At 39.7% G+C, this 53,654-nt stretch overlaps 4 protein-coding genes and 5 non-coding genes across 12 annotated transcripts; 1 reads left to right on the top strand and 8 right to left on the bottom strand.

Moving 5' to 3' along the window:
- The first annotated feature begins 1,684 nt into the window (after nt 1–1,684).
- Nucleotides 1,685–2,677, top strand: LOC128436533 (trace amine-associated receptor 13c-like). Its single transcript, XM_053418278.1, has one exon. The coding sequence runs from the start codon at nt 1,685–1,687 to the stop codon at nt 2,675–2,677; it is 993 nt and encodes a 330-aa protein (XP_053274253.1).
- A 1,150-nt stretch (nt 2,678–3,827) lies between these two features.
- Nucleotides 3,828–8,188, bottom strand: nsmce1 (NSE1 homolog, SMC5-SMC6 complex component). Of its 2 annotated transcripts, none has more exons than XM_053418276.1 (8): nt 8,084–8,188; nt 6,835–6,961; nt 6,249–6,370; nt 6,006–6,083; nt 5,490–5,636; nt 4,646–4,762; nt 4,112–4,238; nt 3,828–3,945 (listed from the first exon to the last, which is right to left on the bottom strand). In XM_053418276.1, exons 1-8 carry the CDS (start codon nt 8,084–8,086, stop codon nt 3,911–3,913), a joined length of 756 nt encoding a protein of 251 aa, XP_053274251.1. In that variant the 5' UTR covers nt 8,087–8,188; the 3' UTR covers nt 3,828–3,910. The 2 variants fall into 2 exon arrangements, with proteins under 2 accessions (XP_053274251.1, XP_053274252.1); XM_053418277.1 differs by having other exon boundaries at nt 7,958–8,099.
- Nucleotides 8,189–10,826: 2,638 nt separating this feature from the next.
- vps37a (VPS37A subunit of ESCRT-I) lies at nt 10,827–18,158 on the bottom strand. The gene is made up of 12 exons (XM_053418274.1): nt 17,673–18,158; nt 16,714–16,788; nt 15,723–15,840; nt 14,390–14,493; nt 13,991–14,198; nt 13,693–13,763; nt 13,447–13,574; nt 13,303–13,361; nt 13,134–13,202; nt 12,506–12,649; nt 12,288–12,376; nt 10,827–12,099 (listed from the first exon to the last, which is right to left on the bottom strand). The coding sequence occupies exons 1-11, from the start codon at nt 17,780–17,782 to the stop codon at nt 12,296–12,298; spliced, it is 1,167 nt and encodes a 388-aa protein (XP_053274249.1). The 5' UTR covers nt 17,783–18,158; the 3' UTR covers nt 10,827–12,099; nt 12,288–12,295.
- A 1,576-nt stretch (nt 18,159–19,734) lies between these two features.
- On the bottom strand, nt 19,735–19,950 carry LOC128437589 (small nucleolar RNA U3). Its single transcript, XR_008338243.1, has one exon. It is a non-coding gene; the product is annotated as a small nucleolar RNA U3 (small nucleolar RNA).
- Nucleotides 19,951–20,620: 670 nt separating this feature from the next.
- On the bottom strand, nt 20,621–20,836 carry LOC128437587 (small nucleolar RNA U3). Its single transcript, XR_008338241.1, has one exon. It is a non-coding gene; the product is annotated as a small nucleolar RNA U3 (small nucleolar RNA).
- A 965-nt stretch (nt 20,837–21,801) lies between these two features.
- LOC128437590 (small nucleolar RNA U3) lies at nt 21,802–22,017 on the bottom strand. The gene has a single exon (XR_008338244.1). It is a non-coding gene; the product is annotated as a small nucleolar RNA U3 (small nucleolar RNA).
- A 701-nt stretch (nt 22,018–22,718) lies between these two features.
- On the bottom strand, nt 22,719–22,934 carry LOC128437588 (small nucleolar RNA U3). The gene has a single exon (XR_008338242.1). It is a non-coding gene; the product is annotated as a small nucleolar RNA U3 (small nucleolar RNA).
- Nucleotides 22,935–23,847: 913 nt separating this feature from the next.
- Nucleotides 23,848–24,063, bottom strand: LOC128437576 (small nucleolar RNA U3). The gene has a single exon (XR_008338230.1). It is a non-coding gene; the product is annotated as a small nucleolar RNA U3 (small nucleolar RNA).
- A 1,268-nt stretch (nt 24,064–25,331) lies between these two features.
- On the bottom strand, nt 25,332–53,352 carry LOC128437434 (calcium uptake protein 3, mitochondrial). Of its 3 annotated transcripts, none has more exons than XM_053419584.1 (14): nt 53,089–53,352; nt 48,920–49,067; nt 47,543–47,574; nt 46,759–46,837; nt 44,068–44,115; nt 42,945–43,027; nt 41,833–41,904; nt 40,265–40,306; nt 37,771–37,866; nt 30,916–31,010; nt 30,422–30,593; nt 29,096–29,204; nt 28,825–28,982; nt 25,332–27,528 (listed from the first exon to the last, which is right to left on the bottom strand). In XM_053419584.1, exons 1-14 carry the CDS (start codon nt 53,350–53,352, stop codon nt 27,460–27,462), a joined length of 1,467 nt encoding a protein of 488 aa, XP_053275559.1. In that variant the 3' UTR covers nt 25,332–27,459. The 3 variants fall into 3 exon arrangements, with proteins under 3 accessions (XP_053275559.1, XP_053275557.1, XP_053275560.1); XM_053419582.1 differs by having other exon boundaries at nt 25,332–26,977; XM_053419585.1 differs by lacking the exons at nt 37,771–37,866; nt 40,265–40,306 and having other exon boundaries at nt 25,332–26,977; nt 53,089–53,199.
- Between the last annotated feature and the right edge of the window lie 302 nt (nt 53,353–53,654).

Genomic DNA, 53,654 nt, shown 5'->3' with positions numbered 1-53,654 from the left:
TACAGTGTTACTTTATGCTGAGCTTTTTCTATCACAGACACCATTCACACACCACTCACGTAGCTGACAGGGCCAATTTGTGGATCACTATAGTATCACTAAGAAAACTTGTACACTGGAGAAGCCGGTAATAGAACCAGCAACCTTCTGGTCAGTATACAACCCTCTCTAAACGCTTGGGAATGATTACATTTAAACACAGAGTCTGCAACCAAAACTTCGGAGTTCTCTGTTGAGTGCAGTTGTGACTGGGGAGTGCCTCTGTATCGTCTCCTGACCCAGACACACACACACACACACCAACAATTACACACACATCAGTGCCTTGCTGAATGCTCATGTTTCCTCTGATCTTTGTACCTGGCCTGTCGGGGTCGTCTTGAAGCCTGAGACCTTTCCTAGAGCGCCCAAGCTGCCATTCAATAGGCATCTGTAACACAGACTATATATATATGCAGCTGCCTTATTTGAGACACATGGGTGAAAAAGTCAAGGTCTGCAGTCAAACATGATTCTGGGACTTCTCTATGGTTTGGACTGGACTGATGTGGAAGGAGTCAGTGACGGTTGTGGACAAAGAGGTGTGAAGCAGCTGTAAAACCACCAGAGCTATGGAATCACCTCCTGCCTGTTTTATTGGGTCATCTGGGCCTTTCTTGGTGAAACATTTTGTGTTGGTACAGGGGAACCAATCAAAAGTGGACAACTTTTCCAGACTGACCCTGAATGCTGACTGAATCAGTGCGTTTGTTAATTTGTTTGCGTGTGTCTCTGTCTGTTAATTAGCAGGATTACGCAAAACCTACTTGTAGGATTACCCTGGAAATTAAACCGATAAGATGTGTATCTGAATCACTGTGATATTGTTTCATTTCATTTCATTCATAGGGCCTTTTCCAATATTGTTGTAGTATTTGTCAAGAATTTAGCTGCAGGGGACAAGCACTCACCTATGGAGTCTGGGGGGGAAACTGCTACTGCTACCTTAATGAAATAATCAAATGTTTGGTTTATAAAATAGGTGAAAATGATGAAAAATAAGAGATGATCAAATTGGTAGTTTTGTGTGACCAGCAGAAATGAAATGTTTGAGGTATATTCATTTAAAATAGAAAAAAAGCAGCAAGTTGTATTTTAAAGTCTGGAACCAGAAAATATTTATTGATTCATCCTTAAATTTGTGCATTTATTCAAACAAATAATATCAGACGCAAATCCACAGATTTGCGTCTGATAACAACAATTCATCAATTTGTTTACAAAGAACAGTGGATCTGATTTTAAAATCCTACTGTTGAAAACTTTTTAAAATTAAAGAAGAAAACAAAGAAAGATTTTCCATCAGTTAAGAAAAACACTCCAGGTTGCATCAAGAGACAGGGTGGCCAGAGGGGAGCAGGAAAAGGAAGGAGGGAGGGTGGAACAAAACAAGAGGTGATGAAGAAGAGGGGGATGTTACGAAAGAAACCGATAAGCCGACAGTGGAGGGAGGAGAAATAAGGAGGAGGTTTGAGGGAAAGTTTACAGACTTGAGTGAGCAGAGGCCGAAAAGAAGAGTGAAGCGGAGAGTGATGAAGAGGAGGAGCACAGGGTGTTGTCACAGATAAATGAGCTGCACAATGGTGCGATGAGAGAAGCAGCTCGAGCCCAGCAGCTTCAGGTCACCACCTCTCCTCAGCGCTGGATGATGGATGGTCAGGAGGCAGCAGAGCTCTGCTACCCTCAGCTCCTCAACTCCTCCTGCAGGCGATCTCCTCGTCCTCGCACGGAGGCCCTCCTTCTCTACGCGCTGCTCTCCTCCATCACCGTGCTCACGATAGCCCTCAACCTGCTGATTGTCATCTCCATCTCTCACTTCCGCCAGCTCCACACCCCCACCAACCTGCTCCTGCTCTCCCTGGCCATCTCAGACCTCCTCGTGGGGCTGCTGCTGATGCCGGTGGAGATGGTGAGAGTCATAGAAAGCTGCTGGCTGCTGGGCGAGGTCATGTGCGCCCTGTCCTACATCATCGGCTTCACTCTCACCTCGGCCTCGGTGGGGAACATGGTGCTCATCTCCATCGACCGCTACGTGGCCATTTGTCACCCTCTGCACTACAACAACAAGATCACCCGCAGCAGGATCGAGGTGTGTGTCTGTCTGTGCTGGGCCTGCTCGCTCCTCTACAGCGGGCTGATCCTGAAGGACCACCTCAGGCAGCCGGACAGACACAACTCCTGCTACGGGGAGTGTGTGGTGGTGATGAACTTTGTCTCCGGTGCGATGGACCTGTTGATCACTTTCATCGGCCCGTGCTCGGCCATCGTCCTACTGTACATGAGAGTGTTTGTTGTGGCGGTGTCTCAGGCGCGTGCCCTGCGGTCTCATATTACAGCTGTTGCAGGCGGTTCAGTGACAGTCACGGCCAAGAGGTCAGAGAGGAAAGCAGCCAGGACTCTGGGTGTGGTCATACTGGTGTTTTTGATAACCTTCTGTCCGTACTTTTACCCGTCCTTTGCGGGAGAGGACACCTCAAACAGTGCGTTAGCTTGGCCCACCGTGTCCTGGCTCCTGTTTAATTCCTGTTTGAATCCACTCATTTATGCCCTTTTCTATCCCTGGTTTAGAAAATCAATCAAGATTATTGTCACCCTAAAGATATTGAAACAGCGATCCTCTCGGGAAAGTGTATTCTAAAGTCAGAGCATAAACACAGGTCGGGATTTATGTTGCTTCCACTGACATGTTGTATGAATATAAATTGTTTTCATTGATGGGACTTTCCTAAGAGCATTTTAGTGTCAGAATTAGAACTAGATTGTAGTTTAGGTCATTTAACAAATAACATTTGGTGATTCATTACAACAAAACTTGAGATTTTAATGAGAAAGAGTCATTGATTGTATTATTCAGTAATAGAATGTGTTTATTACAGAAAAAAAACTGCCGCTTGATCATTATCACGATAAATTTCACACTATTTATTTTAAGATTAAAGACAGATTTTTGCACCTGAGTGAAGGTGATGATTTTAAATTCTTCTTTACAATCAGAGAATAACAAACACTTGATTAACAGCAAAACAAACAGAGGCATAATTAGGTGTTGTACCCCCTGACTGCGCTTACATAATAATGAGCTTTATATTGTTATATATGTTGGATTTTTGTTATGTTGCTCTTGATGAAATTTGTGTTACGATAATTGTGCATATTGTTTATTGCCCAGCCCAAGTGTGATTATATATGTTTGTGAGTATATGTAATACAGCCACTATTGACTTTAAAGATAATGTATAATATATATAATGTGTGAACACGCTCACAATACGTATTATCTGCAGTGGTTTGAATGTGGAAATATAGAGTTTAGCAACATGAAAACAGCAAATAGTAATTTTTTCTTAGTAGTTGAGTTCTGTAAAAATAAAATCTCATCAAAGAAAAATGTTGTGGAGAAAATGTTGTCCTACCCTTTAAGGGAAATGTATTTCATAATCATGTCAGCAATTCTACACCGGATTGTCAAATGAATCACCATAATTCAGCAAAAATGCAAAACTAATATCAAAACAATTTTTAGATTTATTTTTTTAACTGCATTTCTAAATCTAGTTTAACAGCAGATTAACTGTTGCATCTCCTCTGGTTTCGTAAAAATATCTCTTTATAATACGACCAGATTTTTTGTCTGATCAAGAGTCTAGTAAGAAGGTGAGAGAAGTGCAGAGATAAAAATTAAAAAAATTACAGGAAACTAACAGTTGTGTGTTAATATATATAATAAAGAAATTTCCAAAAAACACATTGTCACTTATTTTTGTAAAAAAAAAAGAAAAGGAAAAACCTTTATGATATCACTCTGGTTTATTATAAAATTATAAAAATATAACACATTTAATAACAGAAGTACAATCGGATGTTTGAGCCCTTATTTCCTGGATTGAGACCTGGGTCGTCTGATTTCTGTGAAGAACAGAATAATTTGTGATTTTAAGTATTATGTTTTTCTTAAAAACTCAAATAAATAATAATGTGAAATCTGCTGGGTATGGATCAGGGTCAGGCAGGTGTGTAACAATCAAATATTGGAACAAGCAACAACATTCAAAAGTAAATTTAAATGAAATACCAGGGATTTCATGAGGCCAGAAGTCATCACATGCTGGACACCGCGGCTCGGATCTTCCTTTAAAGTATCTGGCCACACACGGGGTGTGTATCTTTATGCCACAGACAGGATTTTCACAGATTTGGCTCTGAAAAAGACACAAATCAGATTTGAATAATTCAGTGAGAAAACCCATGGCAAATAAGATAAGGTTTTACAAATTTAAGTATAAAAGCTAATACATTTTAATCACATATCCATATATAAAATTAATTAATTTAACTTTCTTTTTAATCAGCTTTATACGAATGAGTTTTTCTGTTTCTTAAAATCTGCACCAAGATAGATTCCTCCATTTATCATCACACCCAAAAAAAGGTTATTAATGTCCAAATTTTTTTAATTGTGAGTATAATCATGTAACTATAATATAAGAAAAATAAATTCTCAGCAGTAAGGTTTATCTACATAACAAGCACACTTCTCAACTTGATTCAGGGATTAACATAGGGTGATGAACTTGATACACAACAGACAAACTGTGGAAGCCTTTACCTGGAGAGCGATGTTGTGACAGATTTGACAAACTTTGACCTGCTCTTGGTGCATTGTGCGGATGTATGGCTCCATCTCTATGATACATCTGGTGGACAAGGTGTATTCACCACATTTCTAAATGAAGGAACGGTAAATGATCACACATTAAATAAACCAGTATGAAGTTCGAGCAAAAAATGGTTAGGTCCAACAGAGTCAGTGGTTATACTTTATCAGATTAACACAGAATTTATTGGTAGATAAAATTAATTTAGAACACAAATGTATTGTTGTTGTTTGTTTTGACCCATTTCTCATTTCGGAAAGGAACCTTTCATCCTCCAATAACTAGAGTATCCTTGAACTTAACTACTGTTTATGTTGCATTTGACTGAAATTCCACCTTAAATGCTAAACAGACTAAATGTATACAGTTCTTCACTACTATTATCAACTGCCACGAGCGCTTCACATCACAAGCCACATTCAGCCCTTAACACACACCATTCATACTGAGGCATTTTAAGGGGGAAATTCAGCATCTTGCTCAAAGACTGGAGGAGACGGGGATCGAACCACCAACCTTTACAACGGTAATATGGTTAACAAAGCTACCTGAATACCAATGCTTATGTTAATCTTAGAGACTGGCTAACTAAAAGATAGCCCGACAAAAATAAACTTGCTTTGCAATAACAAATGCGGCTGATTTGAAAGACTATGAAGGTGCTGAAAACCCTTGTGAAACCATAATGCCCTGTCCACACGAAAAGTGGGAAGAGTGTGTCGAAAACGTAACAGAGAGAATATGAATTAAATTAGATTTTCACAAATTGGGTGGAAATGGTGTTCAGTGTTGCACCTCATTGAGCCATTGGTCGTGCACCAGTCGGTTCAACAGGTGCTCCGTCTCGCTCTTCTTCAGCTTCTTGCTGGTCAGGGTGTCTGCACTGTTCAGGATGTCGGTGGAGGAGGCCTTGCCATCCTCAGAGCCTACGATCAGGTCGATCTGAGTGGGAACAACTCAAGTTATACACACACTCTCGTGGAGTAAACTGGGACATGTTTCATCGCCATGTGTTTGAGAACAACAAACGTAACCAAAAATAGCTACATATTTGCTCCCAACAGATTCATTTCTGGTACCTTTGTACATGTGACCAGTTTACTCAAACATCAGCTGCCACTAAGCTCTGCCTAGTTCCTTCTTTTCATTAATGCAGTGAGCACTGGTAACTTGTTTAATATGTCAGCCAATTTCAATACAAAGGATATAAATCATTATGGGACTGTTGCCCTGGATTGCATTACAGTGTGCAATGGTTCAATTCTTTCAGGTGTGACAGTCTGCTTTTGGGATCTCTTTCGGTGAACTCACCGTTTTCCTGAACAGCTCCAGCTCGTTGTCGGCATAATCTGATGACATCCTGGTGATGTCAGTGTCAGCCATGTTCACCTGGACCGGATTAGAGTAAAACTGAGGTTAATAACAGCTCAGTTTAACAATTGTCTTTTCACATGATGGCTTTGTAAAATTGGTTTATGGATTTTTGCAATTGTTGTTGTCCATTTGTTGTCCCTCTGAAATAAAAGCCCAGTACAGGAATTAAATGAGACGAACCAGAGCGTAGTATTGTTGACCATTATCTTCAGAGACCCCTTTTCTAATCTGCATGAACATGGGCTGCAGCTTTGAGTTGATGGTATCGATGAAACTTTCCAGTTGGTCAGCATTGTACTGAGCTGCAAAAAAAGAAAAAAGGTCAACGACCACAAAAAACCTGGCTGGCAAATCATGACTTCAACTTCAGTGTCAGAAGTAAATACAGTTATGCAAAAAAAAGTTACGTCAGTTGAAAGAAAATGCAAATTACAGTAGTATATAAAATACATTGGAAATTTCCTGGATCCAATCCCCAGGACATTTACTTCTTTTACTTTTCACACCATATTTTAAGATCATTTAGTAAGGATATAAACATTTATGGTAGATTCAAGATAGATTTAGATAATAAAATGAAGGCAAATTATTGGCCTGCAATGTGTTCATGAAAATGCAGTTGACATATTTTATATCAGAGGCAAAGGAAACAGTCTATCTATCTATTATAGTCATTCAGAAATCTGCTTGCTATGAAACCTGTCTCCTGACACACAGGAGCACGTTGGGCTATTCTAGAGTAAAGATACATTTCTAAATAACTCACTGTTTTGTGTTTCACAGCAATGCTTGTAAAGTGTCTGTGCTCTTTGCTCATCCATAATGCCATTGGTCATCATGCATTGTAGAAGCCTTCGATGGCTGTCTCCCATCTGCTGGGACATATCTCTGGACTGAAGTGGAGAGAAATTAATGGTGGTTACACAGCCTCAAATTCACAATATATAGGAAATTGTTCTAAAAGTCAAACAAGCTCAGTGAACTCAACAATCACATGGTTTCACAATGCACACAGAGAATCCTACAGAGGCTGTGCACAAACACATTTCAGGGCAAAATAGGAAAAGTAAGTTGAAGTTGAAACCTCAGCATTCACTGTTTCCTGCGTCTCCATAATCACAATTTTGTACTTTTCTTTGTGTACAGTGAAAGTAAAAAGAGTGTCTTTGAGGTTTAACAGTCGGTCAAAACAACATAAGAGCAGGAACTAAAAATGGCATTAGTGATTAAATCTGCCTCATTTGTTGATGTATTGATTAGTCCATATAATGTTGACTAATTTATTGCTTGTTGCTAATTGTCAAAAGAGAAGTTTTCTTCTTTAGATGTCCTGTTTTGTCCAACAACCAGCAGTCCTCACCATAAGATATTCAACTATTGTACAGTATAGTCATGTTATGATGAAACATAAACCTGATGCTTTCCAGCTTAGTTCTAAAATTACTAAAACAAGTATTTACCTGTTGTAGTTTCATTTTCCTTCAATCATTTTGGGATAAATTATTGTAGCTATCAGCAATAACCATGGCCGTGAGGAACTCTAATAAGAGCATTTCCATTTCTATAATATGTTGTTGAATTAACTATTGAGTTAAAATGTCAATCAAATAATCTACAGTCAACAGAAAAGATGGACAGATGTTAGATTGCTCACATTATTTACACATAACTGTCTGTCCCCAAGAAAGACCACGAGTTACACCAACGCTTCTCTGGAGCAGTTTTAAACCGAACTGAACAGCTCTCCCATTCGCTTGAAGACTTTGTACTACTCTGCATTAGTTTAACTCGGGTTAGCGAGGCCATCCCACTTACAACAGACAGAGCCAGGACGATAACTGTTTTCAGACCCATGAGTCTCACAGACAGTTAGCTAACAGTTAGCTAACCTGCGCCACAGCCTGGACCGCACCACTTAACAACTGTTCAGCTCTCCACGGTTTAATTCAGGCTGATTTGCAGTGTCACTGTTTGACGGAACAAAGTAAATGAAGATTATTCGTGAACAAGTTTACCATCTTCAGCTCTGCTCCCACAGTGAGCGTCTTCCGGTCAGTGTCCCGCCTCCTGCTTCTTCTCCTCCTCTCAGCAGAGTTCAGCTAGAGTGAGACGAGCGGGGAATTACCGCCACCTGCTGTTGTGGAGATGTAGGAACATTTGGAGGTGTCACCTGAAGTCCAATGTTTTCACTGTGGAAGTGATCATTTCAGGAATCTTCAAAGTATTATAAAAACACTTTGCTCAATAAGTTCAGAGATAGACTGATATGCCTGGGTTTATGAACTCTCTGACTACCTACATACTGAATATCAAACGTTTTTTCTTTATAGATTAAGAGATTTGGAAAGTAATATGTGTACAATCAAATCAGTTCATTTCTGGATATTTCAAAATTCTATAAAAATACTTTGCTCAATAAGTTCAGAAAATGACTGATATGCCTGTGTTCAGGACCATTCTGACTACATACTGAATATTAAACATATTTACTGTACACATGTTGGACTTTACTTTGAAAAATATCTCAATCTATACAGTAAAAATGTCTGCATTGACTTGAAAAAAAAACATTTTTTTTTTTTCAACTGCAATACGCTTCCGTAGAAGAAAGCTAATTTTTAACTCTAAACATATTTAGGGTGTTTTTGTTTTTTTTATTCATTTAATTTAATTTAAATTCAAATTTTTTTTGGGGGGTATTTAATTAATTAAAATTTACATTGTGTATTAGATTTTGCAATTATTAGGCTATTGAAATCCTGCCGATCTTAAAGGTTCAGTATATTGCCGGCATGAAGATGAGCAATCGTGGGGTTTGAACCCCGGGACCTTCTTGTCGAAGAATCACCGTTCTACCGACTAGACCACAGCGCCTGTTGATTCCCATCAGGAACTAAGCGACATAAGTAAATGGACAAATTATCGTGTGTGTGTGTCCGTGTCATTCTATGTTGCTTTTCAGTCATGTTCACAGTGGTGCTCAAGTACTGGCCCTTTTGCCCTGCATGATAAAAGTGCCTCTTTGCTGGAGCCCAATTTTTTCTTCATTCATCAATATTTAAGAATAAAAATGACTCTCTCTGTCATTAATTCCCCCGATGTGTTTTGATATCTGACAGGGCATTTATTTGAGTTCTTGTGAGAATGTCGCCCTGACATGCTCAGCGGCGCTCACAAGCCCCCCCACCCAGATTCGCGCTGGGAGCCACACCAACGCTGCGCACTGCAGAAGTGTTGTGGTGTCTCGACACAACAGTAAAACACCTCTCTCACGTCCAGTGAAGGAATTTCAGAAATGTTCGTATTTGTAAGGAGTGGGCACTCCCACAGCTCAGCTAGTTTCGTCCATGTTAAAAGTTCACACATGTACTATTCTGAGTTCTATTATTATATCATAATACTGGGAGAATGGCGCAGATGGTAATTTCCTTCAGGTGAGATACCAGACTAGTTTCCCTGTGTATGTCAGTTAAACACTTGTTGCACTAAAGACATGAGAAAGTTGTAGCATCATATCAGTGACAATTTGATTTGTGTTATTTATGCTGCAAGATAGTTTTATTATTTAAAGTGTTATAAAAGTGCCTATTGCAGAGTTGACTGAACCATTTACTGCTCCGTGTGTCTGTGCAGTGTTTCTCACACCACAAGTAAATTCTGACTGCCATATTAATTTCAATCTAGCCTCTTAATTTGTCTCTCAAAGTGGACCAGATTGATGCATCTTTACTTTAAAATGTACTATATCCTCTACCAAGAGGGTCAAGGTTCCATCCACCACCATGATCTCTACAAATCCTGTGAGAAACACTGTTGTGTGCATGTGTGCATGAGTGAGTGAGTGAGCATGTTATTGTTATAAATAAATTGTGCTTTTTGGCTTAGTAACTCAATTCATTCTTTTGAGCTTTATTCCCTCCCGGCCTATCTGAATTCTGTTATGTCGATACAGTGCTACATAGAAGTTCTGTCAAACTTCATTTAATTTTGCAATCTCAAACTCAATTGTGTCACTGATGTAACCTAGTGGCGCTGGGGTCTTGAAAAATATTAGAAAGGTCTTGAAAAGTATTGAATTTAATCTCAGGATTGCTGCATATACCCTGGTATGTAAGTATGTGGAGAATCTATTATCATGTGATGGGTATATAAATGTGTAAAGCAAATATAATCATTTGAAAGCTATAACATGTGGCTGGTATATAATCATGTGGCAGTTATAGCAGAGAAAGGATATACAATTAGTTTATGATCCTATGGAGGCAGCTATTGGTTACTTATCATGTATATAGGTACTCTCAGTTCTCTACTCACCTGGTTGCATCACGTGTTTAAGCAGTACAAATTATTACAAAAACTTGAACTTTAATGCACCTGAGGTTTGACTTGTTATGAAGGTGTGAACCTGCTCCTTTGTCAGATGAAAGCACGACTGTAATAACAACTGGAACAATTGGTTTGAAATGTGAAATCAAAATCATTAATATTATGTAAGGTTTTTAAAACCTTTAGCCAAAAACAACACACCTTTATAGGTTACCATAAGACACACTGCAGTTATAAGCAGAGATACCTAGTACTTACAAATCAGCCCATAATGTAGGATCTTTGTATGAATCCATAAATGTGCAATCAATACAAATGCTTATAGAACCATAATTTCCCACAAAATGACAACGTAAAGATATTACAATGTTAGGAGGTATTTGTGGTATAGGGTCAAAGTATTAATCATTTTCTGAGATTTGTTAACCCAGATTTATTCTAAATTCTTTATTACTTTAACAAATTAAATAGGAACATATAATACAAGGTGTCTGAGTCTTTGATTACAATATAGCCTATTATTAACACTATTTAAATACAGTATCCAATGTCATCAACTTTTACGGCAGCATTTCACCTAATATTCCGCAACTTTGTCCCAAATCTTCTGAGGCTCTTCAAACACTTCAAACTCAAATGACGTGATAATAAAAAAGGTTGGGTCATAATGATGCTAATCTTTGAAAAACCATCAGTGTGTTATACAAATACAAAAATTATTTGATTATTGTAAAACATGTGGAATTTAGATAGTGTTATCAAACCGTTTATATATTTTACAGTACTCTGACTCCCCCCTTAAGCTGATTGTAATCAACTTTATATATAGTAAAACTGATCAATGTGTTGTTTCAACACAGACTATATATATATATATTTAAAAACCACAAGCTTTGACAGTAACTGAAGAATACATATGATTGTTCTGTTATTTTGTTTATGTCGACCTAGAAACAAATTTCTAAAAACGATAAATTAACACGGTCAAATCAAATTATTCTTGCTTGTGCAAACACACTGATGTTAAAGATGTTTTCAAGAAATTGCTCAAGGGGAATCTGCAGTTTACATTTTCGGAGCCCAAGTTAAAAACCCTGCCCCGTCCTTGTTGTTTTTTTTCCATTGGTGAAACCCAAATTAGTTTTGTCAAGTTTGACAATGACACCAGTGATGCGTTTTATGAAAATGGCTGGAACAACCTACCCAGTGTAAACAGGAGATTAAAATGCAAATGAAGAAAAGAAAAAAAACAAAAACCTGACAAGATCTCAGGGACTGAAAAACCCGACATCAGTGTTATCACAGTTCATCTATAAATGACATGTACTTAGTCATTGCATGAAAAGATGTAAGACTGGGAATACTGTCCTAAGAATTGTATACTTCCTGTCAAAAGTGTTCATATCATCAATGACCCTGATCCGGTGCACCAAACGTGACACGGATCCTGGACAGAAACAATGTGTCCACCACTCTTCCAGTCTCGGCCTCCCTGTGGTGACTTCCCAGCTTTTCCATCCTTGCTCTCACACGGTCAAACATTACCGTGACGAACTCAACAGGTGGCTTCTTTTTTTTTAGCCCACCACTGTCATCAGCAACTTTCTATATCTCCAAAGTGCCCCGTTGTTGACTCAGTGTGCTTCCTCCTCCCTAGTGTCTTTATCCTTTTAGTTGGCAGCAGTAGGCTGAGAAAACACCAAACCTGAGGAAGGTAAAAGTGGAATGAACAGATGACAAAGACAAATGGTGGTAAGTTGAGTTAAAAGTTAATAGCACGAGTTCTGCTTGTTGTGCAACAGTCAGCTGAGAGACACCAGTTTCCCTATGTTCTGTCTATCAGTTGATTTGTTAGATTGTGCGCATGAGTGTTTGCTCATGTGTTTGTTGTACCTTGTGCTCTAGTGGCTGGTAGGAAACTGTCCATGTGTGCTGATGGACTGTTGCAACTTCTCCTCTTTGGCCCTTCTGCTGTGGCAAAGCTGTTGAAAAACAAGAGCCATCAAAACAAATTACTTCCACTAGTGTTGTGAACTTCCCTTGTGCTAACATTCAGCCTGACAATGTAACACAACTATCTTCACACAAAAACTGCAGAGCAGGTCTCCCACCGTTCTCTTCTCCATGAAGCCGGCCAGGAATTCGTCTATTTCTGAACGTCCCTCCAGGAAGTTTTCAGCCGTCTCTTCTGACTCCTCCTCAGCCTGGTGGGCCGCAACTTTTAACCGAGCCTGTAAAGTACTAAGACTGCAACTCTAGCAGGGGATTACAGACACTTAGATAAGAAACAAAGCAATAGGATTCAGATTCAGTTTAAAGAGATGTTTAAGCATGTTTGGAATGGTCTCTTCAAAGTCTTAAATACTTTCACCTCTGGTTTCCTCAATTTGACAAAGTAAAAAAAATGCTGTCCTAGATTTCTCATACCAGACAACTACAATCATTTGGGCTTCTTCAATTCAAGTAACAAACCATATTTGCTTAGTTCTGACTCCCCTTAAAAGACAAAGCCAGATGGCTCACAAAAACATCTGGCCCAAGGACTACAGTTGGAAATTAGTCAGTTTGCCAACACTGACAGCTTTACAGGAAGGTTGATAAATGGGTGTTTAAATAAAAAATGTAATAAAACGTAAATTTGAAAGCAGGTCAATCTACAGGCTATAAGAAGCTTCCATGCAATAATGGCATGTCTAAAAACCTGTTGTCAATCATAGTGTGATGAGTGAAGCCTCTTACATCACTGAGTTCATGCTGTCTCTGCGTCTTCGTCTCAAAGTCCGACTTCATCTGAGTTAGCTGTTCATACTGTGAACACAACAGACAAACCACCACAACGTTAACTGCCAGGTAATTGCCTGAGTGGGTATGTTGTGTATTTAAAAAGGAGCTGATATAAGAACAAAACCTTGTAAAGCATTTCCTGGCGTTTCCCTTCCAATTGTGGCTCCATCTGAAGGTTTTTCTCTGCAAATGACGGAAAAAAAGGTAAGTTGAGAAGAGCTCAACTTTACTTTCATGACAGGCCTATAAGGCAGGGGGATGAACTTACTAGCCAGGCCCACTATGCTGTTGACCAGCTCTTCTTTGTCGCCTGTTATCTGCTTGAGCTGTGGCAAACTCACAAAGAACTCCAGGAGCAAGTCTTCATTTTCAGACAGGTCTGACAGCGAAGTCAGACTGAGATGAACAAGAGAACAATAGACATCAATAATCAGTTCAAAAGAATCCACATTATAAACTGTGTCACAATATTAAAACATCACAGACATTTAAAAAATATTTTTGAAAACTTTACTTCATGTCACTGAGTTCAGAGAAAGACTCTGGAATTTCCGGCATCCTGTAATTATGTTCGTTCAGTCCAGCCTGAGAAAGAAAAGAGAGCTTGTGAACACATCATGTACTTGACCCTGCTTCTATGAAATAACCTGATTTGTCTGAACTTGATTGATAAATTGCAGGAATCATATTTTTTTCTACTCTGATTTATATGGCCTCTCTTGAATTGACATCTTAAAGCTCACATGATGGTCCCTGTGGGTCTGTGTGTAGGATGGATGTTACAATCAAACTTGTGAACATCATCAGTGTACCTGTAGGTCTCCTGTAGGTACGGGCAGTGGCAGATCAGAAATCAGTCCGTATGGAGCTGGAGCACGAGACAGCATGTGAGCGCTGTCAACCCCTGGGTGAGGCATGGGAGCTGCGCCAGGAGATGGCGTCTGACTGGGACCCACGTGTCTATGACCATAGTGGAAAGCCTGAGTGGGGTAAGGCTGAATTGATGGCTTGTACAAATTGCTGAGATTCATGGAGGGGAGAAAGAGAAAGATAAATAAGATTAATGTACGAAAGCATAAGACACGTGATCAAATATATTTTTTATAAGCTGGGACTTTTATTTGTTATGACCTGATTTTAATTATTATTTAAATAAAAAGTGTGTGTATGTGTTTTCTGTTATTAAGTTAAAATATTGAGATTAAACTCACTATGGAAAGCCAGCAGCACCAGTGGACATCAAGGCAGGAGGACTTTTCCAGAACTCGTCCAACAGACTCTGGATGACCTTACCCAGATCTGAGTGCATCCCAAACTACAGCATGTACAACCAAACAAATTCACAAGAGGAGGGTGAGAACAACACTACAGAAAAAGCTCAAGCATGACCAAACAAAAACTTGAAATAAGTGATTTTTTGTTAAGGGAGAAGAAAGAAGCAAAGAAACAATCAAGACATTTACTTGATTAACTGTCAAACACAAGTTTACAGTTGTCCAGTAATCAGATTTCTTCACAAAATGCAATATCAGTATTGTCATCAGGTATTTGAAATATACCATGTTTATTGATTTGTGTAGAAAAACTACATCAACATTTTAGTGAAGAAACTTAGATAAGAAAATTGGCTTTAGTTCACAAATGAGAGACAATGATTGGGATGTTGGAACCATTAACAAAGGAGATAAAAAACAAACTATACTGTACATTTCTAAAAAGCATTATTTTATGAACACTTTTCTTGGTTTAAGAGTCAGAACATTTGTGTGCTGAAGACAAAAGCGAATTTTTGTTTTTACTTCACAATGGACTGAATCTTGCAAAGGTCTTCTGTTTGTCTCTTTGAGTAATTTCAGTGTCAGTCAGATGTAATGTAATCATTTATTATTATGGCAATATCTTTCCTTTTACCCCCTGATTATACTGCAACAGAGATGTCCCTGTATAGAGTTTAATTAACAGTTTATCTTAATCTTTAACGTTTGTGAAATGAAGTAACAACGGTGTAAAGGCAGAGCAAGAACAGTTGTGAAGCTGAAGTACAACATTCAGTCCACCTTCCCCGCTATTTAAAAATCATAATACTACTACTGACAAAATCTGTATTAGTGTATACATTACCATACACCATGATCATCTACCCAGCCAACAAAGGGGCCAACAGTGACCTATAGGGTTTAGATACAGCAACTAAGCATTTATGTGCCGCACCTAAACCAAATGAAGCTGCAAGTTAAAATCAATTCACAATAAGACTTGTTTTAGTTCAGGACGTCATCACCAGTGACCATATTGGTTTCAATCTTCTTCTTGCTTATGTCTGTCAGTACTGTGAGAAAACAACACCCTGGGTTGTGTATTTATACATATTGTCATGCATATCTCCCCCACCGAGAAAACCTGTCACCTATCAAAGACCTGACTAAATACACACCCAATGATCTCCTTCCCTTCAACATTCCAGCAAACGCCTGAAGAAAACACTGGTGAAAACCACCAGCTTCACCAAATCAATCAATATCCAAAGTTTGGAAAATTACTTACATTAGTGATGAGTGGACTATTGATCATGGTGCCATTATTGCTGTCAACTAAATGATGTCCGACAGGGGGATAGACACTGACCACTGGCTTCTCCTGAGGGAACTGTGGAGGTAGCAGACTGAAAGAAAGAAGAGAAAATTGCATAATTGTGCCATATAATCTTGAAGAACTGACAAAAAATGTACTCAAATAATATAACTTTTTCAAGCTGTAACCCATCGCTTAAGAATAGCATCTGTTATTTGCAGCAGTTGTGGGCTATAATGGATTTACTCAGTGTGAAGAAGAGTTAACTTTGGAATAGGGAGCATGTGTGGGTTAATAAGTGTCAAACTACTAGGGAATTAGTTATGAGCAAACCCTCACTGTAGACTAGGGAACATGTTCTGACTAAGAAAGACTTATTGTAGAGTTATTTGGACACTATTAACACTTGCAGCTTTGTGTTTTGTTACATGTGAATAGAACATATTTATTAAGTGTTATGAAGGGAGAATGACTCTTCTTGTGGTACTACCACTTTATAAAGGCCCATACTGAGAAAAGCATATTAAGATTGTAATTCATGTACAAAAACGTCCTGACTTACTATCAATAAGCAGTATTTAAGAAGTTATTGATGCCAAAATTCTGAAAACGTCACAGTACTCCTTTTTTACTGTAGTGTAGGTACAAGACAATACATGGGCACTGGTCAGAGGTTCTTGTGACCTTTGCTTTGTTCAGGAGTTTATGAGACATATATTTAGACAGAGTGACAGAGACGAGCAGACACACACACGCGCATGTTGTATGCTCAAATATTTTTGAAAATGGGATTCATTGTTTTGTTTTTTGCCGTGGTATGAAATTGGGTTTCGAGAATCGTGGAAATGTCATTGTATAGGTATTGAATACAGTGCAACACTGAGGTTACAGATGATGATACAGTGAAGCAGACCCACCATCTGCTTTTGATGCTCTCACTGTGACTGTGTAAAAATTGACTCACATGTTGACATTAATGGTGGAGTTGTTGACGGTGAATGGTATTCTGTACTCCACATCCTTCTGGATCTCTGCAACACTGTAGAGAAAGAGAAACACAACAATGTCAGGATATGTAATCTTGAATATGTGGTTATGACTGTCAAATATGACTATAACTTGTTTTGTGTTTTCCGTGGGAATTTTAGTTAGTCTAGTTTGAAGAGAGATTAATCAGAGGAAATCTTTAAAGCGTATACCATAACCTGGGACATTTAACAGTGTGACGGCTTATGCATTGTTATTCTGACAGTTCCATTAAAATATATATTGAAACTTTCAATACATGTGAAGATAAAGAAAATAAGTCACTGTGAGGACAGAAGCTACTTGGTAAACAAATGCTAATACTTTAATCCCCACATCTAGTGAGCTAGCTCCTTGTAAAGGGGCATGCGTAACAAGTTGTCTTGTCGGACAATGGAGTGATCATAGGACAGGGTGAAGCCACAACGCGTGTCAACGGCTCTAAAAATAGGCAACGTCACGGTCCCTGTATGACTTGATCAGCTAGTTAGCTAACCCAGCTCCTCGAGCTAACCATGTCAGGATGGTTAGCTCGAGGAGAGGTTAGCTCTCACAAGCCAGTCATCTCAAACACCCACACGGAGAGGGTTGATGGTTTACGCAACAAAAAAAACAAGTGACTAATGTGGCAGTAAACACATGACAGATTATTAAATGCCTGTCAGATGTGTATAACCCTAGCCTAGCGTGTTTATTGTGATTTAGCCGAGAGCCAGGTGACTAGCTAAGCTAGGTAAACAGAGGATGTGAATGTAAACCGATTCAACTGACTGACATAGTTTGAGTGATCGGGAAACCCTATGGTGGCCGTATTCCACGCTGGCAGAGAATAACGTACAAGCTAACTAGCAGCACCGGGGTCTGGTTCGTGTAGCCGCCGGTGGCTGCGCTCGTTACCTGGGGTGAGCGGCTTTGAGCGATTCGACCTGCCGCTGTCTTTGTTGCTGTAGGCTGTTGAGAGGAGGGAGAGGTCCGGAGCCTTTGGACGAGGGGAAGAGCCAGTTCATTCTCTCCTGGCGAGCAACCGAGCACTGGACCCGACGAGAGAAGAAGCTACAGGCCGAGGACAGCACCCGGAGAGGAGATGGAAGAGAGAGTGAGCATGGAGAGCGCACGATGTGGAGTTCAGCGATGCTAACGCACAGTTAGCTCGCCGGATAAACACCCTGGTTTGTTGTCCCCACGAGCTTTTCTCTGTAGTTACGGTACAAACTCAGATGGCATAGCCGCGTCAAATCAGTTCTATCTCCGCGGGCTGGATCGTAGATGGTGTACTGTCATCAGGCGACGGGTGATTACAGCTACAGGAAGACAACAAGCTTGAGAGTAAACGCTTGATCAACTTATTTACGTCCTACGTACCTCAGCGAGTTGACGTCACAACTGGCTTCCTGTTTTCAACATTAGAGTCGGGCTCATGGATCCTGCTTGAACAATCCCGATACCAACAATCAAAAACGGCCTCACTGTTTATAGAAGACTGGGATCACTCATTATGTGTAAGGAAATGTCAGGTTTTATTTGGACATAATCCTCATAATAATTTACTTTTATTACTGGGCCACTGGTTTGTCTAATGCATTTCATTCAATACAAGTCAGATTATGTGCTAAACTGACTGTCAGTCTTGACAGATCCGACAGAAAGACATTGTGTTTAACAGCACAATAAACAGAGAAAATGATCTTTCACCTGAGTTTGAATGTTTACCTGATGAATTTATCATCGCAACGCTTTATGTATGTGTTTCAAAATCAATAAAAATAAATTCAATAACTTGAAGGACTGCTCCATTATTATAGTGTTGAATTATATCAGCAAAGTACATAAATACCCGTATTAAGTATAGTATGTTTCTTATATCGAGGCTCCTTTTTATCACCTCCTTCAAGGAGGATTGTTTGCATGTTGTTAAAGGGAATACACAAACAAAACTGGACAAAAACATGTAATCTCTTGAGTAGAATTAATACCTTATGCCTTGTCTTTGCATGCCGCTCCACCCCTCACCTGTATATCTTCCAGAGGTTATTTTTCTGTTGTGAACATGTCTGAGCAATAAACCATCCAGCCCAGACCCGTCTCCAGCAATCTACTGGACATCCTGTCTGATATCAGCTATCAGTAGGAAACACAACATGAGATTCATAGGACAAACATTCTCACTCAGGGTACAGAGGTAGATGAATCAATCATTATTTTCCTTTGACTGTACATGTGTAACATTTAGAGATACATTCAATTTGATGAATCAAACAGTTTCATAAAGCAGCAGCTTTGGAAGAGGAGGATTTGCATGTGAAAGAATAGTGTGACACCCAATGTCCTAACACCTTTCACACCCTGTGTCATGTGAGAGGAGCCAGAGGGAGCTGAAAAAATCAATTCACCGCATTTAGCTTCACGATGGGATAAGAACAGTAAAGAAAATAGAAAATCTATATATTGTTCTTAATATATATTGCGTCGGCCACAAATGTCAAACACTGAACCGTGTAAAAATGTCAGTGGCACATCTGAATTTGGAGCTAACAGAATGAAGTCTCATGTGGTCTAAGGGATTGGATCAAATGTGAGTGTGATTCATCTTGGGCACATTCTCAACTCAATTCACAGCTGTCCACATGTGATTAAACTACCCAAGATGCATGTCAATCCAAAATCTCAACAAGTATACTTAAGGTTAAAATACATGCCACACATTGACTTCTGCATGAGTATATCTATAACTAAAGCATTTACATGAACAATATAAATGCTATATTACATATATTAAAGACAACAATACACTACCACTCTGATAATATTCTCACAATCTATGTCAAGCAAAGACAATTGCAATACTTCATTAGGACATAATGCTTTTAATATAACTTTTTGACAATAGTACCAGTATACGCTTGCATTGTAAGAACAATGAGTTCTACTAAAAGATTTATTTTTTACATTTATGTAGAGAACCACTCTGATCATATTCTCACCCTCTATGTCCCACAAGGAGACAAAGAACGGTCATCAAAGACACAGGACGTATGAACTGAATCATTATCCAATATCCGCTTCACGCTCAGGAGAGAATATAACAGCTCATCATCGTAGTTAGCGAGACCAATCACTTTAGAAACACATTTCTCAAGTCAAGTACTATAGAAATGATCCCTGAAAGTATAGTCTTAATTTGAAAGAGGGTGAGAAAAGGACCAGAGTCACAGGACAGTCTCTCTCAGTCAGGGTTCAGAGCTAGGCTCCACGTGCTCCCCCAGCCATGCGGCTTTATGTAAATAACAGGAAACAGAGCAGCCCAGAACAACCAATCACAGCCTGAGTCTGACAGCATGGCTCTCACCAGACGGCCCACAGGAGAGAAGAGCAGCACTGAAATAAAGAGAAAGCTTGTCTGTTGAAAGTTATTACATGAAGATGAAAAAAAGTTTAACTGACATGTTGTCATGTGACAACAACATTTAGTCAGAGTTGAAAATAGAGGCAAGACTAAAAGGCTAATTACTCTCAGTGACTGTAAGAAGTAACACAGGCCACGTTTTATTTCCAGTGAACATTAATGTATGTTTAGGCCTTTTCCTCATTCTTTTCATCTGATTTATTTTGTAATTTTCATTAGACTTCTTGTATTCTTTAGATCACTACATAAACGATTTAGTCCTACGCATGTTTTTGTAATTCAGTGTCAATCCTGCCTGTTTCCATAAATAACTGTTACAACATTAATGTTTAACAGCTGAGATAAGGCTGCAACCACACAATTCAAGTTACATTACAGTACTTGAACCATATTGAATCTTTTAAATGCAAGTGATAATTTATCATAGACATAGATTTAGAGAACCACTCTGATCATATTCTCACCCTCTATGTCCCACAAGGAGACAAAGAACGTTCATCAATGACAGAGGACATATGAACTGAATCATTATCCAATGTCCGCTTCACGCTCAGGAGAGAATATAACAACTCATCATCGTGGTTAGCGAGACCAATCACTTTAGAAACACATTTCTCAAGTCAAGTACTATAGAAATGATCCCTGAAAGTATAGTCTTAGTTTGTAAACGGGTGAGAGCAGGACCCAATCTACAGCACAACCACTTTGACTCACGGTTTCCTCTTAAAATATACGGCTGAAACAAATACTAGAGGCCCCTAAATAAAGCACATCCTTCACAGAACCAGGTTATAACAGTTTAAACCTGAGGTGAGGTTAATACCAATGATATAACGTTAGCTTTCAGTGGCTGAATACCCACAATGCATTGCGGATTGAGTCATAATGTATTTTGTGATTTTGTTGATTGTTTACAGGGCTGTTATAGTAATACACATAACAGATTTTCTCCCCAACAAGAACATTAATTATTCTCTTTGAAATCAATAAAAACATCTCACAACGTTATAGAAAGTGAAAAACTAAAACCAGGATACCCCACCTGATAAAGTATTTGCAAAGCTCGATCTATTATTGCACTATTCTGGTTTACACTGCAGTTCATATCCTATCTACCTCAATCTTGGTTTTAATTGTGCAAAATGCTGTGTACTGATATGTCACTTGAGCAGGGAATATGTTTGAGTGTGTTATTTATATATAAAGGACTTCCATGTTTATACCGGGGATCAGAGGGAAACAGACTTTCAATCCTGTCTTTGTCCTGTACACATGGCAGAGTTGACATGTAAGTGGACTGTCCCAAGGAATTTATGGATCCTTTTATGTAAGTAAATCAGAATTTGACCCTATACAAGAATATGACTCTAATAAATTCACTCCAATGTTACCCATAGTCAGGTAATGACACACAACCTTCAGATAACAGATGACATAACATCAAACTCAAAGTGTGACATATAGTAGAAATAGGCAAATATGACTGAAGGTTACAATAAACTTTATTTGGATTTAGTCCTTCTGTTCATAACTTTTGAAAACTTTGGCAAAATGCACTTAAATGTCCTGGCCATACCATGATATTTGTAATACACGATTTATTATTTAACATTTATTTAGAGAACCACTCTGATCATATTCCCACCCTCTATGTCCCACAAGGAGACAAAGAACGGTCATCAAAGACACAGGACGTATGAACTGAATCATTATCCAATGTCCGCTTCACGCTCAGGAGAGAATATAACAGCTCATCATCGTAGTTAGCGAGACCAAACAGTTTAGAAACACATTTCTCAAGTCAAAAACTATAGAAATGATCCCTGAAAGTATAGTCTTAATTTGAATGAGGGTGAGAAAAGGACCAGAGTCACAGGACAGTCTCTCTCAGTCAGGGTTCAGAGCTAGGCTCCACGTGCTCCCCCAGCCATGCGGCTTTATGTAAATAACAGGAAACAGAGCAGCCCAGAACAACCAATCACAGCCTGAGTCTGACAGCATGGCTCTCACCAGACGGCCCACAGGAGAGAAGAGCAAAACTGAAATAAATAAAAAGCTTGTCTGATGAAAGTATTACACTAAGAAGAAAAAAAAGTGAAACTGACATGTTGTCATGTGACAACAACATTTAGTCAGAGTTGAAAATAGAGGCAAGACTAAAAGGCTAACTACTCTCACTGACTGCTACAAGAAACACAGGCTATGTTTTACTTCCAGTGAACACTAATGTATGTTTGGGCCTTTTCCTCATTCTTTTCATCTGATTTATTTAGTAATTTTCATTAGACTTTTCGTTATTCTTTAGATCACTACATAAACGAATTACGCTTACATGAGGATGCATGTTTTATAATTCATTGTCAATCCTGCCTGTTCCATAAATAACTGCTGCAATAAGCAATGTTAAACAGCTGATATGACATAAAGATGTGTTTTTGTGAGGACTGCAACCACACAGTTCAGGTTACATTACAGTACTTGAACCACATTGAATACTTTAAAATGCAAGTATTAATTTATCATAGACATTGATTTAGAGAACCACTCTGATCATATTCTCACCCTCAATGTCCCACAAGGAGACAAAGAACATTCATCAATGACAGAGGACATATGAACTGAATCATTATCCAATGTCCGCTTCACGCTCAGGAGAGAATATAACAACTCATCATCGTGGTTAGCGAGACCAATCACTTTAGAAACACATTTCTCAAGTCAAGTACTATAGAAATGATCCCTGAAAGTATAGTCTTAGTTTAATTGAGGGTGAGAACAGGAACCAATCTACAGCACAACCACTTTGAATCACGGTTTCCTCTTAAAATATACGGCTGAAACAAATACTAGAGGCCCCTAAATAAAGCACATCCTTCACAGAACCAGGTTATAACAGTTTAAACCTGAAGTGAGGTTAAAACCAATGATATAACGTTAGCTTTCAGTGGCTGAATACCCACAATGCATTGCGGATTGAGTCATAATGTATTTTGTGATTTTGTTGATTGTTTACAGGGCTGTAATAGTAATACACATAACAGTCCCCCCCCCCCCCCCCGTCAAGATCATTAATTATTCTCTTTGAAATCAATAAATACATCTCACAACGTTATAGAAAATGAAAAACTAAAACCAGGTACCCCACCTGATATAGTATAAGCAAAGCTCAATCTATTTGTGCACTATTCTGGTTTAAACTGCAGTTCATATCCTATCTACCTCAATCTTTGCTTTGATTGTGCAAAATGTTGTGTACTGATATGCCACTTGAGCAGGGAATATGTTTGAGTGTGTTTATTATATATAAAGGACTTCCATGTTTATACCGGGGATCAGAGGGAAACAGCATTTCAATCCTGTCTTTGTCCTGTACACATGGCAGAGTTGACATTTAAGTGGACTGTCCCAAGGAAATGATGGTTCCTATTATGTAAGTAAATTAGAATTATACCCTACACAACAATATGACTCTCTAATAAATTCACTCCAATGTTAAACATAGTCAGGTAATGACACACAACCTTCACACAACAGATGACATAACATCAAACTCAAAGTGTGACCTATAGTAGAAATAGGCAGTATGACTGTTACAATAAACCTTATTAGGATGAATTGCTTCTTTTAATAAGGCTCATTCATATTTTTTTTTTCACATTTAAATAGAGAACCACTCTGATCATATTCTCACCCTCTATGTCCCACAAGGAGACAAAGAACGTTCATCAATGACAGAGGACATATGAACTGAATCATTATCCAATGTCCGCTTCACGCTCAGGAGAGAATATAACAACTCATCATCGTGGTTAGCGAGACCAATCACTTTAGAAACACATTTCTCAAGTCAAGTACTATAGAAATGATCCCTGAAAGTATAGTCTTAGTTTGTAAACGGGTGAGAGCAGCACCAGATCTACAGCACAACCACTTTGACTCAGAGGTTCTTCTTATCGTGTAAGACCCAAAGAACAACTTATAGGTCCCCAAACAAAGCATAACCTTCACAGAACCACGTTATAACAGTTTATACCTGAAGTGCAGTTAAAACTAAGGATTTAATGTTAGCGTACAGTGGCCCAATACCCACAATGCATTGCGGATTGAGTCATATCGTATTTTTTGATTTTGTTGATGTTTACAGGGCTGTAATAGACAACAACTCGGGCAGTGATCGGATTGTCTGGAGTTATCGAAACAAGAGAAAAATAGCCGCGCTTTAAGTGTTAAAAGTAACACTTGTCTGGTTTTAAAGCGTTAGACATAGAGCGGTCCGTCGCTTGAAAGGTTCCGTGTAGAAAGCACACGAAGAAGGAATTTTCCGCTCACAACTTCTGCGATAGCTCCGCTCAGTTCGATAACTCTCAGATACACTGACAATGAACATGTCTGTACAAGTGATATCAACGCGTTGAGTTTCCAACATAGACACAGAGGAAATGGTCTAATATAAATTGTTCTGAATTGAATACCTTTTATACTTCTGTCCATTCATTTTGCTATGGACTTTTGTGAAGCACTTTGTAACCTTGTTTAGATAAGTGCCACACAAATTAAGTTATATTATTGTTATATTATCAATATCCCTACATGATATCGAAAACAGCCCAACGTGTATTTTAACACCGGGTTTCCCCAGTGATTCGTCTGGGTGTGGTTAGTCCACTTTGACAGAAGATGGCAGCATTTATCCAGCTAACAGTTGCACAGGTCAGGGGAATTCATGTTAATGTGTTCGTCGATTAAGTTCTATAAACATAACGCGAACATACACAGTAAACAACAAAGCAAACACAACTATAACGACTCAAACGTCAAGAGCCGGGCTTCTATTTACTTAGCAGAGGTTAGCATTTAGTGCTAATGAGGCTCCTCTGTCTCCTGTGATAACTTCCTCTGAAACGAAATAACTTCCAACACAACCAGCTCACCCACAAAGAAGATGTGAAACTGCTGCACAAGATTTTCCTTTCAAGCAGTTTAATTCCTGCGTACGCATTAGCTCAGGTGCAGCATCTCCGTCACACACCTGTGCTAGTTAAGTGGTTATGTTACATGTCAGTGCGCATGCGCAGTGAGTAGCACGCCTCTCTCGCGTGATCCCCAAATAATGTATTCAAGCACAATGTGACAAATACACAAAGACAAAGAGAACCATTTACATTATGTCCAATAACTTGACACCAACTTTATTTACACATTACAACTCAGAATATAATATTTTTCTTTTTTATCTTCGGTCAAGTCATTGGAAATTGATGATCAGGAAGATATTAATATATAACAACATTAGAGGTTTGGTGATTTGAATCACACATAGTATTTATAACAGAGTTATTGCACTTGTTTAGCTGTTTTTCTTTTAAATACAGAGTGATGATAATTGCTGGGAGAGTCTGGTTTGTTACGTGACAGTTTGCAGATGTAAAAGATAAATTAAGGAAAAACCTTTGTAAGTCATTTAGTAAGGTGTGGGTTGCCATTATTACTTCATTACACCTTGGCATTGATGCTACTAAATGGACACAGTTCTTTTAACAGATAGTTCCTCATTTGGTGTCATGATGATAGTCACAGAGACGCTGTTTAACACATCGGTCCAAAATCTCTCATAGGTTTTTACTCGGTTTGAGATGTGGTGACTGTCAAGGTCAAGTGTTGACAGTGCCCTATGGATGGATGTATTGCCATCCTGTTCCTCCACTATTTCTTCTGGTTTTTTCCTTTATTTCATCACATCTGTATATCATACATGCACCAAGGACTCTTAAACACAAATCAAGTCAAGACAATAAGGTAAGAAGCTGGTGAAGATATTGAAATTACTAAAAAAATATCTCTTTCCTCGTCTTCCATGTTTTGTAGCCTGCTGTCACATTCAGGTCGAAGACATCCCAAGTTCTGTGGTATTATACGTATATTATATACTTCCTATGTGTAGCAGCAGTGTTTAGATACAGTCATTGAAAATCAAAGAAAAACTCTACTGGCTGCATCGGATTAAACTAAATAACAAAGTTAAAAAAACTGAGATGATTAAAATGAGATTTAGACAAAACATAAAAAATATGATGTATACAGCAAATTTAGTGTTAAGCAATTTGTATAAATATTATTTTATATTAATTTCATATGGATAACATCAGTATGACACTGATTTTATAATCAAATCATTGTTGTGCTCTCTTGGTTTTTAGATTGTAGTGCAGCAGTTTAACAAATTAAAAGAAAAGAATATAGCTTTGACTATAACTGGTCACATACATACACGATCATAACGTAAGGATTCCTTTCAGTTGTTCTTGCTTAGTCATACCTATATAATAAATGACTTAACATTTTATGCTGGTCACATTCATTATCTAAAATAAAAATAATCATCAGTTGCAGTTTCACTAACTGTTTTGGTGTCGCCATGCTTGTACAATGAAGCTGAATTCAATTTCTACTTTGTCAGTAAGCTCTGTCAATCATACTTGGAATAAGGAGAAGAGGGAAAACAGGAAGCATCTCATGTTGCTTATCATCAGCATACAGAGCACCATTAACTGTGTGCAGTCATGCTTGTAGGGTTATTTTTTATTTTGAGATGTGTCCTGCTAACTTAGGCTACTGCCTTTAAAAGTCAGACCTCAGTCATCTTGCTCTAGAAAAATCTTCTTCCTTCAGGTTTTCCTCCGCAGTCTGTCTGCGGCCACTTCTACGACTTCTCCTTGTACTTCCTCCAGAGCCGGTGAACTTGTCTCCTGGCCTCAGAGCGAACGCAGCTGGAGAAGGAGGTGTAGTGTTGACCCTTCACCTGGTGCACACAGAACAAAGGGAGACAAAGTCATGTTCGGAGGCAGAAGTCTTTTAAAATGTGATTTCAATGAAGATGGTGACTAAATTCACATTTCCACATTATGCCAATGCACTGCACTAGGACCAGGCAGCGACTCTAGACCAATATCATCAAATTAAAAAAAGGTGAGTGAGAGATGTCTGAAGATTGATGTAATATTCCCCTTTGCATTAAGATATTTACAGAAGCAAATGCAGTGTTGTAAGTAAGTTGTACATCCGTGGACTTGTTCTACTTTCCTAATATAATAGGAAAAAAACAACATTTACATTTAATAAACTCATTTAATCCTGTCATGATGCTGCTGATAAAGATCGAATGGTATAGTAGAGGAAAGAAAAAGTATTAATGTGACTGCTGCTGTTATTACTTTCTCATAATCAAACTGGCGCTATAATGGAAATCTCACTGGTTCTGTAGTTGGTTGCTGTTAGTAATACTTATCTGCTGGCCAGCTCCTTCTTCAGACAGGATTTAAAGGAGACGAATCGTGCAACAGCTTTGTAGCCCTGAGAGGCCACGAGAAAGACATCGTGACAGAGGAAAACACAGAGACAGAGGAGGAAAGCAGGGAAGATGCAGGAGAGAGAAAAGAGGGAGAGGAGGGGGGCGAATGAGGATTGAGAAGAAGGTGTGCATGTTAGGATGATGGTGGAAAAACAGAGAGGAGCGAGAAGAATACAAGTGTAGCAAAGACAAAGAGAGAAGAAGGACAACATTGTTAAGAAGCCAAGACTGTGAGGCCAAGACAGAATCAGAAATACAACTTACAACTTTACTTTTCTGCAGTGTAACTGATGCTTGCTGAATATCAGGAAAAGTGTTTGCAAGTCAGATATTTGTTTCACCTGTGCTGAAGTGAGGGCTTTGAATTGTAGCACTGCATAAAAATGCCCCACTAGAGGGCAGTATTGACAGTTGAAACAATGAAAAGCTCCAAACCTTTTCAATACTGTGCAGGTTAGGGTTTTATATATCACTACCACTACAAGTAAATGCATTTAGTACTTGTAGTTTGAACTCATATTATTCTAATGAGTCCAGTTTGGTTCCATTCAGGCCACATAATCGATTTCCTGTCGTTACTTTGATTCGTTTGCAGTGGCACAGGGGCAATTATAGCATTTATGAATTACAAATAAAAAAAAAAAAATTAACTGCAGAGGCTATACATCAACTGGATCACTGGAGTTTGAACCAACGTAGCCTTTTTTATGATAAAGCAACTTCTAAGGTTGTTGTTTCAATGCTGGTTGTTTGTCCTGCTCGGATTATTTGCTTCTTTAATAATAAAGTTTTCTGAAAATGTGTCGACTCTTGACACAGAAATCCAGCACAGGTAAACAACGCTGTCTTTGGAGTGGAGTTTTGTTAGTTGTACATTTTCCTCCTCATTCACTCTCCTAATATTTAATATAAATTAAACAGTTCAAAGATTAAAAGCACTTTTCTAAAACTGGTAATTAAGGTTCAGTGTGAAGGACTTAGGGGGTTCAATCGGCAGAAATGGGATTTTAATTAGTGTCAAATCACCCAAACAGTATTTTTTGTTACAGTAGAATGAGGCCTTTATAGTTGGCCATGTTCCAACATCATGTTCCTACAGTATCTAAGGACAGACAAACCCAACACTGGCTCTAGAGGGGGGATCTCTCATAGTAACATTACCACTATCGGTTCCCCACATCTTTGAAGGGGAGATAGCTGAGTGCAGTTGGTTGCAATATGCAACAACACAGCTAGATGTCACTAAGTCCTACCAACTAATCTTAATCTCCATATTTCTCCTGTGCACGGCCCCTCACCCTGCCTCCTCTGTGCAGCCGGTCCTTCATGATGCCGATGAACTCCTTGTAGGAGAGCTGATCGTCGTGATCTACGTCAAAAATCTTGAAGATGGTGTTTACAAGGTGACGTGTCAGCTTCAGCCCAGTGGCTACATACACTGCTCTTGCAAATTCATCTGGTGGAAGAGAAAAAAATATATATTTGGATTTAAATCAGAATAAATCAGAATAAATCTGTGAGTGTGACCCTCAGTGCCTGCCGCACTAGTTCCCACCGCTCTCTTCCTACCTTGTCCAATTGAGCGAGAGGCAAAGTTATACATCTGCATGGCGATGGCGAAGTCCTCAAGGTTGTTGAGGAACTGGAAGAAGGATCTGAACTCATCGAAGGTGATTCCCTGAAATGCCAGAGGCAAAACAAAAGTTAGCCTCTCAGCGGCCCAGAAAGTGAATAAAGGCAGAAGACGGACAAAATATTATTTTGAAATTGATGATAATGACTGTTTCAGAGCAGGCGGCCATCCTGACACACATGCATACATCATTCCTTCAGCTCTCATCTGAATTGTTAACTCACCAAAATAATAAGGAAAAAACCACTCAGCATCAAGAGATCCAATGTAATAGTGAAATGAATGACACGGTAAGCCATTAATGAAGGGTTGTATGTGCATGATATGGGAAAATAAACAGCAGCCTTCTTGCAGTGTGTCATAATCCGGAAGTAGCTGCATACAGTGATAAGATGAAGCCACACTTGGCTGGAAGGTCAGACCACATGTGACTGTACAGTGTAGATGTGACTGTAAAGCCAGATGATTTCCTTTATGTAAAGATATTGTGCTTTCAATAACATGTAAGTGTTGTGATGACCGCCACATGCTGTGTGCTATGAATCAAGATCCAACCTATTACATTGAAAAGCTAGATTAGTAACAGATGTTACACATTCAAGAATAATAAAGACATTCAGTTATCGTAGGTTTGCAGGAAAAGATGCAGATCAAAAATAGCGTAACGAGCAGTCAAGCCAACCCTTATATGGTCACACAAACAAGATGGCGGCCTAAAGTAGCAGGAGAGACAGAACGTATCCGCAGGCTGCGTGTCGTACGATGCAGAGACCAACCTCCTGCTTCTCCCACAGCATGAAGAGGAAAGACGGGAGGGACAGAAAGATAGAGTTGGGTGGCATAAAGACTACAGACAGACAGAAAGACAGACAGAGAGATATGTAGATAGACAGATAGATTGATAGATAGATAGATAGATAGATAGATAGATAGATAGATAGATAGATAGATAGATAGATAGATGGAGAGATAGATAGATATTATTGAAAGTGCTGTAAGTGTTTGTGGTATTGTGTTTTGTCAAGTGAGGCAGTGGAGCATTAAAGTGTGGAGAGTCACAACAGCCTCAGGCAGAGACAGCGGTGGGAAATTACGGACGCACAAGATGGCTGGAAGGCAGGGACACACAGAGAGGAGGAAGAAGAGATTTGACAGATGGATAAAAGACAAGGAAATGTATCTGGTGTTATCTCAAGTAAAGCGTATGACTCTCAAGTATCACCTGTCAGAGTAAAATAAGTGTGTGGGTGTATGTACTGCACCTTCTCATCAGGTATACACTGGCGGACGTTCTCCAAGTAGGCGCTGATGTTCTCCACATTGGTGAAGCGCAGGAGGATTTTTGCAAAGTCTTCCTCGCTGATGGTGGTCATTCCTTTAGAGTAGGTCAGAAACTCAATTTCCAACACTTCTGTCTGCAGGTTGTCCATAAACCTGAAGAGGAGAAGATGGACCATTCCATTTAGGCAATAAAGAAGCATTTTTGTAACATTTGTGATTAGTTTGAGTTTTTGTATCACTCATATTATGATGTCCAGTGAATATTGCTACATCCACCAAGGAGAGTATGTTTTCACCATCCGGTTTGTAAGCAAGATTTACACAAGAAAGGCTGAGTGGATCTGTGAAATTTGATATTGCAAGATGCTTTTTCCAACATTCTTTCACTATTGTCCCAGGGAATAATTAATGGGTCTTGATTTAACACATTTGACACATTTTGGGCCTTGGCAGAGGAATGCGCTCTACTTCATACCTGTAAAAGTCATCAAACGTCAGCTCTGCCTTCCCTTTCTTCCCAAAGAAATGGACCAGCAGGGTGGTGTCGATTGTAATAGTCTCATCTGATCGCTAAGAATCATCACAGAGGGAGGAATAACAGAGAATCAATGAGTGGCTACTGATCAACTAATCAATGTGATTGGAGGAGAAGCAGAGGGCAGGATAAGTCCATCATCAATCAAATATAGCGACTGTGGTGCCAGCCGAGCAGGAAGCGGGTTTATGCTGCACGTGTGCAGAACGTGCAGCATAAACCCGAATAAGCTCAGACAGATGATAAGCCAACGTTGTGACATCAACATACCAGTCTAGGCAGCAATAAGTTTCAAGTTCAACCTCCTCAATAGTATCGTGTCAGTAAAATTGAGTATGAGTGAAAAATATAAATGGTTTAAATGTTTCTGTCGAGAGTCAAGATCACCTGCATCAGCGATTTGATCAAAGTGAAAGGTACTAGGCTGAATTCTCTCCCTGCAGCCTAGACTGGTGAGGAGTGTTGCTGTAGCAGAATGAAACAGAAACAATGACAGGAGGAGAATTCAGGTTGTAGAAGAGCATAGACAAAAAGACAGGGACGGACAGGTCAACAAGGCTGTAGACGAGAGGGAAAGAAGACATGTGGAAGAGCGAGACAGACACCAACAAAACACCAAGCTGGCACAGTGACATAGAGCACACAGGCACATTGAAGCCACCCCATCTCATGCATTTGTCTGCAAATGCCATATCACCACACCCCAACAGAACCTCAAATCACAAACAGCAGTCGTTCAAAAAAGATATAAAAACCCACATAAGCACAAATGCAGAGAATGTGAGGGGATTCCACCTTTTTCCATCAAACGATGACACTCATGGGTGCGTTTACATGTCTGTCGGTCTTACATCCTGGTCATTTCAGCCCTTTTAATAGGCTTTGTCCTGTTTATGCTATTTGTTTATGCTGCGGTTTAACACTGAGTACGATGAGATAATTTTTTAACCTCAAAGTTAAAGTGTGTAGTTCTCAATGTCTATCTTAGAAAAAGGTGACTTTTGAAAGTTGCTTTTGGGCAATTCCAGAAAAAAAGAAAAAGGTCAGCCAGCATCAGGGCAAAAAGATATGACTTTTTTTTACTCTCTCCCTGCCATGCCCCCACCCAGCCAACCTCCCCCAGCCTCTGTCCAATCCAGGGCCATGCTGAGGAATATGCAGACATCAGATCGGGGGAAATCTCATGTCCCTCTATAAGGAGGAAGAGCATTTTGTGCCATTTCCATCAGCATCATCAAAATAATCATCATCGCCACAATGCCATTCAAGGTTCTACCTCGAGGGTAAAATCCTAAAATCCGATGTGGGATGGGAAGAAATTGTCAAACAAGATAACAGAGGTTTACAAAAAAAAAGATGTGTTTTACAGTAAAGATTTTTGTTTTGCTTGATTGGTGTAATATTTATATCAGAAATGTGCAAAGCTGCAGGATAATAACAGAGAGAAAACTGTGCATAGTGACCTGGATGACCGTGTAAAGTTCAAGTTAAGGTAAAAAGATACTGAAGATTATATTGGCGATATATTACATATGACGGTGATAGGTGACTAAAATGTAAAGTCGATCACTATTTCCACCTTTTTGTTATTTAACTTAAAAAAAAGCACAGTTCAACTTTATGATACATCAATGGTTTCACATTTCTCCAAAATGTATGCTACAGTGATTTTTGCCCTCACAGATTTTTTTAGATTTCTGAAACCTCCAGTTTTACAAGATAGAAACATTTTAAATGATTTTATGGGACAGGGGAAATCTTTTTGTGTTTCTATCCGAACTTGTTGATCACATCTTCTTAGGTTGGGAGAGATGGTTGATTGATGAACTAAAAAGCCCATTGGAAAAAGTCCATTGTGTAGGTAAGCATTAAGAGGAGTCAGCTAAATCAGGTTATGGATCTCAGTCTTAGCTACTTGCATGCACACTGGTAATATTCTCTAGACTGTGAGATGTAGTAGATAACGCCACCAACCAAATTCCAAATAGAGCGCTCTCAAGTCAATTTAGCTGTAATGAAGGCAGACTGGTAACTCTGAGAATAAAAAGTTAAAGTTAACTCTGTTTTCGGACCAGGAATGTCAGAGTGACACCCAGTGTCTGTTTCTGATTCACGCTGCAGTCTGGTATTTCAGTCTTTGATTAGGGACAAAGGAGGATTTCCTTCATATAAACACAGACATATCATTTCGGTGTCTTGTTTTGTGTGTCTCACATACTCGAGGGTCTTATAATTAACCCCCTGATTACGGACAACGGGACAAAACACTTTTTGCTCTTTTATCTTAAAACTGACTCATAACTTTTGCCTTCATGACACATGAGCTGTTCATAACATCTAGACAGCATCCAGGTGGTGTGTGTTTGCCCCTCTTGAAGGCTTTCCCTATTCCCAAGTTTATTTCCTAATGCAAAACTATTTGAGGTTTTTCTCTGAAAACAAGATAACCATTTGTTTATGTTTGGTAAAATGTGATAAATGGATTCACAATGAATCTCATCGCTGCTTATTCACTGTTGCAGTGCGTTTTATGCTTTTCCCAATACTGACTGATAAAGCAGCAGTAACAGCTGAAGGTCACAGAAGCTGTTAATCCAAAACTTATTTATTTTGACTTTACTAAGTCGTTACAGTAAACAAGTTCAATTTTTTAAGTTTGGTTTCTGGCCTCCTGGTAAATGAAGCTCCAATATTCACTATATTCTAGCTCCGTTTTGGTCTCCACCAACTCTTGAGCTTTCTATCTGTCTCTTTAGCTGTTTGATGCTTCATGTTATATTAAGCTGAAGAGCAGCAGCTGGAAAGAAGGTGGATGAGACCAAAATAGTCAACTTTGATCCATAAGGCCTAAAAAAATGAGCTCAAAGGTGCTAAAATACTTTGAACAACTGAGGGAAAACTATCGAGTCATACTTTTAGTGGGCTAATGATTACAAGGTAAACATTTCATATTATACAAAATAATTTGAGCCATTGTTAATATATTGCAATTGATTAGTACAGCTTTAAGAAGTAATAATTTCATAACTGATGCAACTAATAAGCATACAGTAGTTATATGCTACATTATCAATTAGAAAGATTTTTATTCATGTATCAATTATTTATTTTAAATTAAGAAGACTAACTAGAGAAAAGTTCCGGATTTTTCCTTTGTCAATAATACATTATCAGCTCTTTTTTTCCCCGCCTTTATTTCCCCTAAACTAAATGATAGTCAAGCTATCAAGCTACTGGTATTGATATTGACCCTTCCTGAACCCATGTCAGTCTAACTTGACGTAATCCCTACCTGTTCATAACAGGTAGGGATTACCTGGAAGTGTGAGCAGCAGTGTGAGCTCATCATCCCAGTGAGGACGTAATGGTTACCACGCCCACAAGGCACGAGCCAACACCTGGTGCATGCATGTGCCTATTTGTCTATCTGCGTATGTGGGAGTGAGTGTGTGTGTTTGTGTGTGTGAGAGCTTTGATCACGGAGTCAAAGTTAAAAACAGTCATTACTGATGTAAACACTAAACAGTCTTCCTCACCTGTGAGTAACACCTCAGAGGAAGAGCTCAAGTCAAGTCAGTCAGACTGTCGGTCAATCCCACCTTCCATGGTAAAAACACCTCCCCCTCCTTTCCCTCCCCATGACCTGTTCTTCTCTCCCCTCCTGTGTCTCCCCCCCTCTGCTCTTTACCTCCCACCCTCTCTCTATCTCTCTTTTATCTCTTCTTTCCCCTCTTACCTGGGCCCCGATCTGATTACCCTGATCTCCCTTCTCCTCGTAACCGTCAGTGCCTCCTTCACCTGACAAACATGGAGGTGATTTGCTCTTTCCCTCCCCCCTCTCTGCCTGTCAGTCACTCCCTTCTTCTCCAGACAAAAGCAAAGAGGTATAATGGTGACTAATCTGTTGAGTAAACACATCTTTCTCTAAATACAACCTGTTTCTTTCTTTTCCCCTAAATGTGCTTCCCTAACCCCCCCGCCCCACACTCCCACTTTGTTCCTGAACATTTGTTCTCTCTGCTGACCTGTGTCATCTCCTTTGGGCCTCTCTCACCTGTTTGTTGTCTCTGTGATTTTATCTCTTCCTTTTTCTACACCCTGAGGTTTTCCTACTTATTGGATCTGACAGATCTTTATTTCTCTTTTGGCTTCTACTGTCCCCACTGCCTCACCTTTTTGGTTTTGTTTAATAATCCCAGCACGTATTTCGTAATCCCGCAAACTTTCAATGTCTCGGTTATTCTTCCTTTATTTTTCTCACCCCTGCCTCCCCCTCTTTGTCTGATTCGTCCCCTCTGTCCGTCTGACATCCCGGCAGATGAAAGGCTGCTCAGTGTAAATACAAGGTCAGCCCCATTACACTCCACTGTCATTACCGCCACCTCAGCTTCCGCCGCCACCACAGTGAACAGTCTGTCATTAGTCAGCTAGCCTGCTAGCGCTGTGCTAACTGCTATTAATCGTTACCTGCACCATCACCTTGTGTTACACATATCAGTGGTGCACATGAACATACCACCAAAAGGTCAAACTTAATAGGAGTTTTCTAAATATTGGAACAAGATAAGATTCACATTTTTGTTTGTTTCTTTGCTTGTAACAGATCTTGACACATTCTAGTGAGTGGCTCTATGTCTGTCCATCGTTTGGTAAGTCCAACAGATAGAAAAATCTTAGTATATGAAAGGTTATTTTATAGAGTAATTTGTGGCCCATACATAGACTGTATATAAAGATGGATAACTCATCTCCACTTTCTCCCACTATTCAGAAATGAAGCCAAAACATCCCAGATAAGAATGCTGCCATCTCGCATCTCACATCTCGAATATCGCAAACAGAATTTACTTGAATTAACCCTTATCGGTGTGATAAGAATTGACAGATATGGTGAATGTTCCATCCACTAACAAAGAGGAGGCAGGGTTTATGAACTTTACTTGCAGCCAGCCACCAGGGGGTGATCAAGATGATTTGGCTTCACTTTTGGGGAGCTGTCATGTCATCCATCTTCATATAGAGTCTAACCCTTTATCACAAGGGTGATATATTTAGTTTTCTTTCGGTGACAAATCAATTTGGCTATTGGATTGCTAACCACGGCACATCATGTCCTCTTCTGACTGAACTGTTATAACTTTGGTGAACCTTTTCCTTAGCATGAATTGCCACGATCAGGTAAAATATACAATTTATGCTAAACTTGTTTTCTTTGACTGCAGTCTAGCTGACACACCCATCAGGCTCAACTGTTCTCTGTGTTTGGTGTTGATTAGCAAGTGTTAGCTAAGATGGAGAACATGGTAAACATTAGCCCTGGTAAACATTAGCATGTTAGTATTGTTGTTGTGAGCAGGTTAGTATGCTAATGTTAGCGTTTGGCATCACACACAGCCTCACAGAGCTTGTTACATAACTCTTTGTCTTGTTTTCCTATTAATTCTGTACTAGATTTCTTAAATGAGATAAAACTAAATAATAAATAACACGTTAGCTGTATTATCTTTGAAGTGGAAGCTTTCAAGAGTTAATTGAATGTATCAATCGCCTTCTAGCCACATGTCACAGGTCACCACTTAGAGTGAATTGCTCAAGCCAGTGATAAATTATGTATAAATATTTCTAAATGCATTTCAAAGTATAAAAGCAAGAGATTACTGTACTTAAAATTCATCATATATTCTTTGTGATGCAGTGTGAGTGAGTGGTGCTAATGATCAAGGTTTTTGTATGTGCTCTGCAGTCAGCCTTCTTATTATCATATACCTGCGTCATTAAACATGTTGTGGAGTAGTAAAGTGAATATGATCTGACCACAAAGCTACAACACTGGCCACAACACGGCACAGATAACAAGGCACAGATACACATACAAAAGCAGAATAACAGAAGGCAGGTTAGAAACAGAACAGGCTATCACTGTATGGACATTACAACGTCTTTCTTCTAACTAATGTTTGTGGATCAGTGCTGTCGCGACAGCACACTACACCAAAAACAAAGAGTTAATTTCTTCAAACATAAATAATCATTTAGAACAAATATAAAGAAAAGGCATCCTGTTATATTTGTTCATCAGAAAAGAAATGGGTTAGGGAGGAGGAAGCTGAGTTTATTGCAGATCTCATGCAAATGGTCAGTCAAAGAGAGATAAAAATGGTTTTGCCATAAATTTATCTAAATATTAGAAAAAGATCAATGTGATGGACATGAGCCAAACAAGTATTTTAGCTCATCCAGAACAAATTAATGTCAGGAAACCTGTGTGAGTAACCTAACTTGATAATGGATTTGTATAAAACAGAATGTGGTAGGACAAAATAGAGGGATGTGGGAAAAGATAAGGAGGAATCCTAAATCTTAAATAAGATTGTGAAAAGGAAGACAACAATATGACAGATGAGTCTACAAACATCATCAGTTTCAAGCCAAACCAGAATGAAAGAGTTAAGATGAACATAACATTTTTCAATGAGCCCACATTGACAAAAAACTTCTTATTCTTTCTTTCTCTTTTAGCTGTGAACATATGAACAATAAGGCATGTTAAGGTACAATTGTTTGCCTTATTTATGCCTTTCATGCTAACATATCAAGTAAAGCTTTTAATTGAAAGGTTTCATTTAATTTCATAACTTTTCCTTTCCAAATCTGGCGAAGCTTGATGCAGCTACATTACTCTGAGCCTACAGGGATATTTGGAGGATCTACACAATCTAGAGGGATCTGAAAGATGAAGAGTGAAGGGTGAAGGATGCAGTGATAAAGGGACAGAGGACAGTTGGGTCTATGTACCTCGGCCAGGTCAGAAAACAGGACTTGACTGGCACTTCGCCTCAGAACGTCCCAGTAACTCCGCGCCATAAACTCCTGACTGTCTTTTTTAAGCACCTGTGGGAGCGGTCAAGCAGGGCCATCTTATTTTGAAATTAAAACAGATATATATACAGCATATGAATGAACAGTGTCAAACACAGTAGCAATCATGGGTAAAAAATACTGAATCCGGATCTACCCAATATGAGAGACCATTATGCTAAACAAGGCAGAACATACAGTATAGTGAATAGTAATAAGACTGGGGAAGGGGAAAAAGTAGGATAAAATGATTTATGTTGATCTGACCTAAAAAAAACAGAATTCAGCAAAAGTTTTTTTGTGTGCAATATTTGATTATATTGTAAAATTAAACCATTCGCTTAAATTCATAAAAATATGTTCACATACGCAAATAAATAACCTACGGATTATTGATGGGGACTCTGCTGCATTGTTTCTATAATTAAATCACTAAATCGACCATGTCGTTACGTTGCCTTTGTGCTGAGTCAGCAATGAATACAACAATAAAATGAAATTGTGTATCTAATTAATCTCTGTGGCAAATGCACAATTTTTACACCCTAAAAAGGTTTCCCTACAACGAGCCCATTAAACTATAACACCCCACGTTGAAAAAAGCCTACAAACCAACCAACCACAGTGTCGAGCTCCCTGACCACCCAGCTCGTCCTTCTCTCCAGGGAGGAGGCAGCAGCAGCCATTTTAACATGACCCTGCACCGCTCTTAACTTCACAGTGACAATACAGCCATCCATCACAACACTGACAGGACCAGGAGCATGTGTGTGTGTGTGTGTGTGTGTGTGTGTGTGTGTGTGTGTAAAAGAGAGAGAGAGAGAGAGAGAGAGAGAGAGAGAGAGAGAGAGCTCTCATAGTCCAAATACAGACTAATGGTTGATAGTGTGCAGGTCGTGGACAGTAGCCTATATGTCCCCATAATGGATTTTCCACACTGTCCTCTATTTTCATCAGGTGGGCAGACACTGGATGTTGTGTCTCAAGTGAACATTTGTTTGAAACAATATTTGAACATAAAGTGTCCAAATTTTAAATTAATTATTTCTTACTAGTTTAATTTTGACAGTTATTTCCAGCCTAATTTGGTATGTGATAATCATTGTATAGAATACGTATGTATATTGGATTTTCTTCAATAGAAAAAAGTATACATTTTATTATAAATCATTAGAAAAACCATCTCTCACAAATAGACAAATGTAACTTGTTGGCCTTCTTTAGAGTGGAAATGTGAATGTCCACAAGACAAAACCTCCCTCAAAATGTTTTTTCACAGAATCTCCACAACGCACACACGGACACACACACACACACGCACACACAAACAACACGTGTCTAAAATTTACCCCATCCGATTGTGTTTAGAGTTCCGAGCGTCTCAAATCATTCTAAATTACATCACTCTCTTATTCGTAAGAGTCCATTTCTCCTGACCCCTTAAACCTATTCCCTTTTTTTATGCCATCTCTCTCTCTCGCCATTCATCCCACCCTCGATCAATCACTGACCAGCGGACCTGACAGTTGGACACCCTGTCTTTAATTGAATCCATCCTTTCAAAGAGCCTATGAGCACATTGTACCTCGAAAAGAGAGACATGGACGGGGGCAGGGTTGAGGCTTTGAGATATGTGCATTACACCGTCCTATTGATATCCCCATGTAATTGTCATTTACATCTGCAAAGGCTTTCCAGATTTCATTATAGCCAGGTGCCTGTGAGGTTGTGAAGCTGGTGATAAAGTCACGAAGAATCACTTGTTATATGAATCTGTTATAGGTTTAATAACTACAGTCACCATATCTCTCTTCATTATATATCTCTATGTCTCTACTATACTGTCTTAATGTGTCACAACGATTTACTTTTAGTTTAAACAGACCAATTGGTATTGCATATTTTGCGTTCTTGCCCAGTCTGATAACCAGTAGGGTCAAGTTACAGCACTTTAATTAGTGAGCTTTATCGGTGCCTATAAACTGACTGAGCCCGGTGTTTTTAGCTGTTTCCCGTATTTATGCTAAGATAAGCTAACTGGCTATGGCTGCTTAATCAGCAGAAAGATAGGAGAGTCGTATCGTATTCATCACCTAACTTGAAAGCAATAGGAGTAACATTTAATTTTTGTATTTATTATACTTAGGTAGAGAATTATCTTTATCATAAAAATGGGTAAAAAAAATAATAGAAAATATTACAGCGGTTTTTAATCAGTCAAACACCGAGTGGATAAGAGCTGTAATTGTATATTTAAAATGCTAAATATATGTATTTAATATATATGCCTCACATGCCAACAGATTTGATTTGTATGGATTCAATTGACAAGTAAAACTCCTCTTTCTTTCACATGAAAACACAAAGGTTGTTCCTTTAACATCAAGTAAAGCAGAGAGCACACTAAGGGGATATGGTTTTGGATACATACGCTGTTCATGGGGGCAACCTGATATCCATAGAGCTGCATACTCTAACAAACAGAGAGAGACATGAGGAAGAGAAGTTTCAGAGCATGCAGCCAGAGAGGAGGAGGAGTAGAGAGGAGGAGGAGGAGAGAAGGTAAAAGACATGTTAGTACATGCAAGGAAAGAGGCTGTGGATACACTTTGCAGAGAGATGTGTCCTTTTCAACACATCTGTGATTACATATCAGAACCACACAAACACACACTGAGTTACAACACTACACTGCACCTCCCAGAGGTCGTTGGTGTCAAACTGTGAGTGTGGTGGACACCTAACTTTGTTTCTGTTAATTTCTGTGCATTTCTTTTCGGTCTCTTCAGCAGTGGTGGATTTCAGTGGTCTGTTAGCAGGATTCACACAAACCACTGGACAGATTACCATAAAACCTATGGGGAGGATGTGGTATGGATCAGGAAAGAATCCAACCATAATTGGGTGCGGATCTTGGGCTTTCTTTACTATTGTGACATAAGGAATTTTCAACATTTTTCAACATGTTGATACTTATGAGAATAACTACAGAATCTTGAAGACGTATATCAGGCATGTCTGAATTTAGTGAATTTAAATGTGGTTTCATAAGGAGACTGTTGAGCCTTGATGGAGGTATGCAGTCTACTGATTGTAGATTAATTGTACATTTTTCAAATTCTTGGAAAAAGACAAAACTTAGCCCATCAAATGCATGTTTCTAATTATGAGGTATCTCTAGATCAGCTGATTGATCAAAGGTGAAGATTTTTTTTTTTAACAAATATTTAGCAAATAATAGTTACATAGACTTATATCAATAGGAAATATTCCTCAATCATATGATAAGTGTTGTCATGAAGAGGTCACAAAGAAGTGATATAGCACGAGCATGTAGGGTATGCATTTCCACTTGAACGCTTTTCATTGATAGTCATAATAATAAAACCAGTGATGGAAAGATGCAGTGGAATAAATCAAGGTGACCAGGGCTGTTCCTAAATGTCGACCACAGTTGTGCTGAGAGAGACACATCGATTTGAGAGTGTATCGGATATAACAGGAGGGATAACCGTCAGTACACATTCAAATCACAGCACCTACCACAGTGTCAGAAACAGCTTCTAGAAGGCAGCATGCAATCCAACATGGTCACATGACTGGTTTAACTGTAACTAACACCTGCTTCAATACAGATGAGAACTAACTTGGGTGATGACGTGTTATTTTCAATTCATCCACATCCACAGTTTGACGCAGCACTCACCTTACAGAGGTGACATAAGAAGTGCTGTGCCATAATATATACATGGATGTATTCACATGCCATTTGAAGAGGCAAGTAACAGAAACAGTAAGGTTAACTTTAAACTTAACACATAAGACTTTATACATCTATAATCCCCTTGTATCCATCACACACACACACACACACACACACACACACACACACACACACACACACACACACACACACACACACACACACACACACACACACACACACACACACACACACACACACACACACACACACACACACTGGTCCCGTGTTCTTACCAACTGTGCTGACTTTTCAGCATCTCCCTTCCTTCCCTTCTTCTCGTTTTTCTTCCGGAAGATCTCCTGAAGCTGTAACGAGAGTAAGAATCAGGATCTCTTTGACGATTCAAAGTCAGATCTAAAGCTCCGTTTGAAGCTTAAATGCTCAAGTGTGAAACATCCACTGGGTTCACAGGGTCAGTGACTCGTTCAGACTGGTCTGTGATGGGATCCCAGCACCGCTCTTTCGACTTAATGACTATGAGAGTGTTGGTTTACTAGTTTGGTTTCGGATGTGACTTATTTTCACAGATATAGGAGTAGCCTATTGATCAATACTAAATCATGCGGCAGGAAACAACTTTAGCTGTCCAGAAATCACTATCAGGCGAGTGGTTGTTGATTTTATTTTACTTTCAGCACACGTCGAGCTCTTATATATTTGTGCATTAACAGGACCTTGCTACCGCAGCTCCATCCTCCCAGTCACTGATTTGGAGAATCTGGCTCTAAATGCACAAAATGGCAGCGTTCATTTCTGGATAGTGGGAGGAACTGTAGATGCATCATCCATCTTTATACACAGTCTGATCTGCATTAAGTTAAATACTCTGCTCATTTGACCACATGTGTCACTAGCCGGCAAAAATCAAAGCCTACTGCCGAAGCCGCAATGTGGGAATTTTTTTGTTTTCCACACCTGTCTGCTCCCACAGGGTTTTCCACCACTACCACCCACTCCCGTTGATGCACCATCCCACTCCCACCAGCCTCCACAGAGACACTGAATCGAAATCAGACCTTTTAAATGCTTTAAATTTGAAAAATTGCTACAGCTTAATGATTTAATAAAAGGAAGGTAAAAACAAAGATTATGTCTCTGTTAAATTTTTGTTCATGTTCTTTCTATAAGACAATATACAAAATAGATGATAGTAATATACTCCAGCTCATGCCCAAATTCGCACCAACAACCCTTAGAGGATAAGTGTGAGACTAATTATTAACACTGATTATTATATTAAAACCTTCACAACACTTCTCTGTTTTGATGGGAGCAGAAAGAGATGTGAATATTATAACATGGAAATTCAGCCAAGGGAGGATTTTCTCTCAGTATCACGACTCACCACCAAGAACTCCCTCTTGTCCACCATCTGGTTGCCGTCTGCATCAAACATATTGAAAGCAATCTTGAAACCAGCATGGGGCTCTAGAAAACAGAGAGGAGAGCACATAGGGTGAGTGTGAGCATGTGTTAAAGGTAATTTTGAAACCAGAAATAGAAGAAGTGGCATATAGGACAAGACAGGAGGGGGGGGGGGGGGGGGGGGATTAATCTACAGTTTACAGGACTGTGAGCTAAATGTATACACCCCATGCAACTGGTCATACATGTATTTTAGATTAGCTTCCTTTCTCTCTCTCCCCCTCTGAATTTAAATGAACATATATTAAATTGATCAGACAGAAATATTAAAATCCCTCAGCAGTTTCCTGATTAATGTGGTCATGATTAATGGCTGCTCTCTCATTTTATGCGGGCACACACTGAGCTACAGCAGATGCCAAAACTGGGCCAGTAATTTTTCATTTCAAATTTGCTGAGAGAAAAAACTTAAATTTCTGGTTTCCGACAGCAGGAGAAGAAGACATTAAAAAAAGTATTTTTCTTTCTTTTTCTGTGTCTCTTAATTTCTCTCATACCCTAAGGGCGAGGGGAAATCCACCCGTGCTGCGTCATAATTGTGTCTTGTTAAGTCCTGGGTGGGCCCGAGCACAGTTCAGACCGTGCACCGTAGCTCCACTGACTTTGTTCTCTTTAAAAGAGGGATAGTTTATACTGCTAAGGGAAAGAGAGAGGATGATATAAGAGGGATGTGTAGAGAGAAACTTTCAGGCATACACTGAAAGGAGTCAGTCGTATTTAGCAGGTTTACTGGTACACTGCGTATACCGGCAAATTTTGGTGTAAAAGAGGTATAACGCTGCTCTCAGATAGTAATTATCTAGAGGAGCTGTTTGTGTAAACGCAAATGTCTGATTTGCTTTCTCCAGACATATGTCGTGTCCTGCCCTAAGGTCCTGCCTCCAACAAGCTGTATCCAGACGTTGTGAACGTGTCTAATCCGGACAATCTCCTGCTGTGCTGTTCACATGTGAAAGGCAAAGTCCTCATAGCGTCTGGGTAGTTGGGTCTGCATATTATCTGGACTTTGTTCATGTCTTAAAAAACGTCTTGAGCAGACTCACTTGTCAGGATGCAGAGCAGGAACAGGTACTCTGTGTAGGAGATGATGCCTAGAAACGAGGCCAGGAATAGAGACAGTTAAAGAAAAGGTCAAACACACCCAATGTTTACAGATGTTCAAAGACCGTGGGCCTCCTGACACACACACACACACACACATACACACATACTCACACACACACACACACACATAATCCTTCCTTTCATGAAGATAGCATCTTTAAATGTGTCTTCTTCAAGCTGAGCTGCCGAAAGCTATTAGGCCACACACCGTTTCTTTTCCTACACCCCAAGTGTGTCCAGAGTTGGCAGGGGTGTGATGAGTGTGTGTGTGTGTGTGTGTGTATGTGTGTGTATGTGTGTGTGTGTGTGTGTGTATGTGTGTGTGTGAGTGTGTGTGTCTGTGTTTGGATAAGCAAGTGAAAAATGTTTTAGGAGGTGATCCTTCCTTGCCTCAGGCCCATTTAGAAATCTGTATAGCTCCATCTCATCTCTCTCCCTCTTTGTCGCTCTGTGTCTGATCGTTCAGATAGTTCAGGGTGACTCGCTTGAGTGTTACGGGAGACTGCTTTCCCATGTGTGTGTTTATGTGTGTGCATGTGTGTGTGTGTAGGTGAACAGGACACTATTCGAAGCCATGTGAGCCTTGTGTTTTCCTGATGCATGACTGCTTTGAGTAGAAGAGAGAGCTGGTTCGGGATTGAATTCTCTTTTCTCTGTGTAGACTGAACTGTGCAAAGACTCTGTAACTGCTCAGGTTTCGACATCACATTCTGCATGTTTTAACTCTCACACTATCGCTCATATATCAGTGAACTACAGTAAATGGTTGATTATCTTTGATCAATTATCATTACAAACAGAAAATGAAACAAAATGTCCATTTTGTTATCTTTATATATTATTTTAAACATGTTTATCCTTTATTTGCTTATTGTTCCTATTATTAAGTTCTTACATTGTAACATTTAAGGGAAGCCTAAAAATGTCTTTATTGTTGTCATGAATCTGTATTATTTTTCATTATATTATTCTGCAGTATCTAAATAGGAGTTTAACATTAGGGTTAAACTTCTCGTGAAAAAATATACGTTCTATTTGTGCATGGCTGTTCTGTCTGTCAATATAAATATATGAATATATTGTTGTACAACCTCCCTGAACTGTTGTATAACATTCCTGAGCTTTTTCATAGTTTAAAGTGTTCAAAAATCCACTTCATATGACGGAAATATTCATATAATTCCCTGTAATAATCAAGTACTCAACATATTTATCTCACTGAGAATCAACATGAGTCTAATCAGCTCAGTCAGTTCACGCAAGTTACCAGTCAGCTACCCACATGAAATGTAACAGGTTAACTTGATTGGCACATTTTATAATCATTATCACCATGATATATCACAGTGTTGAACACATTCAATGTTTCTATAGCAATGTAAAAACATTACTGTCACTATGTAAAACATTAACAACACACACACACACCTAGAGAGAGACACTAATGTTCTGGCAAAGCTACATTCCTCAGTTTGACAGACAGCTCTGTTATTCTCAGCAATCCAAGGCAATTCCAGGGACCTCAACTGTCCTTGCTCATCATGGCATGAATAGGAGAGCATGTTCAGACATAAGCGTGCGCACAAACACACACACTCACACACAGACACTCACACATTTACAGCTTTTTCACACAACTTATATCAGAGACCAGATTGGAGGAAAGCTGACACTGACACTGAAAAAAATATGAGAATAAGTACTGAAGAAAACAACACACTGTCCATTTCCAACGATTCCAGGCCACGTTCTGTTCGTGGAGCAGTGAGAGTGTGTGTTTGTGGACTTGACAATATGCCCCAAGCAAATACTTACTGTAATAGACATGCAATGTCTATAAATTAAAACAAACTCTCTCTTTTCCTTTATATAATAAGAATGTATCTACATCCCTCCACTTCTCCTTTCATCCATTCCACTTCCTCACTCCTCTGGTCTCTGTCTTTTCCTTTTCCCCAATCATGATAGAGGTAGAGAGGGGATGCACTACACAGGGTGTGATATATTTAGCATATCCTAGTGTGTGTCTCTGTGTGCGTGTGTGATTATCACCATGGGGACTCACTGTCAAACTGTTTGAAACCTGTGTTACACTCTCCAGAAACAAACGGTTTACAAGGAGAGGAGAGGAAAGAAGAGGAGAGGAATGAAGAGGAGAGGAGAGGAGAGGAGAGGAGAGGAGAGGAGAGGAGAGGAGAGGAGAGGAGGTTTATTTTCAGTGTTTTCAGCAGGTTGTTTGGCCAACCCTCGGATTAGAGCCACCTAGAGTGACACACACACACACACACAAGTTCACAGGTACTATTTAGTCACACCTCAGCAGGTAAGCACTGGTGCACATGAACACATGAAACCGTACTGAAAAGCTGCAAAATGTACAAACTGCAATAAATCTAAATCTTGAATACCCTCACTGACTCCAAAATGAAACAAGATATAATAAATGTAAACTGCAATGGCAAAAACCTAAACCACTGACATTCACTGACCTTTTCATTATCTCACTGCTGCTTATTTACTCAGATAACAAATAAAGCAGGGTTTAAGAGTCTTAGATTATATAAGTGTGCGTGTGAGTGTGTGTACGCGTGCATGTGTATGTGTGCGTGTGCGTGTGTATGCTCTCCTACCTCGTTCTCTCAGGTTGCGGAACAGTTTAGAGGATCCTCTCCATACTGCGGGAGTGTCTGACAGGATCTTCTCCAGCTCCTGACAAAAACACACACACATAAGAAACACATATATTCACAAGTAGATGAACTGTAAAGACACAATCCTGACCTCCAAACTTCAAATTTCAACTTTTACATGGACAGAAACAGACAGAGAGAAAACTATCCATCTTATTGTGTCATTTACTCAAACTATAAATATTTGTGAAAAAATATGCCACCGTGGCTGTGTCCATATTTTCATCTGTTCATCTGATTTATGTTTAAACAAGTCAACAGGTGTATTGAAAATAAAGTGCATCAAGTTATATGTGAATGTCAATTAATACTGTGTGAAAAGAAAAGAAAAGAATGAGATTGATGATCAAAACACATTTAGTGTATAACTGCATTCATTTATATATCATATTTGTAAAAGTTTAAATGTGTATCATCATCCCAGTGAACTGTCTAACAAACTGAAAATAGACATCAATCCAACTGAACTGTCAATCATTGCAACTCTGTGTTTCTGCTGGTGGCAGCGTTAAATGCTATCGTCCTGTAATTCCCCACAAATACTAACAGTGGATACATGCACTGACACTAAAAGTAGGACGTTCCCATTTAAATAAAAAGCTCTTTGTGGAAAAGCCTGGATTTAACCTGCATCCTACACAAAGCCAGCGACAGATGTAACATGCAGCAGATGCCTGCAACATGGAGGAGCAGAAGAAAGCAGCACTAAGCGTGTGTCTCCCACCTGTTTGGTCAGGGACCTCCAGGGCCTCTTGTCTGCCAGGGAACGAGAGACAAAAGAGAGGAGAAGAAGGAGAGAAAGAGGAGAGGAGTTTGGGTGGGCTCAGTCAGATAGCATCTGTATGATCTAGAAATGGGCCTAAATGTGCCGGGGTACAGTCACAACACACACACACACACACACACACACACACACACACACACACACACACACACACACACACACACACACACACACACACACACCAACACACATAGACACACTCGCTGTATATACAGTGTCATCATCACAGACCCATTTGTACTGTCTAAAGTGCCCCGTGCTTTTCTTTGTAGTTTGTGGAATGTCCCTGTAAGAGCACGCAGTACTTTTGCTCTGTTTTATACAACAAAGTTCATCTAATTCAACTTCAAAGGGCGCATTAGAGGATGTCGGCTGCTGAGAGGCTTTGTGCGGCTGTATCGTGTGTCAGTGAGCCGCAGTAGATGTAAACAAACACGTACAGGTGCACAGTTTGCACGCAATACAATCACATGGCAGCCGAAGAAAGGAATGGTAGCCTTTTTGGACGGGCGCTTGTGATAATCTCAACCTGTGAGGACATTTTCAAACACACACCAGTGTAAGTGTGCATGTGTGTGTGTGCATGTGTGTGTGTGTGTGTGTGAGTAACATTAACCTCAGACTAAACAATAGCGGTAAAGCCATCTGCTTTGAGGCTAGCTGGCGAGGACTAATCTGTTTCGACTGGCAGAGGGCTGACAGAAAAAGCAGAGACCTTTTGAAACCATGGATTTTGAAGAGTTTTACATCGTCTCAGTCAAACACATAGATCTATTTTTAATGTTGGAGCTGACATCCGCATTGGGGAATCAAATTTAGATCACAGATGCAGATCTACAAACTCAAACACATCAAATCTAGTGGGTTTTCAAAGGTACTTAAAGGCACATTTACAAAAATAAATGCCAGTCTCTAAATGTGGAAACTAAAGAAATGTAGCTAAACTCTAATATTTTGATCATATCAGTAAACAGATTAAAAATCTAGATAGAGTCCAGCAGAATGTTACAGAGGGAAAACACAAGTGCTCCGATCTAAAGCTGCCTTTATAAATTGGGACTGTTTGTTTGGCCTGTGGTGATGCTGGTTGACTTTTCTTTCTAAAACTGTAAAGGGACCTGCAGTAACTGAGCTGATGGATAAATTCTTTATACATTTTCCAACTCAAATTCACATTATTTTGTACACTGTACATAAACAGCAAGTACTCTAATCTCACAGTGAATACAAAGACCATATATTTTATTATTGCTCTGTTTCAGGTCAAGTGTTTTGAACACAAGAGTGGAAGGTGATTTGTGCGTCTGTGATACTTACTTATTGGTTCATTCATGGTGACCGACTCGATGAAGTTCTGCGGGGTCATGTACAGCTGCCCGTCATACTCCGCTGAGCTGAACATGCGGAAACGATGCTCGTGGGACGACATGTACACGTCTCCGTCTTCAAAGTCAAACGGACGTCCCTGCAGACATCAGCAAGAGTCAAAGCAATCACACATATACCACATTCTGCTTTCTGCAATATTAATACGCGACTGACATTCAGTTGATCACATTCGCTGCGACTTCTCCAGCTGTGAGAGCTTTCTGTGAAGACAGAGCGCTGTGCCACTCATGCAGACGGCCCAGATTAAACACTATGTGCCTCTCCACTGCTTTTGAACCGCCGTAATGAGGAGATCCATCTATTCTTGGCATCAACTCTCTCCATTTAGCTCTGTGAGATTATAAATAGAGTCAGCACCTCTGGCACAGTGCAATCACGGAACAGGGACACACACACGCACACACACACACACACATGCACGCACGCCCACAAACTCATGCATACACACTTTCTACTTGATTAGCATCTTTCTCTCAGAAGCCAGCGCTTCAACTTGATTAGCTGCAGTGTGGGAGAAGTGCTACGCCGACAGATCGTGCTGCATGGAGCTGTGTAATTAGCAGAGAGCTTTCCAAATTTAACCCTGTTTAGCTGCAGGCCCGGTGCACCGAGGTTCCTCCTCAGCTCAGCTAACATGCTAATGAGCGAACGGATTCATTCATAAAGCTTTGAAGCTGCCTTCACCGAGGGGGCTTTTGAACGCAGGAATAGGAGATGAGAGTTAGGCTTCATAGGAATGCACTGTAATCAAGAGGAAGAGCACAGTTACTCTCACTAATGAATGAAGTTTACAGAGTTCTGCAAAAAGGAAACTTGGTTCACAGGCTGTGTGCTTCACAATGTGATGGAAGAGGCAGTGTTATCTCCTTTGGGAAAAGAATATCTGAATGCAGGTTAGTGCTCACACTGCAGCACCATGTTTTTGTATAGTTATAATGTCATGTACCCAAAACTAAACCTGTTCCTGTTGCTTCTTCTTGTTTTCCTGGCTGCTCGGCAGATGCTCCAGGTGTTTTCCCCTCAGGCAACCCAGTATTCTCTGTGCACAGCTGCAGCTCTTTCATCCATCTCCTGGGTTTTCTCCCAGCCACACTCTGCGAACTCTAATCCTCCCGAGTTCCCTCCTGACATCAGATCACCTAAATTACAGTTACACCTAACCAGGTAAAGCCTCGACAAAAGTCGTCTTCAATCTGAGGTGTCATAAGTTGCTGACACTGTTGGTAAAAACAATTTTCCAAATAGGAAGAAGCCGTTCACAACCAGTCTAATGCTGAACCATGGTCTTTCTGACTGTGCTCTTGAAGGGGAACTTCACCAATTTTAAACATCAAAGTCTATTTATTGTCAGGCAGTGCTATACATGTGAAAAAAGTTGTGTAAAGCCATTTTCTGGCTCTAGAGGGAGCTACGCAAACATCTGGTAATTGCTTCCAGTGATGTCACTTGAGGCTAAGGGTGTAACTTTTGTGAAACTGCGATCAAACGGCCACAATCTCAGACAGGACGGTGTTACTGTGATACCCTAACACCCACCTGCTGTCACTACTGCAGCTGCAGCCTGTTGAGCTCTCAGTACCTTACAAATGTAACAGAACTCATTTATAGTTTATATTTGATAAATATTTGGTCCATTCATGATTGAGTGGTTGCACCTGCAGTAAAGGTTAGGCTTATTTAGCTGTGGATGGACAATAACCAAGAGATTGCAGACCATCAGGGCCCATTTAAGTCAGTGTGGCAACATTTTGGTTTAAAACATGTTTAAAGGTTCAGTGTGTAAGATTTTGGTGTAAAGGATCTATTGGTTTTATATAAAATAATCCTAGTAATGTTGTGACTTTAGTGTTTCATCTAAATTAGACAAATTGTTGTTTTCTTTACTTTACTTTCAAACTGAACACCTTTTGAGTTGTTATGACATCTAAAAGCTACCATAGGTTCTATTTCATGTTTGGAGGGGAGGGCGAGGTGAGGGGGTATTCATGTGCAACATGCACTGCACCACTAGATGTCACTAAATTGTACACACTGAACCTTTAATAACAAAAATGTATAAAGTAAACCATGAATTATTAAACATTACAACCTAAGTCTCTTCTTAAGTCTTGACTAGCCTGTGCAGAGTTTGGCCGTGTCCATGTCCTTTAGGGCTAGTCCCCAGCCAATGGTTATTGTAAGTAAGTCTATGACAACCAGGTTTCTACCTCAACTGACCCTTTTGTTTTTCCTGCCAGCACGGTGTTTTTGTTATCTGAATCCTTATTGCAACCTTTTACTGAGTCATACTAGACTATTTTACATTTTCCCTCACTGGAGCTATCCTGTTCCCACGTTGAGTTGCTGATTCGTCAACATGTTCACCTGTCAGGTAGCCTGACTCTCCATCTCCATCTTCTACTCTGGCTACCCCTCCGTCATCCTAGTTTCCCTGCAAGCAGCTCTTCTATCCCAGGCAGTTAAGAAGATTCAGCTTTCCATATACAACCTGTATATACCTCACATTATTAGCTAGCAGTTTGACGATGGCTTTTAGATTGATTTACTACCTTACAATAAGCAAATGCTCCCAGTTCAATTCAGCTGGTTTACAAATAATTGCAAATCACTACAGGTCTCCAACAGCATAGCCATCGCAAAATAGTAGAGTGTGGTACAGTTTCATACACGGAACATACAGCTGAAAAATCCGTCAAAGAGTAAGCACATAGCAACTGAAACTCATGGTCCAGCTGTGGACCTTTGTGGAATGGAAGTTAATGTGAAAAGGAGATACCAGTGACCGGTCAGATGAAGGATGAAGCCGTGCGATCTGTGTTTCTGAACAAGCCACAGTCCCCGATGTATTAAAGATACCTCTTTTTCTTTCATTTTCTATTCTCCTTTGCTTATCACTAATGACTCTTCTGACTGTGACTTTATCACTTTGATTATGGAGCACTGTGTAAGTAGTGTCCGTGAAAAGTGTTGAATAAATAAACTAGACATACTCTGTCCTGTTTTTATGCTTTGACAATCTTCATTTGTCTGACCTAATTCAACTGAGGGGCAGCAGTTTGGTAAGAGGAGTTTATCTTATCTTATCCCATATCCACATTAGTTTAACTCATAACTTTATCATGATACGTTTGAAAGGGACATGTGAGTTTGGAAAGAAATGAACCGTTGCTTAGCAGATACAAGTTTTATGGCTTTATTTCTGTGCATTCGGATTTGATGCTCATAATGATAGTCAACTTTTCATTGTGAATATCAGTCAAGATTTTATATAAATATATACAGAAATACAGTCATGTACAAGCACATTCATTTAATATATGTATAGATTTTAACCTGGGGCTGCAATTAACAACTTAACCTCAGCAATTAATCTGTTTGTGTTTACGGTCTATAAAATGTCAAAAATATGTGAATCCATTTTCAGATTACTATACCACATAAGACTCTGGAGCTGAGGAAAGTCATTTTTATTTGAAAACTTAATTCCACAATTTCATCATGAAGTTGTCTGACACTGATACATATGATGTGTTTACTTTCAGTGCCTAAAACTTACACACTATTTTATATTGTTCTGAACATGGATTTAGCAATTTTACTGTTGGTACTTTAAGTAAATTTTTCTACTTGCACTTTGAACCTATGTAAACAGGTTGAATGTACAACTTTGACTTGTATTCCCTACATTATGATATCCAATGCCTCACCACTGTCACCCTGCTCACACACATCTGCTCTGGCAGTGGCATCCTCGTCTTGTTGTCATTTCAGCACCAGCTCGAGAGGAGAGCGCCAGGCCTGGACGTGCGCGCGCACGTGGTTTAGCAGCCAAGCAGTGAGACACAGTTTCCAGTGGGTGAACTGGGGATGAATGACACAGTGTGTCCGCTCAGAGGAAAACATACACACACTGCCAGCCACAGAGCAGAGGTGGGCCCGTGTAGCTGCGCCTAGAGGAGCGACATACTCTTTGCGCTCGGTGGTGTGTTTTCACTTCCTCACTGAGGCCCTCATTACTGAGGACTTTTAAATGTGACCACAGACTCAGCATCAGCCCTGCAGCTCTGGTGCTCTAGTAAAGACTGTTGGCCTCCTACCTTCTCCTTCGCCTGGACTCGGGGGATGGTCGGCAGTAAATCGTTGATGCTGTGTCTCTCCATCCTCTTCCTGCCTCTGCCGCGCGTCATGTCGCTGTAGAGGTAAAGAGCCACGGCGCCTCCCGCCGCGACACACATCCCGACCGCCACACAGCCCCGGACTCTCCCTCCACTGGGCCTCTGACCGCCGACCAGCTCTGTTCTCCTCGCCGACCAGAGGTTCATCTTCCCGGCCAGAGCTGCCACTCTGCGGAAAGCGGCCATCGCTGCTGCTGCTGGTTGTTGTGGTGGAGACGCTGCTGCTGCTGTGATTATTGTAACTTTAGGGGCAGGACTCAAATATCGCGTTCACACGCTTTCATCGCGAGATGTGCAGCCTCTGTGTTGATGCTGAGGCTGCGAGTCCCACACAGAGAAGTGTGAGGGTTGGATGGTTCACTGAGTGATGGTGAAGGTCCATGATAAAGATGTGTGAGCTCAGTTCATCTAACAAACAAGTATCATACAGGCTTTATTATTATATCATATCCCCATGAGGCATATATATGTATGAGGTATAAATGTGC

Source organism: Pleuronectes platessa, chromosome 3, assembly GCF_947347685.1.
Source record: "Pleuronectes platessa chromosome 3, fPlePla1.1, whole genome shotgun sequence".
Classification (NCBI taxonomy): domain Eukaryota; kingdom Metazoa; phylum Chordata; class Actinopteri; order Pleuronectiformes; family Pleuronectidae; genus Pleuronectes; species Pleuronectes platessa.
This window is presented reverse-complemented; position numbering and strand designations above follow the sequence as displayed.

Bases quoted from the DNA above. Each gene is read 5' to 3' on its own strand.
- vps37a (XM_053418274.1), bottom strand. From the start codon at position 17,782: ATGAACTGGCTCTTCCCCTCGTCCAAAGGCTCCGGACCTCTCCCTCCT. The intron at 14,494-15,722 runs GTAAGTAATTTT...TACATGCTGTAG, and splicing joins ATAGTCCACTCATCACTAAT to TTTGGGATGCACTCAGATCT. The intron at 13,764-13,990 runs GTACACTGATGA...TTTCTTTCTCAG, and splicing joins TACCTACAGGAGACCTACAG to GCTGGACTGAACGAACATAA.
- nsmce1 (XM_053418276.1), bottom strand. The intron at 5,637-6,005 runs GTGAGTTCACCG...GTTCCCACTCAG, and splicing joins TGGAGCTGTTCAGGAAAACG to ATCGACCTGATCGTAGGCTC. The intron at 4,763-5,489 runs GTGCAACACTGA...TCCTTCATTTAG, and splicing joins ACGACCAATGGCTCAATGAG to AAATGTGGTGAATACACCTT.
- LOC128436533 (XM_053418278.1), top strand. From the start codon at position 1,685: ATGATGGATGGTCAGGAGGCAGCAGAGCTCTGCTACCCTCAGCTCCTC.
- LOC128437434 (XM_053419582.1), bottom strand. From the start codon at position 53,352: ATGGCCGCTTTCCGCAGAGTGGCAGCTCTGGCCGGGAAGATGAACCTC. The intron at 47,575-48,919 runs GTAAGTATCACA...GTTCCCTGGCAG, and splicing joins CACCATGAATGAACCAATAA to ACAAGAGGCCCTGGAGGTCC. The intron at 29,205-30,421 runs GTGCAGTACATA...CTGGCATTTCAG, and splicing joins AGTGTATACCTGATGAGAAG to GGAATCACCTTCGATGAGTT.